Here is a 72,089-nt window from a genome sequence, read left to right on the forward strand (position 1 = left end):
TTCTGTTGGCCCCCTTTGGGCTGGAATGTATGTACCTAGGCTGCTATTCACTGTATACCATGCAGGGCTGGACTGCCCCACCGGGACATCAGCCGGTGGGCCTCTGGCCCGAGGGCCTCTTTTCGAGCGGAAGTATACATGCTCATAACATGTGCTTGGTCACAGCTGGCCTGTCCTCTTTTACAAATAGGAGAAATGATGGCAAGAGCTCAGCATAATGTATCGCCGAAGGAGCTCGAGGGGCGCAGGGCGATGCAGGAGGTAAGCATTGATGAGAAGCAGCCAGGGCCGCAGCTATCACTTCATCATTTCCATCCTCTCGCCTGTGGCGCAGGCGGTGCCGCGGCGCGGCGCGCAGCATCCCAGCTCATAACAGAGCCTGTTCCAGGGGACCTCCGTCTCCTGTCAGAGAGCGAGAGAGGGAGGGCTGCGCACTTGTGGGGCAGGGGACCCCATGTGTAGAACGTGCGAGAGACTCGCGCCCGTCCAGGGAGAGTTTGCACAGCAAGGTCGGGCCGCGTGATCAGTACAGTCACAACACTCATATAAATCCTGTCATGACGGAGAGAGGGGACTCCTGAAATAGTGCCTGTTCCTCAATACTGAGAGAAGCTCGCACTCCGACCAGCCTTTCAGCACAACTTTGACTGCTGCATACTGAGTGTTTGCTAAGTTGTTGTACACTCGAACTGTTTGTTGCACATCAAAACACCGCTTCAGGTTTTGCACATTGGTCGGGATGTTGTAGCTTCACACAGCTACGGCCATGTGTTTAAACGTAAGTTTCAAAAGCGGGTAAGATTGAGACTGAAACATCAATGTTTTTATACATATTATCTTCTGAGTCCCCCACGATTGCTGCATCTCTCTTCTTCGCTCGTTAATGTCTTCTTCATTTAACAATGTGTGTGCATTGCTTTTCTTTCTTTCTTTCTTTCTCAAATGTCGTCGTTTTATGTTTTATTGACTATACATATATATCTGCTTCCCTCCTTTCTTTAAATGTCTGCTCTCTATTTTCAAATTTCAAACCAGAGTCCGTCCGTCCTTCCTTCCTTCCTTCCTTCCTTCCTTCCTTCCTTCCTTCCTTCCTTCCTTCCTTCCTTCCTTCCTTCCTTCCTTCCTTCCTTCCTTCCTTCCTTCCTTCCTTCCTTCCTTCCTTCCTTCCTTCCTTCCTTCCTTCCCTCCCCTCTCAGTCTTTCCTTTCCTCCCCTCTCAGTCTTTCCTTTCCTCCCCTCTCAGTCTTTCCCTCAGGCACAATTGTTGTTAAAAACAATATTGGCAATTAAACCATATTCGAATCCCTGGTGGGCGCTAAGAAACCTTTTCTGTATTAAGCGTGATATAAATAAATATATATTTATTTATTTATTTTACTTTATAAAATACACAAATCAGCCCTGGGGCATTGTTTTCACATTTTCGATGCAAAGTTGGTCAAACTAGGTCTCTTTTTTTAATCATAGCTACGAACATCAAATATCTGACGAATCCGTCCTCATGTACCATCTCTTACACAAAAAGCCCCTGGCTAATCCTGCAGGCCTTTCCGATTTCCGACCTAACTCTGGCCTCTGGTAGGTCAAAGGACCTAGAAACCATAGATACAGGCTCAGCTCTCTGCCCACTGCCCACTTCAAAGTACAAAAGTTATTATGATCAGCCCTGGAGGCACATTTTGGCGGGCAATCCTGGGGCTTCCAAAATGTGTCCCAATAGCCTGCATAAGGCAAGAACTTAGCTTACTTTCCCTTGAGGGATCAGTTAGATGCAACTCCATGATGCATTACCGCAAATGCCAGCCTGCGGAGAAACCTTCAGTTTGCTATCTGATCTTACAAGAAATAAATGATTCAAGCTGTCAGATGTTAAACAGTTGGTCACATCGGATCAAGGAAATTCTCCAAGAGGTCTCAGCTGACATGGAGACCCTCAACAACAACCCATTAAAAGTAGTGAAGGAACTCGACTGGATTAAAACAGGTGAGAAAGCCGCCTCTAATAAGTTAGCGAGACATTTGCCTGTGAACCACCGCAAATTGAACGAGCTTCAACCGTTCATCAAACAGTTTCTGTCCAAGCAAGCAAGGTCCCTGTTATTGAGAGCAAGATTAAACTTGTGACACACAAATGAGATACTATCTATACAGGGGCTCGCAACAACAAATGGCTGTAGATTCTGTGGACTAACGGAAGTAGTTGAATCCATCCGCCACTTGCTGCTTTCTTGTCCGGAGACTATGAGGTTAAGATCACCGTACCTGAGGCACATTTTTCCGGACTTCGTGTTGCAGGACGAAGCCCTTTGTTGCGCGAGGCTGATGGCGGGCGATAAGACTTCATGGCTGTTGGGATCCTACAACATCTTACGCAGCATACAAGAAGCCTTCCCGGCCCCAACAGACTTGATGGCGACCTGTGCATCACCAACTTCATTCCTGCAACAAATCGACCCGCTGGCAGCCCCATGACCTCCCATAGAGACTCAGGAAAAAAAAAAAAAGAAGAAAGATAAACAGAGAATAAACATTTTAATTGGAACATAGTTTTACTTTTTAGGTTTAGATCACGATCTTTGTTTTGTAAAAATCTTAAAGATTAAAATACATATAAAAAATAAATTAAAAAAAAGCTATTATTTAATATTTATCAATCCAGCTTCTGCCCGCACCCAACCACTGATGCAGCCCTCATGAACATTAGGGAACAGCAGCTCCAAACCAGAGACCTAGGTCTTTTAAGTGGTCTGAAACCTCTTGATCTATCTCCGGCTCTTGACATAGTTGACCATGCCATCGTCCTCGTTAGTTTGAATTGGTCTATCAGTGTCGTAGAGACATCGCTGAAATTATTCATTGTTTTCTCGACAATCGTTCTAACTAAAGTGGGCCTTTTTCTTTCTTCACCGGCCAGGAATAACTGCAGACTACCCCACGGCCAGCTCTGTTAATAATAATTTTTGATATTTATATGACCCTACTGGCCCGGACCCTCAACATTAAGATGTTGGTTTTCATGTTGAGATGAGATGTCACCTACCGCCATCTGAAGCTGTAAGAAACTGTTAGAGGTAGCTGCCCCCTTGTCGACTATCATCTATGCTTAAGCACCTATGAAAATGGGAAATGTTCTACAGGGACCTGTCACTCACACCCATCTTCCTTTCACATATCCTTCCAATGTGCGAGCACCTTTACGCACACGTTATTAATCTGGGGGGTCATCTTCGACAAAGACCTCTCCTTCATACCACAAACAAAAGACGCCCCAAAATCATCCGTCTATAAGCAAGGCTTGTGAGAGGAGTCCTCCCTTGCCTATGGATTCCACAACTAAAGGCCCCGGTCCTGGCAGTAGTCCTGCCCTGACTTTACTGAAATGGAATCTATGCAGAGTTCCCTGCCACAACAAACGCACTTTATAAATGCCAGTGTCTCCAACAGGTCCATCGAGAGCGCTGGGAGCTCGCCTGTGATGCTTCCCAGTCACTCGCCACCAGAATCTGTCTGCACGGTGAGAGGAGAGTCTTCCGCTTGCCTATCTGTTAGGTAATGCAAGCCTTGCCCCGCTCATCTTTGTTTTGAAACGATCGGATCACTTGACTAGGTATATTAGGCTGCTACCCTGGTTAGCTTTCACACAAAGCATCTGTTTCAAGCTGTTGTGTCTGACCTAGAAAGAAGTATTAGGAAAGGCACTGCACTACTTATTCAAATATGTAACAGTCTGCCAAATGACCAAATGCCAACGGTCGTCTGCCCATGATCTTTTGGACCTACATCAGTAACAATGAACCCAGCATCATCATCAAGGCTTCTACCATTGGAACTTGCTTCCAGCACAACTACACCTGGAGCCTCTGTGCATATAGATCTTGTTTTCATATCCTGACGTTAGCTTTTACAAAGTGCAGCTCCTAGCCAAACCTGCTCCCTTCTTTCCTCCCTGCCTCCCTCCCTTCCCTCCCTTCCTTCCTTCCTTCCTTCCCATAACTATCCCTTCCTTAATGTCCTCCCCCTTCCCTATTTCTCGCTTTCTCAAATTATTTCCTTCCTCCTTCAATACTTCATGTGTTTTTCTTTCTTTCTTTCTCTTTCTTCCTTTCTTTCTTTCTTTCTTTCTTTACTCCCTGCAGCCACCCCTCACCCTGTGTCCCAGACATCCTGTATAGTGGGATTTTACTCTCCCTGTCTGCGATTGAACTCAGAGTTGCGATATAATGTTGCCCGTATGTCGTGCTTGCTCAGGCTAAGTGGGCCCATGGGGAAGGATGCTAGTTCCTAGCAAGTGAGTAGCAAAGTGTGACTCATGGGATAAAAATGTGTGGTGTTCCTGTAATGTACATCTCCTGTGAGAGCTGGAAAGTGCTAGGAGGAGGGCTGTATGAATCTGGGGAGGGAAAAGTCTACATGGTCCACATCTGATGACACCATAGACGGACCCCTGGATAAGGCATTTGTATTCCTTCCCATATTTTCCACAGGATAGCAAAAACTCTCAAGAATGCGCAACAACAAGATCCTGGCTGCGGGTGGGATCTACCTTCTGGGATCAATGACTTTGGGAAAGGGCTGAGTTGTCCTCTTTAAATGCAGAATTTTCTTGGAATTCAGGAATGGTTGCATCTGTTTATTTATTTCAGTGCACAAAACCCTTAGGCGTCTAGGCGCTAGTTACAGAAAGTGCACATTACATTAGTGAAGTGCGAGAGCACGCATAGGTGTTACAGAGCGAATTCAGGCATGCAGCAACACATATGAGACATACTAGAGGTGTGTATATAGATTGCCAAAGCCTCGCCTCATTTTATGAGGGGCTTCATCAGGCATGTAGAAAAACATATGAGGCATAGTAGGTGTGTGTGTATATAGACTGGTAAAGTCCCACCTCATGGTACGGGATCTACATCAGACTTGCAGATAAACATATGAGACCTGATATGTGTGTGCGTATACAGACTGGCAAAGCCTCCCGTCATGGCAACAGCCATAGTACAAAATGTGAAGACGTCTAAAAACATTTGTTACAACCCATGCATTATTTTATAGGTTGCTTACGTTTATTGAGACTGATATTGCACTCGCGGTTTGTCCATCTATCTATGAAGATATACTTTACGAGATCATTAACTTATTTAAAAAATGAATTTTTATAATCCATATATGATTAAAACATGGTTTAAATGCACCAATTTGGACGAATTTGATTCAACATCTTCTTGGGGATACTCGCAATCCCCTCATAGAAGGGTTGGGCTCACGCGCTGTGCTTGCTCCTTCGGAGAAATATGGGGCCAATTTGAAAATCATTTCCAGGGCCACTTTTGGTTCCCAGTCCAGCCCTGATACCATGCCTTGCTCAGTACTATTTAAATGTGAGCAATAACAAATATTAAACTGGACCTCAGTTTTCACTACTGCTGCTTTTGTCTTCTGTTGCAATGTCAAGCGCTTAATAAATAAAGTTTAAAAAAAGAATTTAAAGAAAATACACTGTTCCAGTAACAAAGTTGTCTACTCTTTCCCTGTCACTGCAACAAAATACCATAAAGTGCAGCTACTGTTCATAATTCAGGAGACTGACTCTTCTCCTAGTTGTGAAGCATACAAGCATCTCTCAGGCTATTCAAAAGTAAGTTCCACAAGTGTTCCGGGTTCTTCGTAACCCAACAGAATACAACTGGTTGTATAAAGTTCTTGTGGGGCGAGAAGAATGACTTCCTTTTCCAGGTTGGCTCCCCAATGTCTTTCACAGTTCTTAATAAGATGTGTTGTTCCCTTATAAAAGTTTCCACAATCTCTTGGGTTTTCTCTACAACTCTCGGTCCGCACCACTGGAACGATGAAGGTGTTCCCCAGAGTCCCTTACGACTCTGAAGTACCCCACTCCACTGGAACTAGACTGGGGACTGCATCATAAATTGGTTTACGACTTTATTTATTTCTCTCTTTCTATATTTCTTTCTTGCTTTCTTACAGTCTCAAAGGGTTTTCTTTCTATTTTCTTGGTGTTTAAACTCGAAGGAAAAATACAAGCATAATGGTTTTCTTCTCGTCTCTGAGAAAGGTAAGATTAAGGTCATGCGGTGAAAAGGCAGGACTCTTGGGAGGATCTGGTATTGACCAATCAGCAAGGAGTAACCCTGGTATCAACAGAAGATGATTGGGGTTTGGCTCAATGTGCCAGCCCTAGACGATTCTGTGGTGTGCACCAGGCATCTCTCCGTTGCCACGGGTCTTCCCAGCCACTTGATGTTTGGATTGAGAAGCAGAGCATAAACTATCCCCGGGCCTCGAACCCTTTTAAGACTCCTTTTGCTGTACTTTCAAGGGTCAAAAAGATAGCCCCATTTTATGGTGTTGGCGATTCGGTTTCACGGACACCATATCTTCTCAAACATTGAGGTGAGTGTTCTTAGTTCATATTATTTACTGTTCACTGTTGTTGCCTTGAGGTTCATGAAATGTCTAAGAGTTTCTCAAACAGCTCATCTTTTCCCTCCCAGACTTTTGTTGATTCCTGTTACCTGTATTGTGGTCGAGTTGCTTCACCGGTTCGGTGGGATTTCAAATGACGGTCAATCGCCTTCACCCACTCTCATTGGGGTTCTTGTCTTGGTCCCTGCACAGGTGGCTGTCAGGAAGCGAACCAGGCACTCAGCCTTCCTTCCCTGTAGAGAACATCCAGCCACCACCACTCAGGATGTTGTTTAGGTTGTTGTAGGTACCTGTGTGAATGGATAGGGTTAGCGGTTTTGGCGCAGTTGCCGGACCACCCAGACCACCCTCTACAGCTGACGCTGGCTGGTATGACGCTTTCCCTGCATCTTACTAACAATGTACCTCTGGTCAACGCCTGGGGCAAAACATTTGGTGATGCCCCCCTTACAATTTTTTGCACTCAGCCAGCGGCGGCACCTCCGCAAGCAGGAGACTCGAGAAATCTCCCTTTGAGTTTGTGTGCAGGATCCCAAATACGGTTTATTAATACAACTCCAAATCAACTACAGCAAAGTTAGATTTCTCTACTGAAGAAAGGTTTATGCCGGACTAACTTTTGTATCATATGCATAAATATATATAAGATGAAATGAGCTCTCCACTCTGCCACCTCCAACTCTCTGAGTGTCAGTCACTTTTCCAAGGAAAGATTTGAGGGCAGATCTCTTTCTTTGGCTGGGGCCTCCCTCTGAAAATAGCCTCTCTGCCTCTCTGAAACTTGAGCAGAACCATCTCCGGTTCCAGAAGCAACTCAAGACCTTTCTCTTTGCTTCCGCCTTCTCTCTTCCTCTCGCCTGATCCATGCAATGGTCACCTGGTGAAGCTCTGAATTCGGACCCAGGTCTCTGCCTGCCCTGCTGCAATCCTGCACTGCCTCTTGGCTCCCCTGCACCTGTGGTGTGTATCTGTAACCCTACAGTCCCTCTCTTGCACTTATTCTCCACCCATTGGCTGCACTTATGAGTACCCACACTTGCCACCCGTTGGCTGCACTCTTGTTCCTCCTTTGTTCCTGCACTTCTGCATCCTACCCCACCCTCGGCACTTCTCCCCTCCCCCCTCCCTGCTCTTGCGTGATCTGAATGACACAAGGCCTAATAAGATCTGTGTTTTTTCCTACTCTTTTGTCCCCCCCTTGCCTTGTTGCGCCTAGAAACACTTGTGTATAGGCACGTTATAAATGCCATATCATATCATTAAGGAGCACACTGCCCCTTTGTGCGTATTAAAACACATAACATACACAGTGATAAATGATGTACAGTGGAGGCTGGTACATTTCTGAACTTAAGAGGCTTAAAAGTGTGTGCCAATTAGGCAGGATCAACAAAGCACAGTGAGGGGGCCCAAACCAAACAAGGGTTGCTTGAGGTGGGGTTCTCACTCCCAAGAAAATGTTTTTTGGGTAGAAATCCATACAGTTTGCAGTTGGTTTTGTATGGAAGCACATGGAAAATCCCAATAGTTGCAAATCACAAACCGTGCACAGGAACATTTTTCAAAACATTTCATGCTGCCTTTCCACGCAAGATATGCTAGTATAAAAATATATTCATGCTGGTTGTTCTCATGTATGTCGATGCAGGCTGCATCAATATATGCCGTTGTTACCATGCACGGACTCCCAGCCAGTAAAAATCCATGCCAAATAAAGTATATCCAGTCTGACTATGTATCATAAGTGTTATTACTGGCTAGATTGGCCTACATTCAATGTGGGACAATTTAGCCAAGTAGTATGTTTGCTTTAACGTTGATGCATAGTCCTTTGCATCAAGGGTAAAGCAAAAAGTGCATTGGCAATGCTAACAGTTTGGGCATTTGTGTATGCATGGGAAAGGCACTTCTGTATTGGTTTTAGCTGGCCATTAATAATGTCGGTGCAAAATGGTTTGTGTACCTGAGCAGCGCATCGCAATGCCTGGAAAATGCCTAATACTTATAAACAAGGTAAAACTGTTGGCTTTGCCAATGCTTGTTTTTAACAGGACTTCAGCGAAAGACACACAGGGTGTTTTTAAATCGAGTGGCCAAAGGCAGACCTGATTAAGACATTTTTATTACACCAGTTCCGTGTTTACAACTCCAATGAAGTCATGAACTCTCAGAAGACTCCTTTGAGAAAACACTCACAGACACTTCGAGGGCAAAGTTTGATGGCAAGGCTTGATAAAAGTTAGCTCAAAGAGTTCCAGTGAGGAGGTGTTTTGGGTGGGGAGGGCAGGAACTGGGTGAGAATTGCCATAGGTATTAGCATGGCCATGAGAAGTCAATGGATGGGCAAATAACTAAACAACATCTACAAGTCCCTCCTCATATTGCATTTCTCCCCATCTGTACTCGATGCTATCATTGGGACGGATCTTCCCAGACAGAGGATCTGGCAAATAATTACTCACCAGATTGGAAATACAATTATGTTTATTTTAGAATGTTCTGGTGTGTTTGTGCTTTAAACTATGTTGGGCAGGGATGTAAACCGTAGCTGCTAGGTTCCTCACAAGACCACTTGAAGGTCTGAGCGGGAGCCCTGTGAAATCCCTTGTCAATGTTGCACTGTACTGGAAATACTGATGTGCATTTTTTAGGTTTAAAGGGGTGCAGATTTTGAACTTTACTGGCAATAAATCCTCTGAGTGGAAGAGGCAAATGTTCATGGGGTGACTAAAATACCTGCCCTACACCCTCCTAATCATGCCGTTGCTGGGCCCGGCCTCTTTCACTGCAGTAGGAGGGATGCCCCAGAAAAAAAGTCTATTTCCACCAATGTCTGTTAGCTAAAGCAATAGTTTTGGCTTATTGGTGGCACACCTAATAACCGAAACCAAAAGAATGCTTTAGCCCCTTCCTGAAATGTTGGGGTTTGTTGACTCGACCTGGCTCCATGGGCGGCGCCAACACCTGGCCACTTTGAGGCAGAAGGCCTCTTTCGATCTGTCGCCATCCCGTAGCACTCGTTAAGGAGCAGCATCAGCATGAAACATGCAGAGCACAAAAACCTATCCATGCGATATCAACAGACTCACTTTGATAAAGCCAAAGTCTTAACTTCTGGTCTCAGCTTTTAGATGGCCCACCTCTCCAGAGATAACCATAGCACTATGAAAGTAAACAGCCTCTGAATTGGGGTGAAAGGTATGACTAGTGGCCAAATGGAAGGTGAAATAGCTTTTCAGCTTCCTAGCTGGGCTCAGGGAATTCAGAAGGAAATGGGAGCAGGGCTGGCTAAAGGTGTGTAAGGGCTGGTGAGGTCCCATTTCTTTTTGATGCTTGGGGCACCCCTTACTGATTGAAACAATGGTCCAATGCAGCTCTGAAGTACTTAAATCAAAAATGAAGTCAAACTAATGCAGCAAGGAGGTTCAAAGCTGCAGATTATCAGTAGGTTTCTGTGTCATAAGATTGCCAACAGGGGGGCAGCTACTTGGGGGTCCATTTCAACTGTAAAAGGTGAAAGGCCCAGATTCCATCCCTCAGGGGGGAGACCGAAAGTGCAGTGGGTTTATTACCCACTCACTATCCGCTTTGAAAACTGTCATCCAGCCCCTGCCGGGTTGACCGACAGAGCCATGGTCAGACCGAACAGGACACAAACGTTAAATGGTGCCTTGGCTTCGCTGTTAACAAAGGCCCTGCAATTACTAACATAAACCATTTTACTGTTAGCACCTGCGTTCATACGTATACATTTTTAGGTAATTGAAATCGTGATGTGGGGTTAGCACTTGCATGCTAGGGGAGTGATTAGAAGGGAAGTGGTGACTTGAGACATCTCATTCTCACAGCAGTATTTAAGTGTGACGTTTCAGAAGTGAAGGCGAGAGGTAGCTGCTTGTAACATTGAAGCTTCACCAGAATAGTCTCATTCAAATGTGAAGATGTCAGATGCCCCCACACAAGGAGGTTTGCCCCTCCCTCACAGCCTCTGATGTTAGCGCCTCTCCAAACATTTGAAGTGTTAGTACCCATCCCCCACCACCCCCTCCCCCGAAATTTTAACCTAAGTGCACCTCTGATGCCATGAACCCACCCCTTAATGAAGTGGCCCCCAGGGCAGCTAAATTTAGGGGTGGGGCTGAACACACATTCACATTAAACCCTTTCACCTATGCATTCATCCACCAGTTACACAATTTCAAACATGCATGCATACATAAAACCAAACACTGCATTGACACAAAAACCAACATGCACTCATACATACATATCTACATGCTAATTTAATTTAAATACACATATATACACATTTAATTTAAAATAAAAAAACACTTACCTTACCTTCATGCACCCTTCAAAAGCATCCACGCAGCCGACATGTAGACATGCTGCCTGACAGGAGATCACTCCTCTCCTATCAGTCAGCGTGTTCACGCTGAAAAACGTGAACACACTGACTGACAGGAGAGGAGTCCTCTCTTGTCAATCAGCATGTCCACGTTGTCAGCTGAATAACGGGAGGCAGTAGAGCTCACTTCTGAGCCCTGCTGTCTCCCATTATTTTGCTGTTTGTTGCAGAGCCAAATGGATTTGCAACAAACAGCAAAATCATTGCAGGGGCAGAGAGCAGACAGCACAGTCCCCCGTGTGAATAAACGAGACGGGAGACTGTGCTGCCTTCTCCTTAGGCGAGGGGGCCGCTAGGCCTGGGGCAGTTCACCCCCCTGAACTCTCCTCATTGCATCCCTGGGCATAGCGGTTGGCATTCTGCCTCCATGCATGATGCATATTCTCCCTATGCATGTTACCACCTCCTAGGGGGACTATTGGTTAGCAGCCTCAACTTCCCAGCCTCATGGGAAAGTTTCAATCCTCAGGAGTGTAAGTGATTTCAACCCAGCACTTCACCTAAGTCAATCCCTAGCGTGGGATGCACAATTGAAACCCTTATTTATTTATTTATGCCTATAAATTCTTTTATTTCTGAATGATGTACCCTTATATCACGCCCCTCTCTTTGAATCCCCCCGGTCACACTGAACCAGGAAGCAGGCTGTTTTGCAAAGTTAAAAATATTTATTTTACTTATTTCACAATATATATATCACACTACTTTACTGGTTATACAATGATCACCAATGGGGTGATGTCACAATAAATCTCTTTAATCACACGGAGTAAGATAGGAAAAATAATGCAGCATAGAATAATACTTGGGTGTGGGTTCAGTCAAAATGCAATGTGATTACTCTTTCCCCCTGCACACTACTCAATCCCTGCAATATAAAGAGATGGAAGGAGAGAAAACAGGTTTCAGGAATACAGAATTCAACAAAATAGTATCAATCCCAATTTCCCCCAGCAAACACAGAGAAAACAGAATTGATTGCAAACTTGTCAAAATGGTTATGAATTTGGCTTTGAATGAATGGTAAAAACACTGAAAATGGATTTAATTCACTAAAATTGTTTCAATACTAGTGGGAGCCGCTTTGTATAGTTTCAGACAAACACTAGCAATGATTATTGAGCGACTAGCAAGTTGAAAACTTAATTCTGAGGTTGGATGCAATGAACAGCTATTTCACACGTGAAAGATTTGAGCCAAACAAAAAATTTGCAGCAAACCTTTCCACGCGAATTGGGATGCGGTTTTGTGTTTGTTGGAAAGCTGAGGATGTTAGCTTCAATTGGATACATTTATAGCATAAATGGTGAAGAGGTTATGAAGGTTTTTGTGGAGGTCGTTTTTTTCAGAAAGAGGCAAATTTGCAAAACAAGAATGCGCTTTTTAAAATTAACAAACAAGGTTTCTTTACACCAGGGGAGACTATGAAGATGCAAACTACACAACAGCGCAGCCACCAGCACAGGATATCACTTGATGGTTTGGCCTGCTGAGACGCTCGCCTTTCTTCAGAAAATCTATGAGCGCAAAGATGATTTTAACACTACTATTACAAAGTTCTATAGGGTAAGAGAAAGAGTTCAGGCAAGACATAAGGATTTCTAGCAATACAGTTCTGGATATAAGAGAATGGGTTTGGATAGGATGACTTATGGACCATACATATGCTAGTGACAATCCTATGCTATGGATACTCACTACCAATGTTTGGAATGGACCCGTCAGGGATCTGGTAAGGGATCTTTACGGACAGGAATTCTGCTAGCACAGTGGACTGGACTCAAGGCGCTCTGGTTCTGCAATCAGCAAGGCACTCTGGACACCGCACGGTGGACCTGGACTGGATCTGACAGGTTCTGGTTCTGGTTCGCAGCTATAAGGTCACAGCACGGTTCTACTGGGTTGGATCTTTGGATTCTGGCAAGAATTCTTGGTAAGAAAGCAGTACAGCACAGCCAGGCTGTTCTTTTGTTCCCCTTGGAGGTCTGGGGTAAAATCTGGTTTATGGATGTTAAAGGCCAAGCTGAGAATGGTTCAGCTTTGGAAATGGGCCTTTCTGCTTTCAAAGTTCTGGAGTCTGGAGTACAGATTTCTCTTGCAAAGTGCTCCGCCAGCAATCGGTTGGTGGGTGAATGTGTGTGCGTCTCCTAGGTTCTAAGCTGTCTCTATTTATGTATTTTCTAAAGGGTTGGGTATGCTGAATTATAATAGGCACACCCATAGGTATTCTATTGGTTAGGGTCTTTCCTCTCCCTTGATTTGAGAAGAAAACAGAGTGTCATCATGACGATGTGTTTTATGATCCCCTTTGTCTTTGCACATGAAATCTACTTTTCCTATAATGCATATTTACAATTTTACAAACTTGATAGCAATAGCATATTTATATCACAGATGTTGTGAAGCAAGTATTCATCCAAGCCCCGTCGCGGTGAGAGCTTGGGTCTAGAATTGGCAATTTTTCACACTTTTGGTCTGGTACCCAATGTCAGATTTGTCCACAATTTTACACATATGTGCGCATGATATCTGGCATAATCATATGAAGTTTCATGTTTCTGGCATCACCACAATTGCTACAAACCCACAAATTCTGCAGTTATGTCCCTGAACATCGCAGAGTTTTGAGTACTTTTAAAACGGGACCAAAATTTTCACATTAACAATACTGTAGTTTTACAATTTTTACAAATTCGCACAGTCCTTTGTCAGTCCTTTTCAAAAATATACTTTTCTGTGCTTTAAGAACAAACAAAACTGTCTGTTCCCGCCCCCAAAGTTTCTGGTGGCTCAAGATCAATCCCCGCCTCTTTCCTCTGGCAGGGGCTTCTGTTGACACTTGCATCTGCACATCTTTTCAATCAAGGAAGCCCTTTGGCTCTCTCAAGACCAGCAGCTCAAATCCCCTCCCCTCTTCATTAACACCTGAATGTGAGTTCCTGGGCCAGAGAGCAGAAGGGAGGTGCCTTTTGTTGGGGCAAGCTGTGGAATTTCCTTTGTAGTTTTGGCTGGCATCAGTTACTTTAAAAATCACTTTGTTTACATTTTTCATTGATTAAAATAAACTTATAATTTCAAAACAGGCAAACAGAACTCTAATTCGAGTCTTTTAAAACATAGAGATTGAATAGTTGCAACCTATATTACATTTGATGGCAAGTCACTTAATTCCAACCATTTGATTTTAACTGCATAAGTTTAAACTTCTAATGCAATTAAATGACAGCTGTCATACAGGCGTCTGGTGGTACTGCGCCCATATTTTGACAAATTTTTACAGACAAGCAAACTTTTTAATGTGGGTATTCTGGTGATAGATTCTGCTTTTCGTGGCATTGTGTGCTTCTATTGATTCTTTAAATGAAGTGATGGGTAACACCCAGCAAGGATGTTGGATATTTTCTGATGTTTTGAATCCTTATTTTGTAATTTCAGCAACCAAGGAAATACGTATTTCAGAGCACTTCTGGGTTTCCTTGCAATAAAGCACTGCCTTTCATGTAGTTTCTATTTGCACTCTGTAGGCAGCCCAGTGACAGGTTTCAGCAGTATGGTCTGCTGTTCCACCACTGACACAGTCAAAGTAGATTGGCAGCCATCTTTTCCAGTTTACACAGCGCAACTTTCATAGGTTTAGCGTGCATAGGGCTTTTTGCGGCCATTTTGCTGGTTCTGGTGCCACCAGCACCCAGTGATGTCACCGGGTAGAGACTAGTGGGTCGGTACATCCAACAGGAGAAGTGGCACCATCTGAAGGGTCATCACACTATTACAAATTAACGTCAATGCCACAGAGACTGGGTCAGACATTATATTTCATTCAGGTGAATGACCATCACAGTTTGGCACACATATACACCATGAGCTAGAGTTGGGAAGTACAAAAGACTGCTTTTTTCTTTTCATTTTATGTTATTGTTTAAAGCAAAGACCTGCCTCTAGAGCAGCAAAGCAATGTACATGGTTTGGGAAGCATGTGCTTGGAGTGGCATCTTTCAACAGGAGCGCAGTACTGTAGCTGTGGTCTGTGTGTTGCTCTGTGCTTCCATTGGAATTAGTCTTTGGTCAGGAGTTGTTGAAAAAGCCACATTTTGAGAGATTTGCAAAATTGGAGAAGTGTGAGGGTATTCTGATCCAATACGGGATGGAGTTCAAGAGGGTGGGTGCTTGACAAGAGAAGGATTATTTGTGGGTCCTCTCTTTGCATACAAGTTCTGATTCAAGCCGGTTGGTTGATTTTCTGCAGGTGGAGCCTATGCTACCAAATATGTAGAGCATATCCAACAGGCACGCAGGTGTGATAATTGTGACTGCTTTATAGATGATACAAGCAGTATTGAACAGTATTCTGGCCTGGAGAGGAAGCAAATGCGTTTGCTTAGGAAGGGGGGATTTGGTCAAATCTGAAGTGGACTGCAGTTACGTGAGCCAAGTGAGCGGTTGGGTGCCCCTCCAGGATGGCATTTCCCCCATTGATGTGGGAGATCACAAGGCCCTGCACTACAGTCCAGAAATCCTGTGGCAGGATGACTGGTTAGGATTTGAAAAGGCAGAGATTTGTAGAAAGGCAAATCTCTGCCTTTGCACATCATAACCAGTCATCCTGCCACAGGATTTCTGGACAGGATTTTGTTCAATCCGAGAGTTGCAGATGAAATCCTTCTAGGTACACATTATTGAGGCATTGCTGGACAGGTAGTTGTTAAACAGGGGAAACAGTGAGGATGAATTTGGTTTTGAAAGGGTTGGTAGATGAAATTCAGGACTGCACGATGGCTGATTAATCAAAGAGATGACTGATGTTCTGTGGCCATTTTACTCTCATGTACAAGTTTAAAGAGTGTGCCCAGTCGCTCTCTGTAAAGGTTAAAAAGCATTGCTGAGAGGATGGAGCCATGGAGGGCTCCACAGGGGACTGGAAGCCATTTAGAAGGCAATGTGTTCATCTGGACAGCCTGGTGTCTGATCGACAGGTATAAGTAAGCAAACAAAATTCAGGACAGTGCCATCGAATCTCATCCTGTGAGCGAGGAGAGAGGGAAGGATGAGGTAGTCGACTGTGTCTAATGCAGCCGGAAGGTCAAGGAGGAAGAAGAGGCATGAGTTGCCCATATCCATGAGTTAGAGGACATCAACCACCAGCTGGAGGGTGACTGTCTCAATGCAACATTTTGTGCAGAACCCCAACTGATTCGACTTTTGGGAGATGTAGTTGGTCGATTCTGGCAAGTAGTTGTGTAGCTACAACTTTTTTAAGTATTTTGCCATTGAATTATACAGGTGGGTTGTAACAGGTCAGTCGTTAGCCAGGTAAGATTTGTCAAAAGAGGTCATATGAGACTAGTCTTGAGGGTGTCTGGAAATTACCCTTCATTGAGGGATGTGTTAATGATGCTGAGGAGTGCGTTGGGCCCATCAATTTTTTAACTATGAAGGCCAGGAAGGTATCATCAGCGTAGGAGGTAGGGGCGTGGCCTGGAGCTCATGGCGAGTGGAAGCTGAGTCGCCGTGCTCTGGCCGAGGCGCCGTATCCTGATCCTTTTGCCTGCCTAAAATTGCACCTGAGACGGAAAGAAACGACCCCAAGGGAAGGGGAACCGACCCTGAATACGTTGCTGTGGTCCTCCCCTGGACCCGGACCTCCAAACCCACGGATTCTTCCCGATAAAGGTCCCCCCCACGGCGGGACCTAAGATGGCGGCCATCTTTCGAAGCTGATGTCGCTGGAGAACGCCACCCGCTTTCGCAGTGAAACCGACTTGTAAACTGCTACCGAGGGGAAGAAGAACCTCTGCCTCTGCAGCAGGGAGCCAACTGGGGGCTCCCGACCGGGCCCGTGCCCTGGACTACGGTACCGAGTGGGGCCGCCCCGACCCCCGGTGCGGGGGACCCCTGCCATCGTCAGCCGAGGAAGGCGGAGGTGAGGAGAGCGCTGGGCGAGGGCATAAACTATCTGAACATGTGCCATTGTATATTCCCCCGAGAACTTGACCACTAACTCTGCCCGAATCGGATCACCCTGCTTTCAGAACCATAAGCTCCCCAGCCTCGCCCGCCGTCATTCGCCTCCACACGACCGAGTGACGCCCATCATGGCGGCCAGGAACAAGACGAAGGCAACCACCATGGACACGTATGTGTCCGCTAAAGCTAAAGCTCCTCCGCAGCCATGCGCTTCTACTCCCGAACCTCCCCGAACAAATCCGGCAGACCCCCCCGAAAACCAAGCCCAAGTGTTGGAGGCAATTGCATCACTGCGCGCATTCATAGATTCTAGAATCGGAGAGTTCAAATCCGAGCTACAACTCATGCGCCAGGATGCCCGTAATCTGACAGAAAGAGTAACCTCCGCCGAATCAACCATAAAGGAGACGTCGGGAGATACAACGGAGCTGAAGGCCAAGGTGCTGGACTTAGAACGGAAGGTGCTCACACTCGAGGCCAGGGCTGAGGAGGCCGAGGGCCGAGCCAGACGCGCTAACATCAGAATACTGGGGGTACCGGAGGGAATTGAAGGCCCGAACCCGACGGCCTATATAGAATCCTTGATACAGCAAGAGGTGGGCGCCGGAAAGCTGACGCAGGGATTTTCGATTGAAAGGGCGCACAGATCGCTACAGAAGAGACCCCCGCCAGGCTCACACCCTCGCCCTATAATTGCCAAAGTCCTCAATTTCCAGGACAGAGAGATCATCCTCCGGCACTCCAGAGAGGAGGGCCCCATCGAACGTGGGAGCTCGAAGATTACAATCTACCCCGACTACACCCCGAAAGTCCAGCGGGAAAGGAACTCATTTGTGCCGATTAAGGCCCGACTCAGGCAACTGAACCTGAAGTATATGTTACTATACCCCTCTAGACTGAAAGTGATCCACAAGGGCAGGGCGATTTTCCTGGAATCCCCGGCAGCCGCAAACATGTGGCTAGAAGACAACAATTTAGCTGCAGATAATGACCCTCAACCTACTGAAAATTGTTGAACCCCCCCGGGCCTGAAACATCGAAGATACTGTGACTCATAAACTCTACTTGGATGTAACGTGAACGACTTAAGAGAAGGTAAAATCACCCAACAGCTAGCAAGGATGATACGGCCCTCGCTCGGCCCACGCCACGCACAGGGCCCCGCCTCCCACGAACAGTACAGGTCAGGCCCGTTACCTGACCGATCCCCCTCGTGCCCGACACCCGGATGGGTCCTGACGGTGCGAGAGCGCCTGAGCACCAGCAAGACCCCCGTTGTTGCTGGGCGCACCAGTTATAGTTTTGTTAATTGTTTTTGTTCACACCACAGTCTTCAGAATATCAGCGGAAAAGAAATATGGGGCCGGAGGCCCTTGGGGGAGGCGGCAGAGAAAACATCAGAACCTAGAGGGAAACCCACACCACTAGGAGACAGGGGCGGCAGGGAAGATGAAACCAAGACGCAGGCCCAATGGCGCTCCAACTTAAGGTGATGACGTGGAATGTGAGGGGCATGGGCACGTATCTGAGAAGGAACCGGATCCTCTCCTACTTGCGTAGGAAAAAGGTGTCAATAGCGATGCTTCAAGAAACCCACCTCATGGAAGAAACCACGGCTAAATTATCTGATAGATGGGGAGGTATGGGGAAAGGAGCCCCATACTCCAAATTCGCCAGAGGAGTGTTCACGTGGGTGAGTCCGACTGTGCCCTTCCACCTATTGGGCTACGAAGCAGATAAAGAGGGCAGATACCTAATATTATGGGGTACCATTGAATCCACGCCAATCTGCCTGGTGAACTCATACTTCCCGCAACATTGAATACCCTCACACCTCTCAATGCTCAGTGCCAAAATGATTCCTCGGAGAGAGGGCGCCTTCATATGGGGTGGCGACTTCAATTCCATCAGAAACGGCGCTGTGGACAGATCAGACCCCCCCCGCCTCTCGAACAGCCCTGCATCCAAAGCGCTAAACACTGCAATAGAACAGCTCGACCTGGTGGACATCTGGAGGGAACAACATCGCACCGAGAGGTGCTACTCCTATTACTCCGCCCTGCACAAAGTCCACACGAGGATAGACTACCTGTTCATAGATCGTGAGCTGGCTCAACAAGTGGATGACACACTCTACCTAGGCAGAACCATATCCGATCACTCACCACTGATCATGCAATGGGCCCCGAGAGGTCCCAGACCGCCTATCCCCCTATGGAGAATGCCACCCGCAGCACTCACAGACCACGCATTTAGGGAGGAACTTGGCACCAAACTTGAGGAATACCTAGACATTAACACAGGCTCAGTGTCAAGCTGGAACACACTATGGGAGGCCATGAAGGTTGTGACAAGGGGTGAAGTAATATCAGGAGCCGGTGGTATTCGTAAGCTCCTTAGACTGGAACTGGAGGAACTGGAGAACAAGATCACCCACCTGGAATCCGGAATCAATACTAAGCCGGACGCCGAAATAGAATTAAAAAAGACCCGGGAGGAGTGCCTTTTGGCCTGGAACAGACTGTCCAAATTTGACTACGCGACCTACACGGCCAGAGCTCACAAAGAAGCGGATAAGCCTGGTAGAATGTTGGCCTGGCTATGTAGGCGCGAGTTCCCAAGACATCTCCCAACCGAAATAACTGATGAGAGGGGGATAACTCACCGGACGCAGCTAGACATCAACTCAGCTTTTGCGGCCTTCTACTCCAGATTGTACGCCCACGATACCAAAATACCAGTGGACGACATAAAGGCCACACTGGCCGAGATTGAGCTCCCAAGACTGACGGAAGCCCAAAGAGAGTTACTGGACGCGGAAATCACTATAGAGGACGTGACAGACGCGATTAAATCGCTGACCACCTGCAAAACCCCAGGAAGCGATGGGCTCCCGCCTGAATTTTACAAAGCCTACGAAGCGACCCTTGCCCCGACCCTCCACAAGGTGTATAGGGAGGCATACGAAAACGGAAACTTACCCAACACCATGAAAGAGACGATTATCATCCCCATACTCAAACCCAACAAACCCGCCAATAATTGCGAATCATACCGCCCGATTGCCATGCTAAACTACGACTGCAAGATCCTGACGACAATCCTGGCCAAGAGACTGGCGAGGGTGATTGGAACCTTGATTCATGAGGACCAGAATGGCTTTGTGCCAGGACGCAATACCACAGCGAACCTGAGGAGGCTCCAACACATCATGGCAGAGACCTACGATCGGGACGAGGACCTAGCGGTGCTCTCCTTGGATGCCATAAAGGCCTTCGATTCAATCTACTGGGAGTGGCTGATCGAAGTGCTAAAAGAATTCGGCTTTGGCGAGAGCTTTGTAAAGTGGGTCGAGGTACTGTATAACACGCCGACAGCGAGAGTGAAGACTGGCAAGATATTGTCTGAAGCCTGGCCGATACAGAGGGGCACGCGGCAGGGATGCCCGCTATCTCCAATGTTATACATACTGGGCCTGGAGCCAGTGGCTGCTTATTTCAGGACACAACACTTCGACGCGGGCATTGGGCTGGGCAGCGATCACGCCATAATATCCATGTATGCAGACGACGTCCTCCTATATCTGAACAATCCCCAGCTCAATGCACAAGTCGCATTGGACATCCTCGACAACTATGCTCGATACTCTGGAATAACATTCAGCAAACTAAAGTCGTGTGCGTTTCCACTGGCCAGACTCAGGGGTCTAGATGCGCCCGACCTCCCAGATGTCGGGATACAATGGCAACCAGAGCAGTTCAAATACCTGGGAATTGAGGTGTGCCATACCCCAGCGCTCACGCACGATCATAACACTGAAAAAGCAGTAAGAGCCCTCCGTAAATCCATGAACTTCTGGTCGAAGTTACCATTGGCAGTTATGGGTAGAGCGGCAATAGTCAAGATGATAGTTCTCCCCCGTCTCTTATACCACTTCACGAACGTATGCTTCTACATCAGACCTCCTTTCTTCAAAAAATTGGACTCTTTGATCAAGGACTTTATATGGGGGTCGTCTAGACACAAGATCTCCCTACCCACACTCACGCTTCCATACAAAGAAGGTGGGATACAACTACCCGATTTGCAAAGGTATTACCTAGCTGCGCAGCTTAGCCACACAACGAAATGGCTCTCCGATGACCTCTCAGCAGAAGTAGGGCTCCTGCTACATTCGACTCCCAAACTGTTCCCTAAAGAAATGCTTTGGAACCCGATGAAACAAACTTCTGGAGTCCCCATGATTGTCAACCTGGGCAGGCAGGTATGGGCTAGAATTGCCTTCCTTCGACAACTGCAACACCCCTATAATCCTAATACTCCCATCCTGGTGGATGTGTGCAAATCTCAGGCGGACTTGGCGACAGCCAGGAGGTGGGAGAGAGCTGGAATCTATACATGGGGAGATCTGTTTGAAGACGGCAGGTTCAGAGAGCTCGAATCGCTACAGGCCAACGAAGGCATCTCGAACACCCAGTTTCTGTGGTACCACCGCCTCAAGCGGACTGCAAAGGCACAGTGGCCTGACTGGCCAGAAGAACCCCAGCCGGACCCCCTCCTCCAGGAGATGTACGATTTAGCAGATGGTTGGAAACCGGTCTCCCGCTTGTACACCAAACTAAATGATAGACCCAACCCGAAAAGCGCGTCCCTGAGACAGAAATGGAAATCCGAACTAGGGACCGCGCTAACCGACAGTGAATGGGAGCGAATACTACTATACCCCAAGGAGGTGTCGAGGAACATTAGATTTAAACAGGTTCAATTGAACGTACTGTACAGGACATACATGACCCCACTCAGAGTTGCAACTTTCAACAAACATGCATCGCCGAACTGCCCCTGGTGTGGAAATGACAAAGCGGACCTGGTCCATATGTTTTGGACTTGCACCAAAACAGCAAATTTCTGGTCCATGGTGGAACGTACCTGCACCGCAGCGGGACTCACGAGATATGAGTGGAACCCTAAGGAATGCCTGTTGGGAGCTCATCCCAGGCCTAGCAAACACAAACACCTGGTCAAACTGATGGACCTAGCCTGCATCCTTGCAAAACGTTCCATTGCAATGGCATGGAAATCCCCAAGGGGCCCAAGGCACGGACGTTGGCTTATGGACCTGGAAAAGTGGACGAGGCAGAAACTAGGGCCTGGCAGGATGGAACCCGCTCAAACGATGATGACTCCAACAACACCCTAGACTCATGGAAGGCCCTGGTGCGTGACATCCAATTTGCCTCCGACCACAAACCCCCCTGAGTTTTCACCCTCACCAGAGACTTGCCTGTGACTTACCCCAAGAATGGTCAACCTGATGAACAAGCCCCCGTGAACTTGGGTGTGCCGCACGCCAGCCCCTCGCCCGCCGCCACAATTACGAACAATATATTCACCTATGAAGACTGTGGTAGTTAGTTAGTTAATTTGTTTTAGTTTGTTTGTTGTGTTACCATTTGATGGTTGTGTTGTATTCATATAAATGCCAATAAAATACTTTAAAAAAAAAATCAGCGTAGGAGGTAGATTTGAGGAAGGTAAGTGTTTTCAGGAGGTCTGGACTAGAGAGATGAGAGAATTCGGGACACGGGCAGTGTGCATGATGGGATACAGGGATTGGGACTAGTGCTATGACAGCTTGATTTGAAGATCTGTTGCATTTGGTCTATTTTTTCAATTAATAATTTGTTGATTCCTTGTATTTTTCCTGAGTATCTGGCACCTCTGTGTCATGGGAGGGTTTGGTACAGTGCTTTCCTACTTTGAAGAGGCTGTTGCTCCTGTATTTGGGTGCTGCAATGGTGGCGGAGAAGTAAGCAGCTTAGGCCATGGTAAACCGAATACTTTGATTGGTGTGAAGAGTTGATGAGCTCTCCGGCGTTACTGGTTTTGCACCACAGTTTCTCTGAAGCTCTGACTGAGCATGTGTTGGGGGCGGGCTCACGGGTCTACCAAGGGGTGGATGGTTTCATCCTAGTGAAATTGGTTTTTAGGGGGGCATGAGTGACCATCAGTTTCTTAGTGAAGTGACAAGTATGAAGGCACTGTGATAGTACCAGTGAAGGACAGAATACCGATTGTGGAAAGCTCTTGAGTAAGAGCAATTAGCAGGTCAGAGAGTCTGGACATTTGATTTAGTAGATTGCCTCATCAAACCGACCTCAGCTTTCACATCTACTGACAATTTAGATTTTCCTTCATTACTGAAACAGAGTCCAACCCACAGACAATGGGCCTCATTCCGAGTCCGGTGGTAACCCTGCTGCTGCCGGAGTCAGAATAATTAACTGGCGCCTGACTTCCCGGTGCCACTGGCTCATTACAAGTCTGGCAACCGGGAAGTCAGGCGCCGGTAAATTGTTAATCCCCATTGCCATAGAGTCCTCTGGGACTCTATGGGAGTGGGGACATGGGAGCACTGGCCCCATTAGCAACAGTGCCGTTGCTTCCGTGATGGGTCTGCCTACTGTGACCACTGTACCCAGCAGGGTCAGACCTGTTGGGCACAGTGGCTCCGGAAGGCAGACTCGCAATTTTCCGGTCTGGAAACAAGGGTGCCAGTGAGCTTACCAGCACCCTTCTTTCCGGACCAGCAAACTTGTAATGATGCCACTTAGAAGGGGTGCTGGAAGAAATATCAGTTTGGCACAAAGTTTGTCGCTCGTTGGGCCCCTCTTACACCGTCCCACATCAGGATGAGGCAAAGGCCTACTCTACAGACTACTCGATTCAAGACATCCACATTGATCATTATACCAGAGTTTGGACTGCTCAATAGATTTATAAATGTGGCATCAGAAAGTGGGCTTAGAGGTGCAAAACTGGAGTTTGTGTATATTCAAAAGAAGTGCCAGTGGCCCACACCACTATTGATACATCAAGTAGTCTGTGCAGCCTGCACAATCTATCTGAGGAGCCATGGTAAGTCCAAGCTTCTCCTCTCGTCTCACAGATTATCAAATCAGAGCAGTACGAGTATAACTATGGCGTGTGAATGTTCATGAGTGGCTAGTCTGCAAGTACAATGAAATAGCTAGCATTCCCCAAAATTAAACACCATGTGTGGTATTGAAATAAATTGGGCAAATGCATATTAAAAAAAACATTCAGCGCAAGCACAAATGTCATTCTCTTTAGCGCCAACACTAATACAGTTGTACTGATGGAAATGCCGCATACGTATGTAAAATATGAATTCGCGCACGGTCGATTTATCGTAATACTGACACTTCTGTAACCAGAGAATTAAGGTTCCTCCCACTCAGAGGATGTTTTCAATTGCTTGGGGAGAGCAGTGAGAAGGTGGACACAACTAGGCGTAATGCTGTAAGATTGGCTCACAGTCATTCCAGAAATAACCATGATTATCCAAGCGGGATTGTGTAGAGGGGGTCTAAATGTCACCCTTAATATACAGAGCGATTGATTTGGATGAATGAGCTAATTTCAACAGGTTCACTGTTGACAATGGGAGGCTGCATTCAAGATGCAAATTGACATTTCATTCTAAGCAGCACAAATTGAGCATTGTGATTGCTTTGCAATGGACAATAGATTGCACTGCAACTTGTCTTATTTTTTTACATATATAAATTCCTATCTAAGCATTTGCCCATACGATAGTTTTCAAGAAAATTGCATTCATCACCCACTGCATTATTGGAAGTAGCTTTATTTATTAGAGAAGTACACCTGATAACAGTTACAATGGAGAGACAGGATTCAATATATGGCAAGAATGCTTGTGTTATGCAACAAGCTCTGACATTAGAAGAAACAAAACAGATTATATTTTTAAAAAAAACACTACCACAGTTCCATACTGCTTATGTTTCCTAGTCCCCCTTAGTATTTACATGTGTTTAGAGTCACCCTTGAGCCCCTCCTTTTATGTAATGTCCTCTTTTCGAAAGTGTCCATCCACAGCATCGTTCACCAGCTTTGGAAAGACAACCATGAAAGCCATCAGACCGAACATCAATCAATTCAAATCCCATAAACCTGTGAAGTCGTACAATGGCAGTCCCTTGAATGTGTCATTTACTGCATGGGATAGCAAATACAAGAGAAGAGGTTAAGAAGGGTGGGATAATACAACTCCCCAACGTAGCCTACTAGGAATATTCTACATGCTATGGTATGATACAAAGGCTTCCAATTATGCACATTAGCACATGGTAGGGAGCGGTCAGGGGCCTCTCAGCCAATAAGGAAGTTCGAAAAGCAGACTACACCTCATGGGCAGGTAAGCTCTCAGAGCCTGTACCCCCCCCGTCCCCTCGCCCCATCAACTATTTCACCTACCCCGGCCCAACCCGTCTCTGCACCCTGACCCTGCTCCCAATTACCTGTGACTATGTTGACCCTTGCCTGTCCCGGATAACTGCTGTCCCAGGCCTTCCCATGTGCGGCAATGGCTGCCATGGAAAGGGAGAAGGGACAACATGTTGTTCCATACTCCCCACATCCATTGTGCTAATTTTGGTTTCTATTTTTTGGAGGAGTTCAGAAACGGCAACCAAACCATTTCTCAAATTAGAAGAAAAAACGAGTAGCACCCCGGGAAAGCATGCCTGAGTGCTAATAGTTATAAAGGCCTCTTTGGCCATTTATTACCTGTCAGGTAATGTGGCTTCTTGGCAAATCACCTGACCGTAATGTCCCCCACACCAGGTTTCTTTGCTTAAATCAACTTGCAGAAATGTACTCATAATGTTGTCTGAAAAGTAAAATGTGGGGCAACTCCCAGCGATCAGACCAAGAAAATACAACCCGCTAGGGAAAAAGGCTAGATGCACCCTCTTTTGAGAAAGACAAGAGCTTTATTTTGTATACAAAAGAATAAGGTGAGAGGGTATTACAAATCGACTGCCGAAGAGCTCTCAGACATCTTAAGTACAAGATTCAGTTTATAAACACACAAATCGTCACTGATGACGCACTTGATATATAGTGTTGATCCCCTACCCTCATTGGCTACAGCCTATAAACATGGTATCGATTACATATAGCCTATCCTCCAATTGGTTCCACTGTCTTCTCGCTCATCTTCACCACACATGAGTAACATCCTCCTCCATAATGGAATGCTGCAAAGCAATTGGTTAACATCAACTAGCACCACCCTACCTTCGATCCAAACCACATTACTTGCACCTGGTTATCAATGGGTACTCAGTGGGCAACAATCGAGATCAGCCTGGGACCCTGCGAACAAAGCAGCACTTTTCCCATCCCATACACATTGGCATCCCCATTATGCCCTACCCACTATATGGGCAGCATTCTTAGCTCTCCTTGGCACAAAACATAGATTATGTCGTTCTCCGCTTTCCCCTTTATCAGTTCCCTTCCCCAAGTTGAACCTAACGTCCCACTGATCAATCCAGTTCATGAAGGATTTAAAGCCCATTCCCCTGCACATCTGGTAGCTCAAATAGAATGACCGTCATTCTGGGGGGCGCTAATGCCCTAAATCTTGGCTCGTGTTTTGACATCTCAAAACCTCTGCCTTTGCTCCCAGGAATACAACCTTGTTGCTAGACCACAGCCCTTCACTTCTTCGGCTAAACATATTCCTTCCTAATTAGTCCAAAGGCCAAACTGATGTGGGGGCATACGCGTGTTCTTTGCCGTGCCTGGGAATCGGGACTCGATGAGGCGAGGGATAGGGCCCTGTTATTTGTTTCTGTGAAAACACAGCATATGAGGATTCGGGCCTACTCGTAAACGCAATCTTAGTTCGGGTTATGACTGTTGTGTGTATATACTACATCCTACATAGCTGAATTGCAACACTACTGGTTAACTTCCCCTTATATTTTCACTCCCACCAATTATGCCCACCTATGAAACACACCCCTGCCCCCTACACCGTTCCGTGCTCATTTGCATATTTTATATTTTTTGCAATCTAAATCATCTACGAGGGGCAGTGGTCTGAACGTGCATCCCAACAAGACTTTTAGAAAAGAAGACCTTGAATCAAAGGAGGACAACTTAAAGGGGACTAAACAGATGTGAATACCGAGATGCACTAGAACTCAATTTCATGAGTGAAAGATCATGAAAATGTTTTGTTTCTTACTGGTGATTTTGCATAAAAAAAGAGTGTGTTGTATAATTTGAATCCTTTGCGCCATGATAGAATCTATTGGCTTTGTTATTTTCGAATGCTTTTTTGCATCCACTATCAGTGTGGGTCACAGGGGAATGACGCCCTATGGTAAACCTCTGCTCTTCTTCTCTGGCAATATCAGAACATGGCACAGGGAACACCGCCTCAATGTCTAAACAATGCAGGGGAGGATTTGCAAAACCCAGGCTTTGTGTTCCAAACCTTCAGACTAAAAATATCTGCTCGCGCCTTTGAACCACAGATGACAACAGAGGGTTCCCTTTGTTCACGTCTTTGTTCACGTGTGTCTTTCTCATTTCTCTTCGCGGTACTTGGTGTGTCAATTGTGCTGCGTCTTTTGGCTAATGGGGTGCCCTGGCGGCAAATAGAAATCATGTCTGCAATCTAATCTAGCGTGACATTTTAAACAAGCTACATTTAGAGATTGGCAAATGAAGGGGGACTTTAAAATGCCTGCCTGGATGAGTCATTCTGCTTCTCAGTGGTAGTGTGCTGCATTGTGCGACCTCTGACATTACCTTTAGCCATCAAAATAATTCAAAATATATTCACAACATATTCCAAGATGACGATGTTTGTATGTGCTGTATATATTTCAACTCGTATAAAACAATCATTGCCTAGCGGAAACAGCAGCTTTTAATTTATAAAGCAATATTGTCAGAAAACAGTGCCACATCCAAATGTCATTGTCCTATTAAATAAACAATACCTGCATCAAAAAAATAAAAAAAATAAATCGAAGTAATTTTGTAAAATTTGTTTGCAATTACATTTTATAATCTTTTTGCTTGACAATGGCAGCGGCTCTTTCGTTATATATATTTTTTTATTTTTAAATGTTTTATTGGTTTAAAAGAAACAAACCTTTCACATTATCCTCCTTTAAAACAAGTTAATACCTTATTTACACTTTGTCACACAAAACACAGAATAACATTCTAAAACATCAAGAAATCAAAATCCAAAATTAGAAAGTTGAAGGAGCGAGCTTTACAATCTACAATTTTTCCATTCCACGCATGTTCTTTCACCCGTAAACCTTGAATTGGTTGTTTTTCGAACACTATTTAATTGTATGTTCACAAGCTCTGAGAAAAGGGAAACAAAGTTGATATTTTCATTGTATTTTTGTAAATAGGCGTGATCCTCCTCCTTTGTACTCTGCATGTTTGTCTGCCATCTCATATTGGCCCTCCTGCGGGCATTGTAAACAGGCGGGTGGCAGAGCCTATTGAAGGGTGATCCATTGCCTCGAGTCAGCAGAAATTAAAGAGCAGACACTAGAGTAGATGGTAACACAAGATGTAAGTGCAGATAAAGTCAATTTATAAGAGCAATACCGGTATTGCTCCGATAAATTGACGTCATCAGAACTGCCAATACTGATAAATGTGTCTCAGGCTCGCATGCAACGACAACGAAGAAGCTGTGCACACGGGCAAGGAAAAAGCTTGGCTGGTCACACACACAGAGAGGAAGAACCTTGTAAGGTGACACAAAGGGCCAGCCCTAGGATTTGTGGGGCCCTGTGTGGCAAAACATTTGTTGGCCCCCTAATTTTCATAAATAGTGACATCAGTGGAATCAGCCAAAATGTTTGAAAAAAATGACCAAATGTGTGATTTGGCTGAATTTCAGCAGTCCCAAAATTCCTAACGGCCAAAAAGTTAGACCAGATCACGCATTCGGTGCTGGGGGCTGCGGGGGTGTCCGCCGCACCCTTGCTCACTATATTGTGACCCCTGCAAACATCCCAACAAAAAAAAAACATAAGAAGAAAAGGACCCTGCGGCGCCGGTTCCCGATAACGGAATTGAAAGGGAACAGGCGTTGTGGGGACACAAGGTAAGTAAGGGTTTGGGGGTGTGGGTGGGGGCGGGGCCAAGTTGTAAATGTTCAGGGGAAAAAAGACCGAAGATTATTTCGGAAACATAATCTTCAGTATTTTCTCCCACAACCATTTGGATTGCAGGCTTTTAACCCCGATCCCCATCAGTGATATCACAGAATGAGTCCTTAGTACGCAACGGTATCATGGGAAGTGAAATTAGGAACATTTTGCCATGCTTAAGTTAATAGACAAAAACACTGTGATGTCCAGTATATGAATTGTCAATATAAATATGTACCTATGTGACAATATCAGGATTGAGACATGTTTTGTTTAGGCAGTTAGGTGGCACTGAAAGTGCTACCTTGAAGGCAAAACTATTGTCAATAAAATAAGAGATTTAACATAAGAGCTACAAATATGGGCTTTGAATGAGGGTATGTAATGCTGTTCAATGGAAATGAGATTTGAGGAGGGATACCCAGTTTTTTGGTTATTGAATCCCTTCCATTCCCTGCCCCTGGCCATGCTAATCCGTATGGCTAATCCCACCCATGCCTGCCCATCTCTGAACTCTGATATCTTCCATGGAGGCAGACATCTTGGATGCCTGTCTCTATGGAACCTCTCTGGAAACAAGGCAAAACTAGCAGCCATCTTTGAATGGAAAATATACAATGCCTCTTCCAAATAAAATGATACATAGAATCATGCAATTATAATCTTTTTTAAAAATCATGTAAATTTAATCTTTTTGAAAACAGCTCAAGTTATTTGCAGTTTGAGAGCTTGTTTTTATTTACAATGAAATGAGGGCTAGTTTGTTTTGGTAGTAAATGCTCTGAGCTGACATGGCCGTTGGTCTGTGATTGCACCTCCCCCACCCTCATGCCCAGTCCTCTGTTTGCACTGCCCCCCAGCTGGGGGTGCCTCCCAATCCCCCTACTTCCAGTTCTGATGGACAATGGTCACCCATGTGCTACTCGGCATTGGCTGCAGCGTTCTGCGGCAGGTGGCCCGAGACCGAGCTGTGCGCTTTAGGCATGCAGGCCGGATCCCCCGGGTAAAAGCACCCAAGTTTAAACCAGGAGTGGCCAGAAAAGTTGAGAGCGGGCAGAGGTAATGCATGTGTGCTCTGGTGAGTCACTGGGCTCACTTTTGAGCTGTCACTTTGTACCTTCAGCTGGAGTTTTTTCGTGGTTGGTTCTGCAAAGGGGGGGGCGGTTTTTTGTAACTGTTGTGCAGTAATTGTATGGGAGTTTAGAATGAGCTTTTGTTGTCAGTGGTTGTGTATCTGATGTTAAAGGTTGCGTTCTGTACTGGATGACATGGTGCACCCAAATGGGAACAGGGAGAGTGGGGCAACCAAGGAATGTGTAAAAGGGTGTGATGTTTGGTTGCCAACTGTGCCACTACCTAAATTGTGGTAGTAAGTGGGCTTGTATAGCATGCCATGTGACCCACAACCCTGTTATCCTCTGGGTGGGCCATTGGGTAATGTCTTTATCACAAAGGGTTGCTGCCACTCAAACCTGGCAGTGTGTAACCCTGGGACGAGAAACAAAAGCCTGCCCAGGGAATCGACCCACACAACTTTAAAGCAGTCCCATGGGCATCACATTTTCTATTACAAAACAAGCCGTGTTTGAACACTGTACATTTCGAAGGGGGTGCCTAATGATAATTTACAGAATACCAGCAAATCATGCTGCTTTGCTCAGGAACCAAAATATGTTTTCAAATCTGCGGCCCGTCCACCCCATGCTTCCCCTGCTGCTTTTTATGGAATAGCCTATTTGAGAGAAAGGCAAACATTTCGTATTCTAATGTTCTGTTTCCTAATATTCATGTGTATATGACCTAGAAACCCTCAACTCAATTATTCCTGAGATTGAAGCACATCAGCATTTCTGACCGCTGTGCATCAACTCTTCGCTAATATTAATAATGCAACAAGCTGGGCCTTCCTGCACGATTCCCCACAAATGACAGATACATCTGCGCATTCCTCTGCTTAACCCTAACCGGCCGCCCCATCAGCAATCTATTGACCATTCATCCACTTCGGGGGAACCCAAAAACAAAGCGTTGAGAAGATGCTGCCCTCATCTGGATGCTGTGATTTAGTTGGCACATTGTGTCACTTATAATTTAGGTGACAGTGTGTCTGTCGATGGGAGAGGTAGCATGCGAGTCACACTGCTTTTTTTTGGTTCATTGGGTGGGGGAATGGTTCATGTTTCTTGCACACGCCTGCGGCATGCTAATTCCTCGGCCATTCCCACCCATTTCCTTCCACTCCCCACCCAAAACACCACCTCATGTGAAGTCTGTAAGGAAGGCGTGGTATCAACAGCAAGACAGACACAAGTGACCACAGTTCAAGGGTGTTTTTTGAACTTCAGAAAGGGTTTGGGAAACACCTATCTAATCCTAAATCTAAGGATGGGAGCAAGCTATGACCATCAAATAATAATAACAGTCCTAGTAGTGTCTTGTCAAAGGAAAGGACCTACAATAATAAACCTGTTGCCAATCCATACTTCTAAATACAAATAATGTGGGAAACAATGTTATGTAAAAGAAAGATTTGTACAAGAAATAATATGTCAGGCTATTCAGGGTGTTGGCTTCCCTTCCCCACGTTTACAGCATGGGACAAGGTGGTACACTCTAGCTTAGCACAGTCTATGGCTTCTCTAGCATGAGAGTCCAGTTCAAACATTAGCATCAGGGCCTTCTGTACCAAAGTCTCTTTGCCTTTCGAAGTCTCTTCTTTCAGAGGGCTTCATGCGACAAACAAACAATAAGTTATTTCCCACTCAGGGTTTTACACATACTCAATTTCTTACAAATATTCACTATTCACCTTGGATCACTTTAACACAATGCTTGTATGTTTTTCAAGTGTCCAATTCATGTATCCGATTTTTAAGCTAGTTCACAGTTCACCCCGGTTCCCCCTCCGCTGGGCTCAATTCCACTTTGGCACAATATTCAATCAGTCTCCCTCTCAAGACTTTTGATTGTGCACAGAATTTTGCTTGACCTGTTGCAGGACCACTTTGATTCACTATCTTTTGTCACTCTTTCGCTTATTTCACGTCTCAGTTGGATACCTCACATGAGACCATTGGATGAGCACTCCATCTAGGGTATTGTATCTGGTTTCAAATCACTCCTCTGTAGTCCAATTTCATTATTTGCCTTGGTTATCACATGTGCTTCATGCACTGTTGATTCAGCGTTCAACATACAATGCTACTGCTTGCAACCTTGGCTTCAACACAGACCAGTCTGGTATCTCACTCACTAGATGTGTTGATTTCACGGGGGCAGCTTTGTTGTAGGAGCCAATGACAGTACCACGTCAGCAGGCGATTCTCCATATCCTGATTATCAACGTGGGAGAGCCCCGGGTACCTCTGACACACAATGCAGATTCTTCAGCCTGGTTTCCTAGTCGTACACTTTCTATTCTTGCGGTTTCGTGAAAGTAACTGTTTCCCGTAGAAAAGGTCAAGGGTATTTCCCTTCTTGCGATCCCATTCTGCTTTGCTGTCTTTCGCCTCATGTTAAACTGTCAACTTGGAACTGCTGCTTCCTCATGTGCTTTGCCTCACTCAGAGTGTGATCTTGTGCTCCACCTTTTATCCGTGTGGGAAAGTGTAATGGAAGACAGGTGTGTGTGTGATGGTCAGTAATTGCCTGACCCTGTCTGACTATCGTATTGGGACATATCCGGTATACGGTTCGGGTGTTAGTCCGTTTTCTCTCATAGCGAGCTGTCTATGAGAAAGCATTTGTGTTGTGAAGGGGGGGGGGGTTGAATTCCTAAGTATCCAACCTGGTTGGATGGGATGAAGGTGTTATGTGGAAGGGGATAACTCATCTTGCCATTCGGCGTCCCACTGCCGAAGTTCCCTCAACCAGGGGATCCTCTTGCACTAGTTCATGTTGGGGAGAATTCTCCAGAATGGCTAATTTCCCTTACCTACTGAGTCCCTCAGCAGCTTTGCTGGATTTCTGGGATTTATTTTTTTCACCTGGTAAGAGTGTGAGCCTTTCTTCCCCCCACTCTTACATGTGTTTTGCTGTGTGTGTTTAACATTTTCTTGTGTTCATAGACTGTGGAGCCTCACCTACTCCATAGGCATCATCTTTTTATTGTGTGGTACACAGCACCTTCAGTGCAGTAACACAGGGTTGTCTTTTTGACTTCCCAACTCCGACTCCATTTTCTGGTGGAACTGACTACTGTCTCCCAGAACATGTAAAAGTTGCCATTAACTTTATTAGTCTCCTTTAAAACTCACAGACCCAGTACAAAGTATCTTAAATAGAGTGCTGGAAAGGGTTAATACTTATCCCTTTTTATCTGTTTCTCTTGGGGCATTGTTTCGCTCCCTTTTCATTAAGACCTGGCTGGTGGCAGTGGTAACTACCCTACTTTTCCAACCGCGGTTATCTTAAATAACCCTGGTATTGTTTTAGGCTATCTTGGTAGCCTCGAACTTAAACCCGCTAGACTATATACGTTTTTATATGGTTCTGGCTGGGTTTAGTCGCCATTTATTTTTGTAAAAGAGTTTCTTGTGTTTTACTCTGCGCACCAAACCAGGTTTGGTTCCTTTGTTAACCGTCCTTTTGCGGGATTCTGCACGGAAGCCCTCCTTAGGCGCCTGTAAGTCTCGGGTGGACAGGATGTGAAGGAGGTGTTTAGGACTCCCTGCACAGGGTCTCCTTGGAGACCCATGTCGCACTCTGATCTGATTGGCTGTGGTGACTAACGGCGTGACAGCCACCCTGCTGTGTGATTGACAGCCAGGCTGCGTGAATGGGGGAAAACTGCATTAAAAGCAGGTCTCTGGGGCTGGAAAGGCAGAGTCGCCACCGGAACAAGAGAACCGAAGAGGAGTTGATAGAAGAGGACCCCTACCACGACTGAACCTCCCTGCTGAGGTCCGAATCTTCATACTCAAACGACAGAGAAGATCTGTAAGGAATCTTCTAACCTTGAGCTTGTGGGAATAACTAGTTTACCAAACTGCTCGCCAGGCCTCCCTTCTCTGGTCGATTATACTGTACAGAGCTACAGTGAACCGGATAGCCAGGAGGAACGGACACTGCTTGCGTTTTAAGGAACGCACCTTTTATTAGTTGCTTTGCTCCGCTGCTGGTTTCTTCCCTGGGCAGTGCAGGACCCTCCAGTCTTCCTACTTCATGTCAGTCCGACAGTTGCTTCAGGAACTGTGAGCCTGCAGGACCTGCCAGGAACGTTCGCCTCAGCTACAGCCTTCTTTTCCATTTAAGGTACTGTTCAAATCCGGTTGTTCGTTTCGTCCAGCCGCGGTGAAGGTGTGTGAAACCTTTTGCCAATCCGAGGGCTTGTCCTTCTCCATTCTTTAAGCTAACTTAAACCAACTTCGTCCTGAACTCTTGGCAAAGACTTAAGCGCAAACTACCGTGAACTGTGTGATCTTGAGCAAAGATTGTGGTCCATTGACGTTGGGCCAGGCCCCTTTAATTTGATTTTCTCATTGTAGTACCTTTTTCTAGATTGCCTTGCTTACTTACTTGTTGGTGCTGCTCAATTCTTGTCTAAACTTTGTCTTTCCCTCCCTTTTTAAATTGCTGGCATGCCATTTTGCTCACACTTCATTTTGAGCCTAACTTGTCCAGAATCTATTGGGGGTGGTGCAGTGTATTAAGAGTGTGATTTTTCAACTGCTCGATAATAGTGAAATGTTTAATAACTGATGTGTAAATAAATGTATATTCTTTTACTCAGAAACCTTGAGTCAGTGTTTGTTTGAATCATAGTTATTGTTGTCCTTTGTGTAACTATTGATACTGCTCACTTACTCTTGAGATAAGGCTGGCTGCTTGGCCATCACTACCACTTTACTGTGTAGTACAGGCTTGTACCAAAGGTGAATTTGTACTGTCACTTGTAGTCCTAATTGTGTGTGGTGTTCCCACTATAATTCTGCCTAACAGTTCAGCAGCACGAACTGGATCCAAAAGCGATGGCTGTGTCCTGGCCACCTGGATGACAGATCCCGGGGGACTAGCGGGTTAGACACCTTCAGGTTTCACGCAAGTCTTTGAGCTCACTTTAATCCAGCCTTACCATCAGACTATTTGCTCGAAGTGCCTGGCAGTGTTTTATTTTTTTTCAAAGAGGTCATGTGAGAGTTAATGGCTTAATTGGAGTTGTAAACCCGCTATTGGTGTGATAAAACCAGGTCTGCTTCAGCCACTCAATTTATGAGCACTGTGTCTCCTTCTCTGGAGACATGTTACAAACACTGCCAAACACCAATAGTTATGGCTAGAGTAGAAGTATTAAGCATTTGGCAGGTAACAAAAGCCCAATCTATTGGAATTGCCAATGCTTGTTTTTTAAAGTAACAGAAAGCTGAATGCCTTTTACAAACTTCTAATTTTGGCAGATAAAGCATAGTGTGATACACGTATTTGGCCGGGAGCATACACTTTGGCTAAGTGGAGAAGCTGCGATTTGAGACCACTCTGCAATCCAGGAACTTGAAGACGTCACTTCCCAGAGGTAACTAGTTAAAACAATGTTTTCAAAAGGTCTTTTTGAAATTTTGTTTTGAAAACACCATCTTTGAAAGGCTCTGCAAAAATATGCTGAATGTGTTTTGTTAACTGAAACCAACTGTTTTTTGCAATACTTTCAAGATTGATTTTATTTTTATTGTGCATATATTTGGGCAATACTAGCACCTACGTGCCCACATGCCTAGTGCGCTTTACAAATGTAAAAATAAATACAAAATAAATAAAATATTGTCAAAATTAGCAATTTGCTTTTATTTCAGATGCTAAACAGAAGTATTATTTTGATGGCCCTCCAAAAAAAAGGAAATTATAACTGCGTTTATCAAGTGCTACTCACTAGAAGAGAGTCTCATTAATGTACCCGCTGTGACTTGATTGGAGGGGGTGAGCGGGTCAAAACTGTTTGCCAGTGTAGAACAGCAGGGGATCCTATAGCAGAGAGTTGCAAATGCAACTGAGCAGGTTAGGAGACTGTTTCTGAGATGTCACATGTTTAGACCTTCCTGTAAATCATATGTCTACTTTCCTATTCCTGCGGCAACATGTGCTGTAAAATGTGGTGGTTTGACATGGGGATGGGTACGGCTCCCTCGCTTCACTCAGTGTGGGAACTTTTGACCACATTGCGAAAATCAAAATCGGGCACCCAAGAATTTAAGCACGCTAAGTGAACATATCTTAAAGTGAAAGATGTAAAATGTCCTCTCTCAGGTTATTTTTTCTGTTGTTGACATTTTGTTCAATTGACCTTTCCCCTTAGAAGAAAGTGCACTAGACAAAAGAGCCTTAGCCTTTCAAAAAAAGTCAACAACAGAAAAAATAACCTGAGAGGATATTTTCCAATAATTATTCTGGCAAAGTATAAAATGTGCTCATCTTTTAAACCCAGCAATATGTAGTGAAATATTCCCATGAAAACTAAATCCCAATACGAGCATGTGCTTTGGCGATCATTTTATGCCTCTGCTAATTTTATGCGTCTGCACTGTAAACATGACATCCTGGGTGAAATCCTAGTAGCCAAATGCTTGATAAACTTGCCAACCTCAAAAACACCCATGGGGATTGTGTCCGCCCTCTAAACAATGTTACACTGTCCACCCACATGTATCCTTTACTTGTGCCCTGAATAGCAGCAAATGGCCACAATCAGGGAAAATAATTGCACCAGTCTCCCGGATTGCAACCTCTCTTGCCACATGGGCAAATATTTAGGACTCACTTGCCCTGTTATCATTTCCCCTCACAAACCACATGCCTGGCTTTCAACAATATTCTGCTTCATGAATTTGACTTGAAAAGTACACATGCCAAAGTGAGGTACCCACTAAAATATATAAATGTTGACAGATAACGTTAAGCAAAAAGTGTACAATTGTGGCATTATTTCCCCATCTTGACTGGGACACTACAAATACAAGAATACAATTCAGCAGAAGGCAAAAATGTTGCCTTTGTATTTTCAAGACGTATAACAACATGTAATGTGTGAAAAGGTTACCTGTTTATAGTAGATAAATGCAGGGTTCATATACGATGTGATGAAAAAATAAATTCCCATGCTACCAAAAATAACCGCTTTTTGGTACGTTGACAGCTTCTAACAGCAGGACACAGGACCACCTCACAGACTGCCCATGCCTTGTCTTGGCTCTGGTCACACACACGGCAAGAATGAAACTTCGGGAGATCACACACACACTGGCAAGGAAGAAGCCTGGGAGGAGGTCAAATAAACTGGCGGGGAAGAAGCCTGGGAGGCCATACACACGGGCGAGGAAGCAGCTTCATAGGTCTCACACACAATCAGTGAGAAAGCCTGGGTGTGTTATGATGCACTCATGATGTAATATGCTTCTGGAATCATATTTGATTCCATAATCATATGATGATGAGAAAGCTAGGAGAAAGGTCGGCAACCACCTGGGAGCCTCATATTTATAATACTAAAATAAACTCATATGTTTGGAAACATATGCCTTGAGTCAAAGATCCTCATTTTATAACAATTGGTGAGGAGGATCGCCCGTTGCAGGATTGAGGTCCCCGGAAGGAGAAAGGCAAACAGAGTTGGGCGTACGGAACAACATTTCATGATGATCTGCATTGAGGAATCCCACAGAAAGTGATGGAGTAGAGGTGGAGAGCTGGAGCACCGATAAACCCAAGAAAAGCGCAGTGAGTTACATGCGAGGACGATTATATAAATGATAAAAAAATAATACGTATGAGCAACGATGCAAAGCTGCATCTTTTGAGTGAATCACGAGCATACCGAGCACATTGAGTTAGAGGAAAGGACCTAAAAACATGAAATAATGTGTGCCGGCCATTTTGTGAGTGGGGAAGTTACACAGGCAACACAAGCAATGTGTAGAATTGCAAATACATTAAAAGGAATAGTGCGAGACTACAAAAGCAGATGATTAATTGACATTATACAGAAGTAGCAGTAGAAAGGCAGAAATACAATTAACTATAAAAAAAAATGAGGAGGAAAACAGTACAGTACATGTATAAAGCCAATGTTAGTCGGAATGTTCATAAGAAACTTATATGGGCAGTAACTGATGTTGATAGAGAAGTAAATTATTAAAAGGAATAAATCAAAAGGGAGCAAACATAAGACATATGCCATTGTAATTGGAAACAGCAATGCTCAATATAAACATCTAAAATGCAAAATATTGCTGCACCAATGAAATTTCTTTCACAGCCAGGGAATCCAGTGTGCAGTAGGGAACAGTGGCTAGACAACTTTCAGGTATACTTGAGGGCAGTGGGAGGAGCCAAATTTAATGATGATTTCAGAGAAGCCACATTGCTGAACTGTGTGGGTGCTGAGGCTCTAGGAATTTTTAGAACTTTACCTGATCAAGTCAATGTGGAAGAAGGATCTGAAGAGGTGGCTACTGGCTCTGGAAAGAATAGAAAGTATGAATTGTCTGTGATTAAAATGACCAAACATTTTGGATATAAAACTAATGTAGTACTGGAGAGATACCATTTTTTCTCGAGAAGACAAAATAGGGGAGAGACTGTTGATGCATATATGGCTGCTCTAAGAGGATTGATATCAACATATAAATTTACCGGAGTAGCGGATGAGTATTTAAGAGACCAATTAGTATTGCAGGTTGCAGCCTTTTGGATACAACGCTTATGGCAAGTGAAAGACCCAAACCTAGAACAAGCCATGGATATCACCAGATCAATGGAATTGGGAGATACATGCATGAAAGAAATGCAAGACAAAACACAAAGTGCTGAAGTAAGATGCGTCCAAGATATTCATGAAGGGACTCCAGATAGAGAGGAAGAAAATATTATTGCAGCGATTAGGAGAATGTCGAAAGACAAGGCTACTAGTGGAGCACAAAACAAGTGCTACAAATGCGGCAGGTATAGATGCAACAACAACGGAAAAGAATGCCCAGCATTCTCGGCAGAATGTTACAAATGTGGTTATGTAGGCCATTTTGTAAAAGTGTGTCGAAATATCAGAGGAAGAGGGAGAGCAACAGGAACATTCTCCATGAATATAATGCAAAGAGATGGGAATCAATTTACAAAGAATAATATGTCGAGTATAAAAGCAATAGAAGGAATTTCTGGTCTAAGCAACCTAATGTCCATTTGTCAATGAGATGGAAGAACATATATCCCCCCATCTCCTCCATTACCCTCCCACTTCGAATGGATAGACTTTTCCTCACTAGCCGAATTAAGCCACGCCCCTCCCATTCATGTTTAGCATTTGTTGCCTAGCGACAAGACCGCTCTCCCGCCATGCACTGACTCAGCAGGGAGAGTGGGTCTGGCAGCTTCAGGTGACACTGCATTTCGGGAGGTAACAACCAACCCGTACACAGCGAGCACGGACATCCTCCCTCCCATCCGGGAAGCGATCCAATCTATGGATCCTTTCTCCAAGGACTGTTTGCCCTAATTTAATGCAAGGTTTTCTTCTCTTTTGTCCTCTGCCCTTCCCCCTTCCCTCCCTCCTCCCTACTGTCTGTCCATGGTCCAGGATTCACTCCTGCATAGGACACCATCTGGTCCCATCCCCAGCTGACCAGCACCCTATGGCTGTATGTTTTGTGCACTCACTCTCCCAACTCCGGGGAATTGCCAAAATGTAGTCTCCTGTCCAGCTATTTTCAGGACAGGGAACACATGGTGTGCAGGTTAAGTACTACCGCACTTACCAGGACTTGTGCACACCCTCTCACCGCCCAATGAGTTTCTTTTTCTTTTTCTTTCTCTAGTACTGACACCCAGTATTTCTTTTATGTCCCGCCAGCCTGATTGCATAGCCGCCCATTTGAGAGAATATTGGAAACTGCGGGATACATCCCCACCAGCCCGGTTTCCTTCAGTTTACACCAATTCGGAGGATGTATGGCCATTCCTTCTTACATGACCCAGGTTGTCTCCTACCCTCCTGACCACTAAGGTAACGAGATCTCACAAGATGCTTCATTTGCACCTCCACGCTAACTAGCGTGACACATGGCCGGTGGAGGGGTGTGTTTCATGAGGCACCGATAGATGGGAATATTTGGATAGAATATTTGCACCTCTTTTCTATCCTCTTCACCGTTGATTAGGCAGCCACGGTAGATAGTTATGTACAAATAATACACTTACTATGTATGCTTTTTTAGTGGAGATCTTTTCTTCTTCCTTCTTTTTTCAACATAAATAACATCACAACTAACCTCTGACCATCTTTTTGGACATCCATAAAATTGGCATTGACTGCCGCCCCCAAGGCTTTCTTCAATTTTCCCTCTCACCAGGGTTTCTTTCCTTTCTGTTTTACAGAACCTGATCATCACTGCCCTGATGAAGGCGTAAAACTTTTTTTCTTTAAACCTTCTTTGGTTCCGAACCGCCGAAATGCAACAAATGTGAGGGGCTAGTGGGTGTGATCATATTCATCCATGCAAAAGATTGCTTTTTCCTTTTCCTTTTCTGAACTAAGTTCCCCCACTGCGTTGGCAAACCTTGACCTCGGAAAACGAAGCCACACCCGAGAAGATGGTTTTTGTTGGCATTCCCAATACAGACCTCAACTGGGAGTAACAAAGTGACACTCCCTAGCTCAATCTGCACAAATTGTTTTTAGCCAATTGATTTGTTCTCAGCACTTTGTTAGGACAGGAACAACTCTGTCCCACTTCTGCTGCTATCAACACGTTATGCTTCTTCTTTTCTACTTTTGCTAATCATTCAACTTTCCTCTACGCATGCTTCCCCCTTCTATCCCACACCACCGCCCAGATTCAAAGTTACATTTCTAGTGATCAAGGAACAGGAATGTATAAGGTGTGTGTTTTTTCTTTCTTTGTTTTTTGCTTTTTTCCTCTATGCCCTTAATGACTACAAACAATTCTTTTGCTTTTTGTTTTATGTTGCTAATACAAATTTCTTTTGTACTTTTTTCATGGACTGTTTATTTCTTGCCTCTGGTGTCCCATTTGCTTTGTCAATAGGACTAGTTGTGATAGACATCAATGCATTTATTGCCATAATGTTGGGTTCACGAGGTTACGGAATAATATAAACCCACCCTGTTTTTCCAAAGTAAAAACCCAAGGCACAGCAATACTCTCAAACCTCTGATTTATATGAAAGAAATGCAAGACAAAACACAAAGTGTTGAAGTAAGATGCATCAAAAATATTCATGAAGGCACTCCAGATCGAGAGGAAGAAAACTTTATTGCAGCGATTAAGAGAATGTTGAAAGACAAGTCTACCAGTGGAGCACAAAACAAGTGCTACAAATGCGGCAGGTATAGACACAACAACAATGAAAAAGAATGCCCAGCATTCTCGGCAGAATGTTACAAATGTGGTTATGTAGGCCATTTTGGAAAAGTGTTTCGAAATATCAGATATCAGAGGAGGAGGGATAGCAACAGGAACATTCTGCATGAATATAATGCAAAGAGATGGGAATCAATTTACAAAGAATAATATGTCGAGTATAAAAGCAATAGAAGGAATTTCTGGTCTAAGCAACCTAATGTCCATTGTCAATGAGATGGAAGAACATATACAAAACCTGACATTGACACCATCCGAAGGAAGCTTAGGATCATGGGTGTCTATGTCGGTAGATGGTGCGTCATTGAGAGTAATGGTTGACACAGAGTCACCATACACCATGGTGGACATAGAAACATTTGAGAATGAACTACAAGGAAAGATGGATGACCTCAGAGATACAAGAGTGAGAGCAACTGGGTATGGAAAGACACCTTTCAACATAATTGGATACACGTGGGTACACTTATGTTTTAAAGAAAGGAAGACAACTTGCAAACTTTATATGGCTGAAAATGGATTCTCAATTGTAGGATGGTGAGAGCAAGCTTCCTTACAAATCAAAATACATCCAGTAGAGAGAGTACCGATTTTAGGTATCACCGACGAAATTAATGGAACTGGTGAGAACCTAGCAAAAGATTTTCCAAAAAGTGTTCAATGAAAACTATTGGTACATTAAAGGGATTAAAACACAGAATTGTATTGAAAGGAAATGCCAAACTGGTAGTGCATAAGGTGAGAAACATTACAATTGGCACAAGAGAAGCCCTACAGAAGGAATTAGTGAGACTGTGTGAACAGGACATTATAGAACCTATTGAAAGTTCAGAATGGCTTTTGCCAATTGTCATTGTACGCAAACCAGATGGATCAATAAGGATGTGTGTGGATCTAAGAGACTTAAATGCAAATATTTGAGTGGACAGACATCCTTTACCAAATATAAATGAGATGTTGACACCGATGAAGCCAGCAAAGTATTTTACACATTAGATTTATCATCTGCTTATCATCAAGTTGTGCTAGATGAAGAGTCGAAACATCTCACATCTTTTGTTACCCCGTTAGGAGCATTCAGATATTAGAGGATGCATTTTGGATTGTCATCAGCGGAAGCCGCATTTCAAAGGTTAATGCACCAATTGTTTGATGGTCTCCAAGAGGTTCACTATTTTCAGGAAGATATTTTGATATCAGCATTGACTGAGGAAGATCATAATGCAAAATTGCCAGGCGTTTTACAAGTGACTTATTTAGGTCATACTATAAATGCAGAAGGAATAAAACAAAAAAAGAACTCTGGTTGATACAATTCTAAGTATTCCAGAACCTATGAACAAAGACCAACTTCGCAGTTTTCTAGGGTTGGCAGAGTATTATTCAACATTTGTGCACCATTTTTCTGACAGATCAAGACATATGAAAGAGTTGATGGGCAAAGGCATGAAATTTGTGTGGTCAGAATTATGTAAAAGAGAATTTGAACAATGGAAAGAACTGATCAACAAAGCTCCAACACTCAAGATGTTCGACTATGGTGCGCGAAGTATCATCTCTGTAGATGCAGCAGCATAGGGTTAGGAGTCCTTGAGCAGATACAAGATGGCATGGTTGTACCCATCTCTTTTGCCTCCAGGATGCTGAGAGAGGCAGAGAAATATTATTCCACCATCGAGAGAGAGGTGTTGGGGGTAAGGTGGATTTTAGAGCATTTTAAAGGTTTAATTTGGGGTGCACCGATTGAATTGAGAACGGATCACAAACCATTGATTCATGTTTTAAGCTCTAAGAGCACACAACTAACATCAGCACGCATCAAGAGGTGGATTTTAGACATTATTCGATATAATGCCATATTGAAGTATACACCAGGCAAATCCAATGTCGTGGCAGACTCTCTTTCAAAGTTACCTTGGGATAGTGATGAAGAGAATGTACAAAATGATGAATGCCTGGGGGATCAAGCCATGGAGTGTGTAATAGCAAAGGTCAATTCAGGTTTTTCGAAAGAAAAATGGGTCAAGGCAATAGATGAAGATATTGAACAAGGACATTTGAAAAGAGCTATCAGGAGTGATTGGAAAGATGTTGGTCAGAGCATCAAAATGTGGAACAAAATAAAAGAGGAAATCTCTTGCGATGATATATGCATACATAGAGGAGATCGTATTATTCCAACGGTTTTGTTGAGGGAGAAAATAATGGTCATTGCTCATGAAGGACATGTAGGAAGATGATTTACAAAAAGTAGAGTAAGAGAAGTGTATTGGTGGCCTGATATGTGGTACCAAATGGAACAGTTAGTAAAAGAGTGCACTGTGTGTGCCATCAGTGACAAAGCCTACACCATTACAACCTGTTGAAGTTCCAAAAAATATACAGACCAAATTGGCCATTGATAGAACAGGACCGTTTGAAACGTTGGAGACTCAAAAAATGTATATTCTGCTTTTGATGGATTATACGTCAAAATGGGTAGAGTGGGGTGTAGCAGAGGAAACTATTACTGCTACCAGAGTAATGACATTTCTAGAAGAAATCTTTAATAGAGAAGGAGACCCTCAAGAAATAATATCAGACAATGGTGCCCCATTTATGTCTTTAGAGGTACAAAAGTTCATGAGAGAAAGAGCCATTGAGCATACAACAACAGCTTTATATCATCCAATGGCAAATTAACTAGTCGAAAGAATGAATGGATTCATAAAGTGTATAATCCAACTAGCAATTGCCAATAACCCATCATGGAGAGAAACCTTAAAGGAGGCATTGAATACTTACAGAGTTACCCCACATTCAGTCACATGAGGCAGAACCTTTCACGCCGATGAGGGGCAGAACAGCTTCCAATAGGTTAAGACCTGCTTGGCTCATCTTAAAGAAAAGCAAAGAGATTAATATGGATGAAATTATAAAGAAAGTGAAGAAGAGAAAGGCTGAATACAAGAGACATTATGATGACAATAAACATGTGAGAAAGACCACCATCTAGGAAGGAGATTGGGTTTGTGTAAAAGAACCAAAGAAAATATTCAAAGAAGAATCCAAATCCAGGGTTCTGCAAAGAGTGGAGAAATGTTCCAACAAGTCTCTAATCCCTGACGATGGTAAAAAGTGGTCCTGTGATGACATAGTGTTGTCTGGGACTGGAGGTGTCGCCCATTGTGACACTGACTGCGCCTCCGGGTGCCTAATTCTAATTCATTTGCATCATTAGCACTATAATAATAATGGTCAGCGAAACAGATATCATTATCATTATGTATTGCCATTGAGTTTATTTCTATTTTCGCATTTTGCTTTAGTATTTCTTTCATTTTTATTTTCGCATTACACACACAATTTTATTATTTTTTAATATTCTTTTATTTTAATTTCCTTTGACAGCCGGCACTTTTTACGTTCATCCATTTACACTTTCCTCACGTCTATAAGGTAGTTTACTTCCTGCAACTCACATATATCATCACAGTAATCCGCGCCGCGTTTGTTGCAACACGATGCGGCTATGTGCAGCAAAGTAGTTCCGTTGCCATGCCAATGGACAAACAGGAAAGTCACGTACTCACTGTACGTACACTGCAAGCAGCTGGATAGAGACAGAAGCTGTCCCCACCGTGAGGTGGGTCCAATACAGATCGCTTAGCATTTTAGGCATCATATTTGTCAACTGCTACGGAGCACTAACACGCAATTCTCTCATTTCATAGAATACACATTGTTGTGGCGTAATCTGCCGGCTGCACAAGTTTTACAAGGCAGCTTTGCTGATTTTATACGCTTTCCCAGCACACATCAGGATTTCATCCTGTTTTCCACAGGTAATTCTCTTAGAGAAGCAATTTATGCTTCTAAACCACAACTATTTACACCTAACTAACCTTTTTTATTATTATTATTTTTTCCTTGTGGCCGTTGTGCTTTAATGACATTTGACAACTTTAGGGACATGGTATGTTTTGTAAACTTTATTCTACATTTTGATTGTTTACTTCATGCTTGTGTTACACCAATGATCTAATTGTATTATATAAGATTCGCCCTGATGAAGGAGGAAACTCCAAAATGCATTGGAAATTGAGTCTAACTTGATGGATATGTTGACTGCTTCCTCACTAAGATATAATTAGTGACTTCTATTTGAAGATAAACTTCATGGATAAATACTTTTAAGATGAAGAATTACGGTGCAGATTGATTTTTTTGAATTTTGATTCATTCTTTATATACTTGAATACAAGAAAAGTTATACCTGCGTCCTACAAACTTTGAACTCCTATATCCCTCATTGGGAACAAACAGAGAGCGATTGTTTGGCTTGGTATAGTTTCCCAGCCTTTTGCTACATATATAGTGTTGTCAAGAGCAAGAATTCCGTTGGAAGATGAGCAAGTGACAGAAGATTTTAGAGACAATGTGGGAAAGAGTAACATGTCTTTAAAAAACAGAAGGATTATACAAAACTTAAAAAAAAGATTATGTGTACTATTAAACTACACATAATCTTTACATGTTACAATGATGTCAAGAAACAGATGCCAGAACATATCATTTTTATTCTTATGTTGCTTAGTATTGTTATTCTGTTATTTTCATTGTTATTATTGTTTAACCAAATGTTCATTTGATGAATTTGTGGAAGGGGAGATGTTATAGTTTAGTTACTGTGTGTTATGATGCATGCACTCATAATGTGACATGATTCTGAAATCATATTTGATTCCAGAGTCATATGATGATGAGAAAGCTGGGAGAAAGGTCGGCAAACACATGGGGGCCTCATATTTATAATTAACCCTCATTTTATAACAGTGTTGAACACAGGAAACACCAGTATATGGGCTGCGGCAGTAAGAAGGTCCTTTCTAAGTGGACTCCTACAGAACAGTGAGCCTGACTCCCTTTGCCGTTCTCTCCTTTGGGCTTCAGGTTATAGGAGGCCCCACGCCAGAATAGTTGAGCACTATCATCTTCTGTCTCCTTGTCCAACTTGCCTGCTCAGCCCTGCTGCCTATATTTGCACAAGGGATAGGCTGTCGGGGCAGGTGGACCCCTGTGCATCTTCCCAGGTGCCAGCATGCAGAAGCATGCCTAGCCATCCTCCCAGGCCCTCATGCCACTGTAATAAAGCAAGGGGCTCAGGAGAGCAAAGAAACACTTCACCCTACTCCTGCTGCTTAAAGGAGTATGGGAAGAACAGTCACTCTGCTTTTCCTCTGGCCCGACTTTGAATGGCAATACCCAGAATACAATTTGGCTACCAGCTATTTCTGCCAACGCTTGGCATATCATGAGAATCTGACTTTTCTGACAGTACATGGCGCCTGATGTTAGTACAGTAATTTGATGGGAGGAATGACTGGTTAATGACAGCAGTGCCTACCTAGCATTTGATGGGAATACCTGAAAAATGTTACAAATACAGGGTCATTTGAGATGAAAACTTGACATACGATGCACGCTCATGCCATGTGATGGCAATACATGCTATGTGGCACAATTACTTGGGTATTTGAAGGGATACATAGGGCCTGATTATCAAACCAATTGCAAAGCACAAATCCATTTTGCACATTTGCAAATGTTGTGTGAAAATGCACAACATGCACAGAGTATAAATATCAATGTGACCAAATGACCATCATCATATGCAATGTATATTGAATTGTATTAACACACAGTTAACTACTCATCAAACAATCCTGCACATAAAACAGCATCCAATAAATATGTACCAGGCGAGGTAGACTGCCTTTTTTAGAGTACCAGCTCTATGCGTGTACCCTTTTGATACTATTTGCATACTTTCAAGTTCTACCATTTAAATTATATCATGGAGATTGGTTAATGTAAACTACCCATATTTCACATGCATCTGACTAATATGGAATAAAGGTGATGGCTGGGGGAAGAAAGACAGATGTGTTTGTGGTGTCCAGGTATATGAAAGCATAGGAACCACAGCAAATGTAAAACTACTGAGGGAATACAAACATCAAGAAGACAAACCATGTCTAGGACAAAGAAACCTTTACCCAATCTTACCATGGGATTTTTCTGGCTGTCGATGCACGAGCTGGAAGTAGAGATACTTTCTTCAAAGGAGGACAACTTTGCAAGACTTTCAGTGGTAGGAAGCAACACCTAGAAATTCAGGCTACACAGGAATCCAAAATGGAAAGTCCACTTACCAACCACATTACCTCAGGCACATGGCCCAGCCACAGATCAGCCATCCCTGCACATCACAGTTGCAATTCATTTAATTAAAAAATGCCCAAGGGAAGGGGAGGTCAGTCGTTACAGGGCAGCCTGCCCAATCAGTCAGTGTAAAGCCATAGAGATGCTGGAGCGGATGCTGCGAGACCTCTGTACTCAAGACCGAATGCCAGGAGAGTGTATGGGTACAGACCGAAATGAGGAGATAGTGTTAAGTGTTAAGGAGACAGAAGTGTGGTGTAGAAAGTAGGGAGAGATTGGGTTGGAGGAAGACTTTGTAGAGTTAGGGGAGAGGTGTAGTAGATGTGTGGAGCAGGGGGGAGTTCCTGGCTTGGGAGATAGGGGAATTGCGTGGGAGCAGAGACTGTGGAGTGTTACCCCAGAGAGGAACACGAGTGGCACCATCTGAAAAAGGAGCAGCGTATTGTACATGTGAGAAAACCTTGTAGGCCACAGTAGAGGAGAGTGGTGAGTTGAAGGCGACCGAATTGAAGATTTGTCCTGGGGATCCCGTGGAGAGTTAAACACTATAAGGGGTGATTATTGAGAAGAAATGTGATCCACAGAGGAGGGAGTGTTGTTGGCAGGTGGAACATTTTCCATCAATCTCTTGCCATGCATTATCGCTTGGGTGCCTTTTTCTGGCTGTAGGTGCTTTACAAATAACATTCTAGATAAATAGGAAATATTGAGATACTGTCAGAAGTAAGAAAATGGGACTTAACAGCTATAGAGGTTGAGAAACCACCCCTTTGGTAGAAATGATAGGGAGATCCTGGAGGACTACATTAAGTAGGCGGGGAAGAGTACTTAGGCAGGTGAGGTATGAGACTGCATGACCTCAGCCCTGGACACGAAGTGCAGTCTAAGAGTATTCAGGGTAGAAAAGGAAGTCAGGGAGAATGTCAGGAGGAGCCATTGCTGGCAGAGGAGAGTGTAGGGCTCTCCAGAGCCACCCAGAATTGACGATCTTGTGCCCAATTTGGCAGGAAGACTTTTCCAGCCACAAGGAGAGTCTCCTAACAAAACCACTCTAATAGGCAGAACAAAACCATTTGACTTCCCAAGAGCTGTGGCACATGGCTGGGAAAAAAATAAATCCCCAAACTAAATGTCATGTGCCCCATTTTCGTTTGTAGGGCTTGGAAGAACTTTTTTAACACTTTCCTTTGCATTGGTTACCTGGCTTGGATTAGTTTTGGCTTGGATTTCTGGAACTTGCCGAGACTGAACTCTTTGGAGCAAGAGGGTGATAGCCTATTCTTTTGACTTGCTGTTTAGAGAGACTGGTCCATCCCCACTTTGTACACTGACAGTCTTCATTGAGGGTGAATCAAATAAGTGAGATAAAGAACTCAGGGTAATGTGCACCCATCAGTGTCTGACTAATGGGGATTCATGACAAAAACAGAGAGCAATTATCCAGTGAGGGTAAAACTGAGCTAGCATGATTTGTGAGCTCACTATTGATAATCACATTACATATGGCTTAAAATCAGTGCTTAATTTGTAAAGAAATAAGTGCTGTGGCTCTAATATTTTCTAACACACTCATGGCGTGTCAGAGTTGGCAGCTCCCAGCCCACCGTTGCCACCACCTATGGCTACTCCCTGTGTTGGCCACATGTATAGGACAACATCCAACATCTTAGTGTGGATGACGGATGCACCCACCATGATAGAATTGTGATTTACAAATCAATAAACATGTTTAAGTGTCTCTTTAAACACAATCATCATTTACATTTTGCTCTGATTTTATAGGGGTTTATTATATGACTGGCAGTTAAAATAATAAAGTTGCCAAAACACCACATCATAACCAAACTGAGTAAGACAGTAAGTGCTGCCGCTCAAAAATAAGTGCCAGGGCTGAGCCATAGCAATCACCCCTACAATTAAGCACTGCCTAAAATACCACAACAAAAGTGTCTTGCTCAAACTTACCACTTTCAAAAATGACATGCTTAACCTCATATAATGATACATTGGACTATATATATATATATTCACTAACAAAAACATTGTTAAAGGCATGTTATGGTTAAGTTGCACTAGCAAAAACCTATGAAATTCAATGCAAAAACGTTGTTACAGGGACGTTATGGTTACAGGTAAAACCGAAAACCCCTCGAAATTCGACAGTTATGGTAAGCTAAGCAACCATAACTCATGCCACCAGTGTGCACTGCAAGGAGTAACAGCCATGACATCAAAGATGCCATCACAAATCTAATTCATGACATCACTGATGACATCACATGTGCATGTAGTTTTAATAGGAAGCCTCCACAAGAAATTATTTTGTAATGGTGGAAGAAAACTATGAAAGATTATTGGAAGAACTATCGTGAGACAAGTTGGTCATAGAGGAATGATTTATCTGCTGCTTGCCTTTCCATGACCAGTGAAACAACTACATTTTGTCTGCAGTGTGACAGAAAGTATCTAGAGGTTGTCTTCCGGACGTGCAGTTGAAGAAAACATGTAACTGCAGGTGGGACAGATTGTAGTAACTCTGCAAAATGGCAAAGCTGGTGCACCTTCCTCACTCACATACTAGTGCATGTAAAGGCAAGTAAGGAAACAGCAGAATATGCAGTGCTCAAACAATCTTAGTGGTAGTTACAAAAGCGCTGTAACTGCATGGGTCGCACACAATAAATGGCTTCCTGCTGCTCAGAATGAAGCTCTGTTTCGCGTTGTTGTAAACATTCTTGTATTCCACAATGTATGTATATCCATGATTGCTAACCCCAACACTAATAGCGTAGCATAAACTATTTGTACTACATGTCACGACAACTGAAATGAAAGCACAAGGGACCAGTGGGCAGGCTAACGCCCTTCCAACAATTACGAAGGGTACTCTCATGTATAGCATTTGCAACATCTGCTGCGGACAACCAGAGGGGCACTCCTGTAGGAGAGTAGCTGTAAAACAACCTTTGAAAACCATATGCCGCGCTACAGACCTTTACCAAGCAAAGGGCATTACAGAGAGAAGGTACTTCGAAGTGCGTGGGAACGGTCCTTACGGGAGAATTACAATGACTGCTGCCTATGTAGGTGAGTGCCACCTGTCTCCCGACACATCCCCTATAGTATCCATACAGGTGCTACCCCTTCTGTAACTGACCTTTCCTGCTATTCCTTCTGTGGCGTGTGTGAGAACACCATAATAAATGAAAATGAACTGGGAAGGGAAAAAAGGTAAATAAAGAAAGCATCTTTCAAAGATCAACAACTAAATTGCCAAAGCATGCATGCAGGGCGAGAGGCGTAGCAGTGTGGTAAACACTGTAGTTCAATCAGTTATAAAGGGGGTCGCTGTACAAAGAGGTTTCTTTACGTGTTGCAGAGCGTTTTCAAGAGAGTCAGTGCGCAACACTTACTACAGAAACATATCACTACTTTCAAGAAGGGCACCAAGCCAATTTAGATGGGGTGTGCAGAAATCTGGATGGCAGGCATACTAAGATGAACTTTATAGCTGGGAGAAAGTATTCATGCTGTGAAACGTCATATTCCCATGGCTGAAGTATGCCACAGGCACAAGTTGAACAAAGGCGCAAATACATTTCTTTGCAATGTACATCTCTGCATTCATAGACCAAATAGAAAATGATGGTGCCACATCGGTGGCTGCATAATGCGATAGAAACCTATGCAAGACATTGGAAACAAATGCATGAACTGGGCAAGTGCCTCCTTCATCACAAACGGCACTGAAACTTGTGTAACATGTTGTGCAATGTTCCTTCTACAATGACCAACAATAATATCAACATGATTGCATGTCACCAAAGAGTCGCACAGAGAAACCAAAATCAGGCACTTCATTGTAGCTACTCCATAGCACTACACATGCACAGTATAGATTGCAAAATGAGTAGACACTGCACAGTGTTTTCCATTCACTTTCAATGTGTATCGGAATCCTCAAAGCCATAACAGCACCCTCTGCATTTTTGTCGACAAATACATTGTGTAGCCCAGTCTGTCTGTACACACCATACCCACAAACTTTATTGCCCAATCCCGTAGCCTGTGCAGACCCATTTCGATGGCCGGCATCTTCAAAAGGGGTTTATGTAACACGTGCCAACCTGCAACTCTAGCGATATTCGCAAAGAATTTCATGGGTGAGTGGGGGAATAACTTTCAACCAGGGGAGCAGACGTCGCTAGTTGTGGTGGCTCTTAAAAGAGCCTTTGGGGGGTTTCTTTTTTTTTTTTTTTTTTTTTTAGGTGCTTCAAAGGAAATGTGTTTTTTGTGGTTTTCATTCTTAAATGTGTGGTTTCAACGGTTGTATACTAATTGACCGTTTCACAATTGACCTTGGGAGAATTGACCTAATTTAGAAGGTCAATTAGGACATATATGCGGGGGAAACTCCCCGCAAACCCCTACCCAATCCAAAAAACCCTGCAACCACCCACCCAATCCCCTTATATTATTTATAATCCAAAACCAACCCAATACATATATAAAATAACTAAAAGAATATAAAGGTCAATTGTGCAAAAGGTCAATTGTAAAAGGTCAATTTGGGTAATACCTTTTCAACATCAGCTCACATTCTTACAACAGGGTCTTCAGTGCAGTTTGTAGATTGTGAAACAACATTTAATTGCCACTGTACGACAAAGACATGCCATTTGCCTTGAAAAGGTGTATGCACCGCGAACCAATGTTCTCATTCTCACAGAATAACAACCCAGCAGCACTCAAGAAGTCGCACATGCTTCTTTTGATGAGACCCCTTCCGACCTCTGGCTGACGGCAGGAATCATTGGAATACTTGCACACTATTCCCGGGGGTATGCATGAGAAAAGCACCTTGGCAGTAGGAAAAATGCGCTGCACTGCACTGTTAACTAAACACACGGGAACAAGGCATGTAACCCAAAAGGAAGGCCCCAAAATGCACGATCACAAAATGTACAGTTGCTGAAGAGGCCACGCGTCGACATTCTAAAAGCAGTCGGCTGAAACAGCACGATTCGACACTACACCACAAAGGACATACACGCACAGATCTTCCACAAAGCCATCACCCACAACAAAAACTGTGCCCTTTATCATGTTTGCCAGCCGCAGTCCACAAGTAATGGAAAACGTGTATGCGGCCCTTTCCTGTGACACACACCCAGAGCACCTGATTGGCCAAAGGCCATAGTCCCATTCCATTTGGCCACCATGGTAAGAAACGCAAAATGTGCCACGTGCCTTTTCCCAATAACCGCAAGGGCCACGCTCCATTGAAGCAGGACTCCTCCTTCTCCCTATTGATGCTCTTTCCAGTGACATACACCCTGAGCACTTGACTGGCCAAAGGCCATAGTCTCATTTCCATTGGCTAGCATGCTGAAAAGCGCAGAATGTGGCACGTGCCTTTCTCCAAGTACCGCGAGTGCTGCGCCCCAGTAAAGCAGGAGAAGTCCTTATTCCTGCTGGCACACTTTCCTGTAACGCACAGCCTGAGCACCAGCTGATAGGACAATCGCTACAGTCCCATTTCCATAGGCCAGTGTTATGGCCACTGGTCAGGAACCCCAGTTCACATCCCTAAAGGGTCCAGTTGGACCCAGTCCTGGCACCTTTGGCGCCATGCCCATAAGAAAATGTGCACACTTTTCCCCTTGGGCTCGTGTCATTCCATCTCACAGTCGACCACGTGCATTTGGGCCGGGCATGGCCATAGGAATCAATGAAGCGGCACGTGCATCATCATTTGGGAGTGGCAGGGTGGATCCATCTAGCAGAGCCAGGGGGTGTGGCCGGGGCCAGGCTATTTAAGCCTGCCCTGCCACAGGCCTAGGCTTCGCATTATTCTGTCTAAACAGCGTAACGCCCACCGTCACCTGAGAAGCATCTTACCTGTTTTCCAGTGTAACCATATCGGAGAAGCCTCTTTCCTGTTTTCCAGCAAACCATCTCGGAGGAACATCTTACCTGTCGTCCAGTGAAACCATTGCAGGGCAGCATCTTACCTGTCATCCAGCAAAACCAGGAGAAGCATCTTACCTGCATAGCCAGGAAAACCATTGTGGAGGCGCTACTTACCCGTTTAGTCCATCCACGATCGTCCAGGGCATACTTACCTGGCTTGTGTAATACAACCACCGACTGCATGCCTTACCTGACCTTCAGCTCCGACACCAACTCCAAAGTTCTACATGGCCAGCTTCACCGCAGTCGCAGGCATCCTTCACCTGCCGCCAGGTCTGCACACTGCAACTCTTCTCCAAGTGCCGCCAGACTGCACCTGCAGGAGGAAAGAACAAATAAGGTTAGAAACGTAATAGAGACATTCGCTAAGGTTGCGCGCCATCGCATCTAGCGCTTACCTTTGGATCCCAACTGGTTATCTTCTTGGGAACACCTTGAAGTCCTCGAATGGCGCAACGGCTCCGCTGGGCTGCCATCACCTATAAGGGAGAAAGAGACATTATTAAGAGTACGAACTTAAATCATGTGACAAGACATTAATACTTATATGAACAATAATCATCATAAAGACTCCTACCTTCAAAGTGGTTCGGTCACAGCTGGCCTGGGCCACCACATCCATGGACCAGTGACGCAACTGGGTCTTCTTGAAGCACCCCTGCTGATGAGAAGCAGGACGGAGAGCTTGCCCTAACTATATATCAGGTGAGCACACCCTAAGCTTCTGATTGGACAATCCCCACAGTTCTATTTTCATGGCCGCCACCCGCAAAATCCCTGGATATGCCTTTCGTGTGGCGTGCGAGTGTGGGGGAATAACTTGCAACCAGGGTAGGAGGAGTTTGTGTTAAGGGGCGACGCTGAAAAGAGTTTGTTTTTGTTTAGATGCTTCTACAGAAACACTTTTTTGGTTTTTATTAGCTTTTGTGTTTTCTTCTGCTCACATTAGTACAGTAAACTCTTCACTGCATCCTGCAGACAAGCAAATAACATTGCATTGCCAATGGGTGACAAGAAAATGCCATTTTCTTGGAAAAACTCAGCATTTCCACAACTGATGAGGTCATTGTTGGCGAAGAACATTCCACGAGTGGTCAAAAAAGTATACATGCTTCTGTTGATGAGACACCTCCCTGCGTCTGGCTCGGAAAAACATCCATGAGCAGTGGGCCATACTCTTTGTGGTATTATGGATTTGAAAAGCAGCTTGCCGGTGGGAAAAAAACGTCCTCAATACATCCAGCAATCTCCTCAGTCTACATAACAAATCTAAGCAAGACAGGTAACCCATATGCATACTGGAAAACTGGCAAGGTCTTTGCAAAGTGCACTCATACACAGTGTTCCACAATGTGTCCACTCCTTCCAAACCAAAATTGCAGTCAAAGTGTCTTTGCAGGGCATAGTTGTGCAGATCTATGACAAAGGGATCGCATACAGTCAACACAATGCATTTCACCATGTCAGCCACCCTCAGTACGCAGAGTATAATGTACAACAGTTTCACCTCCCCTTCCTGTTAACCACACCCACACTACACGATTGGCTTATCCCCACACTGCCATGGCAATTTGGAAAGGTGGTGTAAAGGGCAGATTTTGGCACATGCACCTCTCAAAGTAGTGCAAGGGCCGCACCCCTGTAAAGCTGGAGCAGTCCTTCATCCCTTTGCACTATCTTCTCTGCAGCTTTACTTCATTGGGTTATGCATAAATAGGTACACACATATCCACCAATCGCATCGAAGCTGCCATCATCCAACACTGTCACTCCTGTACAACACTTGAAATGTTCCGTTACATATTTACAGTACAAATATTGTGCCATTCCAAAGCAAGTCCACTGCAAAGTTCAATGAAAGTTTGCTCAATTTCTCTATCCGCATACATCCACATAGCCACTCTGGATGTGGCGCGTGTAATCCTGAAAGTACAGCGTAATCCACTACCTTTTTTTGATAGTGAGGGGTGCGGGGGGTAAACAATATCAAACAGGGTAGGGGATTCAGTCTTCCATCGTACATGTATAAAGGGTTTTTTTTTGTCTTTTTTACAAGCGTGCAATCAACTTTTTTTTTACATTTTCTCTTTATATGTGTTTCTGTTTGCCTCTCCTCACATTTTTACCACATTCTGGTCAGTGCTGCTTGCACAGTGTAAAAGAAACCAGCATTGTTAATGGTGCTCAAATAAATGCCATTTCTACGGAAACACTGCATGTTTTGCGACCTCATGATCTCGTAGTGGGTGGAGAAATGCCAGCAGTCTACATAAACTCACGCATAATTCTGTTTATAGCACACCTTGCGACCTCTGGCTGGGGAAAAATGGTCATGGACCCAACTCCTCTTGGTGTTATGCATGAGAAAAGGACCTTGGCAGTAGGAAAAATATGCATCACTGTGGTCAGCAACCTCTTCAGGTGACAGATTAATCGTCCACACGACATTTAACCCAAATGTAGACTTCCATAGTGCAGCACAACAAAGTCAACATTTGTGACGGATACCACATATCTGCAAAGGTGAACTATCCTGCCAAAACTGCAGTCACCCTGACAGGCCCAGAAAGTGTCCACTTAAACCCGAAATTACAAGCAGCCCCTCTTTGCACACACCACCTGTGCACAATGGCGCACAAAGGTATCATCGTCGTTAAGCACTGTGCGTCTCCCCATCTCGACCACCCTCACAACACAGTATGGTACCACCTCTTCCTGTGAACCACGCCCTAAACTCATATTGGCCTATTTCCCACAATTCCATTTGCCTTTCCACCCTGCCCATAATGGAAGGATGTGCACCTGCGTTTTCCCATCTACATTGAGGGCCACGGCCCAGTAAAGCTCTCACCATACTTCTTCCCTTTGCACGGTCACTTTTTGCAGCACTCCCCCATTGGGTGCTGTCAAATTTTCAAACACGTATGCAGCAATCACATAAAAAACCTTTGCATTGCACAATGTCATTTCTATACACCACTCCATATTTACCGTTAAAAACTCTCAGTACATGCACCGTTTGATTGCAAAGCCCCTCCACCAGAAACTTCTACTAAATAATGCATAATTGCAGCATCAACAAAGATCCTAAGAAGCACCCAGCACGCCTTTAGCCATGCACACAACATTGCAGCCCTTTCCACATCCACCATAACACTGTACATCCAAGCAAGCAACCATGTGGGCACCTAAAATTATGCACAAACGTAACATACGTAGCGGCACTTCTACTCAACTCCCCCACAGCCAACATAAAACACCCATTCAGGAAAACGTGTCTCACTTAGCAGAATCTGCAAACAGTCTAAAGCCTGCACCACCCCTACGCATTGCCATTCACAAAGTATTGTGTCACTGGCAACCTCTGCACAACAGCTTCACAACATTGGGCCTACTTCAATAAACCTGTACACAGCAGAGTAACCAACCACATATAAGCTGCACTTCAACCATACCCACTTCCATACTCACATTACATACACACTGCACCATGTGGCCACACTACACAACTTCACACTGCACCATCTCCTGCCCCACACCAAATACTGTAGCAATTTGTAACTATGACCGCAACGATGGAATGCACAATACACACTTTGCAACTCACCTGTGGTGCTGTAGCATGTCGACAATATTCATCACACCCATTCTCCAGAAATCACCACCCTGTGCCTCATGCGCTGTGAAACCTGCCTTGCTTAAGTGGGTATGCTCCTTGCACACATTCCCCTCACTGTAATGCAACCATGCATGTCAGCATGTCACCATCTACCACTGTGCACATATGCACCACTGGCACCAGCACTCCTAATCAACCTCCACACCGCAATGGACATGCACAGCGTTACATGCAACAGTTACCATAATGTATAAACATTACACTGTCTCTGGCACCGCTACGCCCTTTCATTCACATACTATTGTCTTACCCACTTCCACTGAGAAAGTATTTTGTCACTGCCAACCTACCCACATTCTGTTTGCAACACTGGCCCTACTGCAACCAATCTGCACACACCACACTATACAAGCACCACCATCTACTGAATACAGAGTCAAACATGCATTCCTGCGGTGGGTATGTTGCAGCCCTACGCTCTTGCGTGCATGCCCTACATCCCACAGCCTTTGGCCATGCGCCCAATAACCTATTCCTTGCACAGACCCACTGCACCTTCTTTCACCCATGCATACCACCATGTGCCAAACTATTGCATTCCATCCACAGTGCACAGCCACCCGCGCTCCCACCCAACCTATGTCATGTGCAATTTAGTCCCTTCCTGCAATTGACCTGCAACCACTCACCACAAAAAGAGGTCACTGCAACCAGCTCGCGTCAGAAGCTATGGGGCCGTTAAGACAGCTGCCTCCAATTACCACACAAAAGTACTCGCCTACATATGTCACATGAACCACTTCTCACTCCCCACCCGTCCCCTCCCTTATTGTCGCCAACACATTCTATACGGTGCGTTTTCCAGACCCTTCCACCACCACACTGCCCTCCGATACACTATGGCGTTTTCCCCAAAAAGGTTGACGCACACCACGCTTCCCTTCAGCCAACCACTGGCAGCGTCCAAACTTCTCTGAAAGCATGCCGTACCGCGCGCCAATGACACTTCTGTCCGCGGAGCGATCAGGGAAATGGGTCCGTGGAGCGGACACAGATATGACACATTTTTTGGGACGTGCATTACAGTTCTTTGCATGCAACAAAAGTACTGGTCGGATTTCCACCAAACACACAAAAGCACGCTTTCTCACCCACCCCTGCTCCTGCCACAAATTTGCTGAAAATCCGTCCAGCCGTTCGGCCTGCAGCCAAGCACAACTTTTATCCCCATTCAGTTTATGGAAAAATAAAATGTTGCACCCCCCTATAACTTTGCACCCCCCCACACGAAACCTTGCCCGACTTGTTGAAAAAATTCAGAGCCGACCATATACATTTTTTACAACGTTTGGTAAGGATTCTTCCAGGGTAAGTGAAGTTAAAAGCCGCCAAAAAGTGCTCTTCCTATGAGTTTAGCAACTTAGCCATAACGACAAGGCCTCTACCGTGGGTCGTGTTATATATATATATATATATATATATATATACATATATATATATATATATATATAATGTACATATATTATAGGGTGGCGATAGCCGCCACATAGTTAATGTGAGTCAGAGACACATAGGAACCCCTCAAAATTCTCTTGTTAACTTTGGATTCGAGTAACTGATTTGGGCAAAATTTCAAAAGTCATTAGAGGTCTCATTTGTTATTGGTTTGGACCATTATGTTCATATGCTATGTAATTGGACTGTTGGTGTCTTACATATACAGTTTGCAATTCTTATTTATTTTTTAATGTAATGTATTTATATGCTGCCCTTTGAACATATAAGCTACTCATGCACTTCATGATGAAGGTGCCATATTCATAATCTTGCCATGTTGAATAGTGAAATGATAACTGTTTTCTTATTAGAGTTTTGCGTACTGTGAAACATGTAATAAGTAGATAATAAAACCCACTTAATACATAATTATTACAGACAAAACACAAAGAGACAACACATACAAATATTAGTATATACAGGGACAGTAAAGTAAACAAAAAATCAGAAGTAGTAGCAGAAAAAGTTCATAACCTAACTGATTGTCTTTATGTAGACAAACTATTGTTCTGTTTCAAAGCTGCTACTTACCATATGTATGTGTATCACATGATGTGACTGCACCCAAAGGAAAGGAGAGTGAGTATAATGTATACAAATATGAGCATATACAGGGAAGGTAGAGTAATAAAAATAAAACTATGAGAAAGTGCTGATAACCCTAATGATTATCTTCATGCACAGAAAGGATTGCTCTCTTTCAAGCCTGTGTCTACCGCTATGTATATGTTTGATATGATGTGACTTGACCCTAAGTCTACAAATATAGTACCTTTTCAATTTTTACTTCCTGACTGTTACTGAAGAAAACTATGTGGCCTAGATATGTCAGTAAAGGGAAAAAAGGGAGAGCCAGACATGTGATGTCATCAGTGATGTCATCAATGACATATGTGATGTCATCTTTGATGGCCTGGGTGTTAGTTTTAGCAGTGCACGGTGGTGGCGCGAGTTATGGTTGCTTAGCTTACTATAACTGGCAAATTTCAGGGGGTTCTCGGTTTTACTTGGAACCATAACGTCCCTTTAACAACGTTTTTTTATTAGCACGCAAACGATATACAAAGATGGAGTGTAAAAAGCAATTTCTCAGAGATGGCTGTACACAGAATGTTGCAAACTAAGAATTTATGGTCGTTTACAGTGAAGGTCAGCTGCTTCCATTTTTTGCTTGCGTGCCGGAGAGGCCCACGACTCACACTATAAGGTTCTATTGTTTTTTGACCTTGACAGACAGGGATCGTGCTAAAAGACTTCTTTTGAAGGAGTGTTGCAAAAACGTGAGACACGATAAGGATGACATTTCTGAAACGAAACCACTTTATATATTATATCACTATGAGAAAGATCGTTGGCACAGACGGAGTCGTATTTTGGGACTGCACTACGCTTAGACAAAGGGAAATGGCAATATAATGTAAGTAACCCTTTAGATTATTTTATACCGGGATATAATTACAATATCGTGGCGTTAAAGCCCGGTTAAGGTGTACTTGTTCGTTCAATGTGACATAGTGTTTTCTACCGCGCACTATCACCGCCGAATCGGTCCCCTGTCGCTTAGAGGGCTTTGAAAAACGCAGAGGACAGAGGTGGGTTAATGGGAATAAGTTAACATACTCCGTTGCACTATCCTCGCTAGCAAATAGTTTCACGCCCTAATAAATAAAATGACTATTTTTAATGAAGATCGGCTGGTGAGACTAATTTATGTTTTTTAAAACAGGTACGTCCTTCCGTACCGTCAATGCCACGATTTTCAGACCCCGGCCGACGGATATTTTAACTGCCAGGTGCAGCTACTTCTAAACAACTTCATGACCCTCACCATTTTATGGGACAATTGCCAAGGACCAATATGCCCTTACGCGGTACTAGCGTCTAGAAGCAACATACCAACCATTATGGTGGTCTAATGCCTCGTTGTTGGGACAGCCTTTCGATTATCAGTATGGCCATAGTGTTTCTTTTATCATAAACCAACACCCTGTGTTCCGCAAAAGAACAGCGCGTGACTCAAGATGAACTTTTGCGGATCGACAGCAAAGACAAATGCAAATCGCTGAATATTCTCTAAACATTTGATGTCAAATAAAAGTATTTTACGAAATGTACAATTTTGCTGTTTGCTTTTATATCACAGTTTCATATTCCAAATTGTTGCGCGCTGTCTTGTGAGATGATCTGTGTTGTTTTCCGGGTTCTGTGTAAAGTCGCGTGGGACTGGAGACGACTGGGCGCGTTTGGCTACGCATCCTGTACCGTCACGGAGAGAGACGGGGATTATGAATGCTTTGATAATGTCAGGCTTAGGGGCGGGAGATATGATTTAGTGTCGCAAAAGCAGGTCAGCCAGGTCGATGGGGCAAGTGATAGGATTATCACATAATGTCGGCGCACAGCAGCCTGATTTATCGTTTGTTTAGTGGATAAAAAGCTGGGTAAGGCCCATAGGAAATTGTAATGTCAATGGACATAAGGAGGGTTCTTAGAACACTTTCAACCTGACAACGAACAATACGAACAGCGTTCTCAGAACACCCCCATTTTGTTTAATTGCATACATTTCCTCCACGTCCACTCTTCCTCGTCCCAGTACTTACTTCATGAGGCCCCTGCCTCCGACACAGGACCTTCTTCTATTTCTTTAAATTCCTATAACTCCTCCCCCATATCCACATCACTCAGTTTCATATAACCAAGCCGGAGCATGGTACCTTCCCCGCAGGGAAGGTGAGGGTCGTCAGTACTGTGATGAGGAAGAGTAGGACTAGGAGTAATGAAGATTACCAGTAAGTAATCAGAGCATTTCAGGACACCGCGAGTGTTCTTAGAACACATTCAACTTGCCAGAGTACAATACGGACAGCGTCCTCAGGACACCCTCATTTTGTTTATGTACGAACATTAAGGACACCGCGAGTGTTCTTAGCTCAATTTTAGCTTGCTTGCAAACATACTCCGTCCTCAGAATACCCCACCATTTAGTTTACATAGAACATTTCAGAACAGCCGTGTTGTCCGCCGACAAATCGAACACAACAAAAGTGTCTGGCATATAAAAAAAAACAGAACATTGAACCTATCTCATACTCCCCCACCACCCCCAAACACTCTTACACACCCACTAAATACAATTTTTAATCCAAGTTTCACCGCGCTGTCCGCGGTCGTCCGCGAATGCAAGATGGCGGCGCCACAGAAAATCTGACGCGCTTCACGCACCACGCCGTCCAATCAGCGAACACGTCGCATGTCCGCGGACATCACGCAAGCCGCTCGGTCAATCAGGGCACTGTCCGCGGAGCGAACCGGGAAGTCCATCCGCGGAGGAACGGAGATATCACACATTTTTCTGCCTTACATTTTGGTCATTTTAAAAAAAAACTACTGGACGGATTTACACCAAATTTGCAAAAGCACGCTTTCGGGACCAAGCCTCCGCTCCTGCCGCAAATTAGGTGTAAATCCATCCAGCGGTTTGGGCTGTAGGCGTGCGCAAAGTTTTTTCTCCATTATGTCTATGGGATAAAACAAAAGTTTGCCCCCCCTGGACAAAAACCTCTCCAAACTTTGCAAAAAAAATTCAGAGTGGGCCATATACTTTTTTTGCAAAGTTTGGTGAGGATTCGTCCAGAGGGAGCGAAGTTATAAGCCACCCAAAAATGCTCTTCCTATGGAAACACCAACTTAACCATAACTACATGGACGCTACCGCGTCCATGTAATGTGTGTCTATATATATATATATATATATATATATATATAGACACACATTAACCTTCTTATATCTTCTACACATACATGGGGCAATAAACAGGCCTCAAATACAGAATTCATTTGTGCACATGATAATCAACACTAATGTCATTGTCATGTTTTGATGTTGTTGTTTCTTTCTTCCTTACTTAGGTTTCCCTGTGTGTGGCTCTTATTTGTATGAATTCTGGGTTTTTATATGTATTTTTTGTACTAACACGTATGTTTTAAGTTTGAAATTGTTAAGATATATATTCAATTTTTAACATTATGCAAAACTTTGATACGTCTGCATTTATTATTTTGCTATCGGAAATTACCAGATTAAAAATATTGTACTTTTTATTAGTACCCGGCGAGAGCCAAGCAGAATGTAACACACATTCTGATTGGCTCTCGCCGGGTCATTGCCTGGCCGGGAATCCCTCGGCTGGGATTCCATGGCCATTATTCCCGGCGGAGGGCGTGGCAGCACCTCAGCTAATGAGAAGGCTTGAAGCAGGGCTATCCCCGCTCTGAGCCTCCACACAACTGAGAAGCTGCCATCGCCCCCCGCCGGGGTTTTCAGGAATGTTTTTTTTTTTATTCCTATCCTCCCACCTCCCTGCCCTCCCAACCCCACTTACCTTCTGCTTGCTTTCTCCCCAGTGGGGGATGATGGCAGACTCCAGCCCTGTGGAGATTCGAAGCAGAGTTAACCCCGCTCCGAGCGGCTTCAATCGGCCCCATCCGGGGACCCAGGTACTTCTTTTTATTCTCATTTTTTTTTACCCTCACTTCCTCCTCCCCTCTGCCCTCCCAACCCCACTTACATTCTTCTCTTTATTTTTTTGGGAGCGGACGTGCTGGGAACAGAATTGTTTCCAGCGCGTCCACTCCCATGGCGCCATGAAAAGGGTAATTGGACTCCATTTTCCCTTCCCCGGCGGGCATTTTCTCAGTAATGATTATTTTTCTGTTCCAAAACGCCACAGCGTTTCGGGACAGAAAAAACAGCTTTTAGTACCCCAGTTTAACAGATCTTGCGGGCCGGGGTACTAATAGCAATATGCCCCTTGTGGTAGAGGCATTACTGAGTCAGGTAATGCCCTGGGGCCTTCGTTATAACTATGGGCTCCAGAGCATTACCTGACTCTGTAATGACCCCGCCGCTCGGGCATACTGCTTAATTAAAGGCATCAAACAGTACAAATATATCATAGTCCAGAGTAAAATAACAAAGCTCAAACATTTGTATAATAATCCATTTTGGTAACATAGATTACTGATTTAAGGTAGAACGCATTAGGTTTGGACCCTGCATGAGTCAAAGGGAAAAGAATAAGACTTGCTTTTATAAAGGTATAACGTATGTTACTGAGGAGAAGGTGAGGTAGTAGGAGAGGTCAGGGGGTAGGGGTAAAAATATGAGGGCACCATTTTATACCAAACTAGAGATATGATATTAAATAAAGTCGTTTGACATTAGGAAATTAGAGAAGATTCTCCATTTCAATTCAAGTCTAAGCTAACAAAGGGATTGAAGCAATACATCCCTCAATATTATGTATATTGCATATTGAATTCCACCATGTTTTATGATCAATCTGGTTAAACTTCTTCTATTTAGTTGTGATAAATTGAACAGTAATTAGAATGAACATATCTAATAGGTGTGATGTGTATATGTCTAAATTAAGTTGAAAAAGAGCACTCCCCTGATATAAAATCTTAAAATGAAAAAGATTCCTCCACTTTAAAGATACATTTTTTGATGCGCCATACATTTTTCCAAAATGATTCAATATACTTACATTCAATGAACATAGGTTTGTAAGATCCTTCAGTAACATGACAATTCCAACATTTGTTATCTAGGGAAATCTTACACTTAAATAGCACACTTAAAAACTATGTGCCGAAAAAAGAAAAGGGTTTGAGTTAGATTGGCCGCCATCATTGCATTTGAGGGTGGTTTCCAAAATGATGGGCAACCATAATATTCTAGAATGATAGAAACGTCTTGTTGCCATTCATGCTGTGTTTTCCAGTGGGTATGTTCCATTTCAACATTGGTGAGCTCTTTATAGAAGAGGGAGGCTGAAAACTGGCCATTATGCACATGATTTTGTTTAGGTCTACATGGTAGACCTGAAGATTCCATTAGGGGTGGCATATTTTTTATAATAGCATCTATTAAAATAGCACATTGGCTGATAAAAGGACTTGGGGGTGAGAAATGTCTCTCTAAATGCATTAAAAGTCAGCGGTATTCCTTGATTAAAACGTTAATAAACATTTAATTCCATTAAGTAACCAATTCTTCCAAGAAATGACTCTTCCATTAATCTGTAAAAGATTATTGAACCATATCAACAGTGATATGTATTTGGAGGGATTGGTAGAGGGGAAATACATTCTAATCTGTTTGACTGAAAGAGTTTACATTTTGTATCAAACACATACCAATCAGATAGAGACAAAGGCCAAACCATACTACTTTTTCCGCACAAACCCATGTAGGGGTGAACAAATATTCAGCTTGACAAAACCAACTCTGTGCTTGCTTTAAAATAAAGGCAGAATGATACTTAATAAAATCTGGGAAGCTTACTCCCCCACAAATGACTTTTCTTTTAAGTTTAATAAGGGAAATACTATGTTTTAGCTTACCCCACAAAAATCTGGCAAGGCATGAAACAACATCTTTAAAAGATTGCACTGGGAATTGGGATCGGGAGCATAAATAAAATGCACAAAATGATTGGGGAAATCATCATTTTTGTGGATTGAAGATGACCCCACCAAAATAAGTATAATGGGGACCAGGAATCAACAATGCTTTTAATTTTGGTTAATACAATATTGGTATGTTCCTTAATTATATCTTTAACTGACACAAACATTTGCAAACCTAGATATTTGATCTTCTTATGGCACCATCTCATACCATTCGGTTGAACCAGATGTTTAGTACAATGAATACATAGAGTGGAAGTTCTGATTTATCCATGTTCGATTTGTAACCTGATCCTAATGGAAAGCAGGATATAATATCTAGCAAATTCTTTAAACTTATTTCAGGATTCTTATGAAATTGAAGAATATCTTCTGCATAAACTGCCAATTTAACATGCAATTTACCAAAAGTTATTCCTTGGAAAGGATATTGTCTAATAGTTTCTAAAAATGGTTCCAGAGCTAAAATAAATAACAAAGGGGAAAGGGGAAATTCCTGTCATGTACTGTGCCTAAAGGAAAAAGGGAGACATCTGACCTTTCATAGAAATAGAGGTTTTGTGGTTAGAGTAAAGAACTCTTATCATGATATCTAGGTTTCATGAAAACCGTGTCATCGCAGAGCGTCAAACATGTAGTCCCATTCCACTCTATCAAACACTTTTTCAGCATCTAAGGCAACATCTGCATAGGGATCATTTGGAAGGTTTGCAACATTCAAGACATCTAAAAGAAATTCTAATGTTGGATGCCAAGAGTCTTCCTTTGACATACCCTATCTGGTCCTGTTTGATTAATTTAGGGAAAAAAAGGATAAGTCTACTTTCTAGGATTCCGACACACATTTTACAGACAGTATTGATTAGGGAGATTGGTCTATAACTTTGTGATAATTCTGGATCCTTATTTGGTTTAGGAAATGCCAAAAGCATAGCTACAGTAAAGGTGCCTTCAGATTTTGAGTTTGAAACTAAGTGAAAGAAAAGTTTATATAATCTAGGGGTGAATAATGATTTTGAATGAGCATAGAAGTCGACAGAGAATCAATCCGGCCCTGGTGCTTTACCTTCTTTAAGTTCAGCTTCAATGATTTCATTTTGCGCAATGGTTAAGTGAGTCAACATTAATAGTTGGGTAATTTGTCCATGTAACATTCTGTAGGAAGACAGCAATATTGATTATTGGGTGTAGACTCAGAGCAGTATAATTGATGATAAAATGCACTAAATATATTAATAATATCTTTATCTGTGAATTTCCTATTACCATTCAAATCCTTTATTGCTTTGTTTCTTGATTTTAAGGGAAAAAGCTAAAGATTTGCTTTTTTTATAAGAGAATTGGTACATTTTTTATTTATATTTTAGTAGATTACTACAAAAGTATTCAGAGGTAAGTTTATTATATTTAATTTTTAGTGTGATATTTTATGATACGTTTCCTGAGAATTATTAGAAATATATTGTTTTTCAAGGATATTTAATTTTCTTAATATCGCCTCAAATTCTTGTTTCATATCTTTCTTTTTTTGGTAACAAACAAAATTATCTCTCTTCAATACTGCTATATAACAATCCCAATTGTTAGGAATAGAAGTATCATAGCCTCATTAGTCTCAAAATTATTATTATGGCCATTTATTAGAAAAGTAGTACATTTTTCATAGTGTAGTAAGGCCAAATTAAATTTCCATCTATTTGATTTGAAAACAGGATTGATGTTATTTAGTTTAATATGGACTGGGACATGATTGCAGGCAATTACAGGTTTAGTTCTATTAAAACTTTAAATTAAACTTAAACTACTTTTTTGTCAGTTGATGGGATTATGAAGGCCTTTAACATTCCATTAAGATATATTTATAGACATGAGACTTCAAGAATGAACAATATGAGCTTTAAATAATTAATTGAGTATTGGAAGAGTATGAAGATGGGGGCTTCATCACAATTTTGAAAAAACAGTTAATTGTTATGGACGTTACAGTTCCCTTCAGGGGAAAACTAAAGGAAAGAGAGATACATAAGGAATTAGGGGTGACAAACGACAACATGAACATGAGTAAACGTAAATTGGAGCACTTAATATAATACAACAGTATGGCTAGCAGGAAACGGCCAAAACATTTCATGTTGGAGAGAAAAAGTTCAAAAATGAGGGCGGCGCCCAGCGACACTAGGTCATCTAAGTCAACACTCGAGCACAATTATGTTTGAAAAGTTCAAGATTGATTTATTTCAAAGGCTTTATGGTGCAATATTTGAAAAATACAGGACCTGCAGTATCCATTTCATCTGCTCTTTGAGATTATATGAATTGTGTTAGATCTCCAGGATTATCAAAAGAAGTGGTATGGCCTTTAAAGGTTACGTTTAGTGATGTGGGTTGAACCAAGTCATATCTGACATCGAGTTGTTTCAGAGGTTGAATTCCCTTCTTCTCGCAGCAGTAGTATTTGAAACATCTTGAGAGAGGAAAATGTTGTTTCCATTCCAGGTGAGATGTTTAATCATCTTAACATTCTTCATTGTAAGTTGTACATGCTTGAAGTCTAGGAGAGCAAATATAAGAGTTTGTGAGGCATTTCTAGTGCTAGACAGGGGACGTATATGACCAATCCTGTGAGCACGTTGAATATTGAGTTGCGTTGAAGGGGATAGATCTAATAACTTAGGTAACATGTTAGTAAGAATTAGAATAGTATCTTCTCCTTCAATACGTTTAGGTAGGCCAACAATGCGAACATTGTTTCTTCTATATCTATTTTCTAGGTTTCCTGAAAGTTTTTGGAGCATATAAACTGATTTTTCCAAGTTGGCTACTCTACTTGTGATGTCCTTAGCATCACTTACTCTCCGCTCTACTTCACATATCCTAGATTAAAATGCTGGCCATTTATCATTTAGAAGTTGCAGTTTATCGTTAGTTGCCTCCATAAAAGGTTTTAAGGCTCTAATTTCATTCAGAATAGCAAGCATGGCTGGGTCCATACCGTGATCATCGGGACTGGGCGGTTCACTTTTCTGCCTTTTTAATGTGGTGGGTGATGTTAAGGCAGAAACTTTGCCTAGTTTTTTATTGCTTTCAGCCATAATTATTAGGAAGAGGTGAAAGAACTTGAATACTGTAGTGTTGGATGCTATTGTCGCCTCTCAATTTTATAGAGCTTTGAAAAATAGTTAATGGGAATTAAAGCAAACGCCCCCCAAAGTTTCTTAAATAAGATAAAAGGACTCTTTCATGCATTAGATGAGGTATTGTAGGGTAAGCTTGAAGGGAGACTTCAGAATAGCAGTTGCATATACCTCAGTTTGCAATGGGAGTTACAAAAAATAGCCTTCCTTCCCTGATGACAAAAGGTTAGCTATATAATCACCATAAAACATTGGTACAATGCTCTTTTCTGTGCTTGCCTGTGCCTTTAAAACAGTCCGTGTTATGAAGAAAAAGAGCTTCCCCTTCCAGGTCCCAGGAGGCACAGACACATGACGTTTGCCGGAGCAGCTGACTTGAATTTCAACAACGCTGTCAACACCAGCACGCTGCTTCATGGCCTTGAGTCACCTCCTTCCATGCGCTTCGGACTGCCGGCACCTTGGGTCTCCAGAACACCGTAGCAGCATTCCCGTTCTCCTCCAACGCACCCATAAATGAAGTAGGTGATGAAAAACCTATGTATAAGACATTAGGTTTTAACTTTAAGTGCGCACAGAGCGGAGACGAGAAAATAGCCCGCCATCACGCTCTGCGCCAAGCTACGACCCCATGACAATTATTTTAACATGTGATATTATCAGTGATGTCATCAATGACATTAGTGAGGTCATCTTTCATGTATTGGGTGTTTCTCTTAGCAGTGCACGGTGGTGGCATGAGTTATGGATGCTTAGCTTACTATAACTGGCCCATTTCTGAGGGTTTTCGGTTTTACTTGTAACCATAGCGTCCCTTTAACAATGTTTTTTCATTGAATTTCATGGGATTAAAGTTTTTTCAGTGAATTTCATAGATTTTTACCAGTGCACCCTAATTTGCTACAACTTACTAATATCATACATACCCTAATATAGCAACATTTGTCTCCAATGTATAAAGTTTCACCTTAAAACTCTGCCATTCCCCACCTTCTAGCATAATTTTTAACACTTCTATACACATTTTGCAACTTTTTCCACTGTTTTTGTGTTTGTTGATTTTTGCGAACGTCTGACCTCATCGCAGACTTCTCAGACAGTGTTACTTGACGATGCGCATGCCATGATGACGTGTCCGCAAACACATCTGCACTTCACGAATGGGTCAGAACTGCATTTTTCAGCTCCACTCAGAACTTAGAAGCTCAGAATTTACCCTTGCACAACTCTTACACCTATTCTTACTCATTATCCATTAACAAGCTAGCATACAGCACACACTTGGAAGAATATTAGGAAAACTGCTATTTATCTTAAAAATGGCATCAGCTATTGCAATCCCTCCTCCCCAAGAGCCACCATCACCACCAGCTGGAGGACCTACACAATGAAAGAAGCACAATCCTTCAAAAAGGCAATCAAGAAGACCAGGAAGATGAGGTAGAAGAAGTGCCTACCTCTAGCACCCAGAGAGAATCATGGGTGTGGCAGTTCTTACCACTGCTGGAAATATAGCAAAGGCTAAAACTACCAAAGTGAAATGCACAGAGTCCTCAGTTGTAGACAGCCTGGGCATTACTCCTACGGGACCACCTCCATGCATCGCCACACTAAAGCCAACCACTGCAATGCTCTCAGAAAGGCTATTCCTTTCTTAGGAATTAATAGACTGTCTTCCTCTACTTCATCTTCGTTAACCAATGCTGTAACCACACAGCCTATCTGTGCAACACAAAATCTCACCAGCTACCTTGCAAGCAATAAAAAAGGCTGTTGATCTATAGCTAAAACAACAGTACTCTGTATATACTGTAGCACACCTCTCCGAATAGAAACTCTGCATTCTACCTAAGATTTAACACATGTGCAACATCTTCCCCTGTCAACCTGCCCCTCATATGTGTGGTTGGTGCCCCGTTTCACATTTACCTCCAAACCTTACTTTCTGGCCTCTCCTGCAACAAAACAAAAACAAAAAACTATCCACAGTCTCTGCATTCCCCGGTCTAGCCCATGCCTTATTAGAAAACCCAGACTGCACATGCACACCATCACACAAAGCAGCATATCTACTCTTTTTACTGTTGTGTGTAACACTCCCTCATTGCCTGCTTTAAACCATTCACAAATATATCCACTAATCACTTATAAAACACCTCTACATATAACCGATCAACATATTTTGCACTTCTGTCACTGCACAATGCATATGTGCATTTATATGAGCAATATGTAAACATTTTCAGGTACAAGTATGGGAAATGTAGATCTTTTGCATCTACATTTACCATACTTATACCTAGAAATGTTTACATGTGGGAACAGAGGAGGGAAGTGCCAAAGGTATTTCAAAAAATAAAACACGGACATATTTGCAAAACCATGCTTTCAAGTCCTTTCCAATGCTCCTTGCACAACTTTGCTGCAATCCCATCCAGCACTCTGGGCTGCAGCCACAAGCAGATTTATTTTCCCCATTTAAATCTACAGCTTCGGCCATGCTGCATACCCCAATACGTGAATCAGGCATTCGTCTTTGCAGAGGGTCAGGCCCATTGTTCATGCAGTAAACTATATCACATTTTTTTGTGCCACTGCCCACCGCAAAAAAGTCACATCACTATTAGTTGTACTTGTGTTTCCACACTTTCAAAAAATAAAACGCAGCACAGATTCGCAAAAGCACCCCTTCATTTCCTTGCTGATGCTCCTCGCACAAGTTTGCTGCAATCCCGTCCAGCACTCCGAAATGCAGCCGCAAGCAGAATTTTCTTTCTCATTTCAACGTAGAGCTTTAGTGATGCTGCATGCCCAATCCGTATCTCAGAGTAGGCATTTCTCATTGCCGATGGCCAGGACTATTGTCCATGCACCAAACTATACCACTATTTTCTGTGCTTACATTTCAACACTTTGGAAAAATAAAACACATCATTTGCAAAATCATGCTTTCAGGTCCTTGTTGATGCTCCTCGTGCAGGTTTGTTGTCATTCCCTTCAGGCTGTAGACGCAAGCAAAATATTTCTTCCCATTCAAACCTATGGTTCTGCCATGCTGCATGTCCCAGTAATCAAATCAGAGAGCACAATTAACAAGTAATTGCAGGGTGGTAGAATGGGTAGACCACTGTGCTACATCTAGTACTTTAAACGGATTACACTGTTGCTGATAATGGGGTTCTTTTGTGAAGGTGCCCTTCCTTCTTCACGTGTTAGGTTTCGAATAGGAGAGTGAGCCCTGTTCACTTTAACACTGGGTTATTTAAGAAGTAACTAATGAAGCAGTCTTCAAAACCATTATTGATGCTATATTTATTGTTAGAACTCAGCTGACACGTAATTCGATTCTCTATAGTCTTTCTCAAGGCATGTGGAATGTGGGCAAGTCATTGCTGCGAGGTTGTGGAAATGAGTCCAGCATCCAATCCCAATATGTCGTCCCACTATGGTTTCAAATAACTGTGTCCTGGTGACCACGTGGGCACCTGGTGCAGCATGCTTGGTAATGATCTACTGATTAGCATTGTCTCGGAGTGTATGCAGCGATAGTCGCATCAATCTATTCATGCAGTCCTGTAGCAACAGACAGATATTTAGTCACGGGCAGAATTTATTTTCCTATTCAAACCTATCCTGATTTTGAAAAACGTCACCAGATAGCCAGTACCTGGTGGCCATGCACACTTTAACCACATTGCCAGTCCCTCGTGGTCATGGCCAGTAGCCATATTATCCGAATCATGGCCTTTGGACATGGCTCAGACAATCTGGCCACTGCCCGTGGCCACAAACTATACCTCAGTCACCTATGGGATACCACTATTTCTTTTACCTACATTATGACACTTTTCAAAAAATAAAACACAGACACATTTGCAAAACCATGCTTTCAAGTCCTTGCCAATGCTCCTTGCACAATGCAACT

Source organism: Ambystoma mexicanum, chromosome 6p (assembly GCF_040938575.1).
Source record: "Ambystoma mexicanum isolate Mex_15411 chromosome 6p, UKY_AmexF1_1, whole genome shotgun sequence".
In the NCBI taxonomy this organism is placed as follows: Eukaryota; Metazoa; Chordata; class Amphibia; order Caudata; family Ambystomatidae; genus Ambystoma; species Ambystoma mexicanum.